The sequence below is a fragment of the Kogia breviceps genome, chromosome 14 (assembly GCF_026419965.1).
Source record: "Kogia breviceps isolate mKogBre1 chromosome 14, mKogBre1 haplotype 1, whole genome shotgun sequence".
In the NCBI taxonomy this organism is placed as follows: domain Eukaryota; kingdom Metazoa; phylum Chordata; class Mammalia; order Artiodactyla; family Physeteridae; genus Kogia; species Kogia breviceps.
Window position 1 is genome coordinate 74554606 of NC_081323.1, and position 69115 is coordinate 74623720.

General features: G+C 48.7%; 4 protein-coding genes across 41 annotated transcripts in view; 1 reads left to right on the forward strand and 3 right to left on the reverse strand.

The window, feature by feature from the left end:
• Positions 1 to 1777: 1777 nt before the first annotated feature.
• On the reverse strand, positions 1778 to 19951 carry SH2B1 (SH2B adaptor protein 1). Of its 16 annotated transcripts, none has more exons than XM_067013371.1 (11): positions 10204 to 10476; positions 10012 to 10096; positions 6836 to 7863; positions 6479 to 6580; positions 6160 to 6251; positions 5872 to 6047; positions 4019 to 4222; positions 3604 to 3815; positions 3300 to 3471; positions 2739 to 2838; positions 1778 to 2563 (listed from the first exon to the last, which is right to left on the reverse strand). In XM_067013371.1, exons 3-11 carry the CDS (start codon positions 7772 to 7774, stop codon positions 2545 to 2547), a joined length of 2016 nt encoding a protein of 671 aa, XP_066869472.1. In that variant the 5' UTR covers positions 7775 to 7863; positions 10012 to 10096; positions 10204 to 10476; the 3' UTR covers positions 1778 to 2544. The 16 variants fall into 16 exon arrangements, with proteins under 16 accessions (XP_066869472.1, XP_066869470.1, XP_058894171.2 ...); XM_067013369.1 differs by having other exon boundaries at positions 3244 to 3471; positions 10204 to 10356; XM_059038188.2 differs by lacking the exons at positions 10012 to 10096; positions 10204 to 10476 and adding an exon at positions 19518 to 19872 and having other exon boundaries at positions 3244 to 3471.
• On the forward strand, positions 19771 to 23401 carry TUFM (Tu translation elongation factor, mitochondrial). Its single transcript, XM_067013373.1, has 10 exons — positions 19771 to 20111; positions 20214 to 20402; positions 20870 to 21036; positions 21254 to 21358; positions 21451 to 21615; positions 21763 to 21895; positions 21979 to 22083; positions 22190 to 22341; positions 22431 to 22550; positions 23031 to 23401. Exons 1-10 carry the CDS (start codon positions 20069 to 20071, stop codon positions 23202 to 23204), a joined length of 1353 nt encoding a protein of 450 aa, XP_066869474.1. The 5' UTR covers positions 19771 to 20068; the 3' UTR covers positions 23205 to 23401.
• A 2097-nt stretch (positions 23402 to 25498) lies between these two features.
• On the reverse strand, positions 25499 to 37398 carry ATXN2L (ataxin 2 like). 23 transcript variants are annotated; one of them, XM_067013811.1, is made up of 24 exons: positions 36578 to 37398; positions 35041 to 35077; positions 34767 to 34823; positions 34604 to 34675; positions 34055 to 34205; positions 33527 to 33651; positions 32582 to 32673; positions 31928 to 32128; positions 31143 to 31318; positions 30865 to 30975; positions 30118 to 30312; positions 29958 to 30029; positions 29642 to 29712; positions 29170 to 29465; positions 29021 to 29090; positions 28488 to 28634; positions 28292 to 28364; positions 28011 to 28198; positions 27534 to 27663; positions 27322 to 27443; positions 26942 to 27154; positions 26565 to 26808; positions 26256 to 26415; positions 25499 to 26144 (listed from the first exon to the last, which is right to left on the reverse strand). In XM_067013811.1, exons 1-23 carry the CDS (start codon positions 36868 to 36870, stop codon positions 26261 to 26263), a joined length of 3291 nt encoding a protein of 1096 aa, XP_066869912.1. In that variant the 5' UTR covers positions 36871 to 37398; the 3' UTR covers positions 25499 to 26144; positions 26256 to 26260. The 23 variants fall into 23 exon arrangements, with proteins under 23 accessions (XP_066869912.1, XP_066869914.1, XP_066869923.1 ...); XM_067013813.1 differs by having other exon boundaries at positions 30118 to 30309; positions 36578 to 37392; XM_067013822.1 differs by having other exon boundaries at positions 26256 to 26292; positions 26619 to 26808; positions 36578 to 37392.
• Positions 37399 to 63466: 26068 nt separating this feature from the next.
• LOC131741348 (eukaryotic translation initiation factor 3 subunit C) overlaps positions 63467 to 69115 on the reverse strand; it is a 21419-nt gene continuing 15770 nt past the window's right edge. Inside the window, exons 16-21 of the mRNA XM_059038183.2 lie at positions 66102 to 66465; positions 64334 to 64493; positions 64177 to 64242; positions 64000 to 64087; positions 63739 to 63901; positions 63467 to 63640 (exon numbers count right to left, since the gene is read on the reverse strand). Coding sequence (XP_058894166.1) covers positions 63558 to 63640; positions 63739 to 63901; positions 64000 to 64087; positions 64177 to 64242; positions 64334 to 64493; positions 66102 to 66465 — 924 coding nt within the window. The 3' untranslated portion in view covers positions 63467 to 63557. The remainder of the gene's footprint in view (positions 63641 to 63738; positions 63902 to 63999; positions 64088 to 64176; positions 64243 to 64333; positions 64494 to 66101; positions 66466 to 69115) is intronic.

The window sequence follows — 69115 nt, forward strand, 5'->3', positions numbered from 1 at the left end:
ATCAGGGAGGCTGGGTGTGAACTGGGATGGAGGCGCGTGCTCTCTTGGAGGCCTCACCTAGGGTCTCCAGGCCCAGAGGTGGAAGGTGTTCATCCCCTGCTGAGCACTGAAGCTGAGAATGGGAAAGGCGTAGTTCTGAAGGACACAGAGACAGAGCCTGCTCAATCCCCCACCAGTTCCGAACTTCAGCTGAACCATCCATAGACAGGCTTAGAGGGAAAGTGTCTTAGGCTCCTCCAGCCAAGGCATGCAAATCTCGGGGGTGCTGCGGGCGGGGGGGGCGGTGAGGAGGCCCTCGTGCCCTTCCCCCGCACATCTTCAGAAGGCAAGTCCCTGAGGGCTGGCAGGATTTAGGGGGAGGGGGGAGCCTCGCAGCACCAGTTGCTGCTAGATTAGGAGAGGATCAGGTCCTGCTTACCCTGGGGCGCCACAGCCTTCACTGGCCATCTCACTTTGAGAACACAGCATCCAGATCCCCAAACCATCCCCCGCCCTTTGCAAGGCCAATCCTATCCCCAGTCTCCTGAGGCCAAGGTTTGGGGTAGCCCCAGCGATTAGACAAAACCAGGAGAGACAGCAGGCTTCCCCCATCTAGCCCCCAGGCTGGGTGGCCTGTGAGCCCAGCTGTCTCCTGTCCGTCTCCCAACAGGACGCAAGGCCCAGAATAGCAAGGTCATAAGCATGGTCATAGGGCCTCCTGGGGGTGGGGGCAGAGGCTGAGGGGCATGGAAGTGTAGACTCCACACTGCCCGGGAAGGAAAGTGAGGCAGAATGGTAAGAGGCAGAGCTGGATGGAGGTGGGGAAGGGAGAGGGCCAACAAAACAGGTGGGATTCTTCAGAACCTGGCCCCTCCTTGTTGGCACCCACGGAGCTGGGAAGCCCAGGGGTGCCCTCGGTTGGAGGAGGGCACAGCCGCAATTCAGTCCAGAGAGGAGAGCCTGGGTTTAATGGGGGCGGGGGGCACAGGGAGGAGGAGATGTTGCAAACTCCAATGCTCACAGGCCTAGCTAGGCACATCATGTGAGTGAGGTGGGCTGGTGGGGATGGAGCAGATGTGGAAGGTGGATTCCACATGAGGCTGGATCTTCTAATTTTCAAGAGAAACCAGTAATCTGAACTTTTATGTGAAATTCCAATGGAAACACTGTCCAGGCCAAGCAAATCATGTCAGCAGCTCCAACCTAGATGAAACTTCCCATTTTACAGATAAGGATATTGAGGCCTGGAGAGGCTACACCTTGCCCAGGCCACACAGCAAATGAGAAGCAAAGGCAGGAGTGGAAGCCAGCACTCTTTATCAACTATCTGGCAGCTTCCCAGCTTGGCTCTGAGAAGGGGGGCAGTCAGCCTGCTCTTGGGTCCCTCTGGCTGCCACATTAAATCTCTCCCAACACAGCCACTGTGCCCCCAGCCCAGCCCCCCTACAATCTCTCTCGGCCTGCCTTCTCCCTAGGGTAGGAAGCCTTAACTGAAGAATTCAGAGCAGGAAGGCTCCTTGGAGGTCATCAATCCTGCCGTTCACTGTCCTGTCCCATTAAGAGAACTTGGCTGGAGACCCCGAGAAGCACCGTTTGGCTCTGCACTTACCGCTCAAGAAACAGGACAGACCCCCAGAGGGGTGATGGGCCGAAAGCACAGGTCTGGAGAGCAAGAGGGACTCAACCTGACCCAGCCCTCCAGTCTCTCAGCTCTGGAGCTCGCAATACTGAGTGGGTTGCCTTCCTGACCCACCTGTCCCAGCCCCCACTGCAAAAACTGGCCACAGCCATCACGATGGAACTGAGATAAACCCTTTTATTTATTTATGCTTCTCCATTTTGTTTAAAACAACAAGAACAACCACCTTAATGTAACTGACAGCCCTTCCCCCTCACCCTTCCTTGGGCTGAGGAGTGGTTAATGGGGAAATGGCCCCCAGGGATGGGGCTGACCGTAAGAGCCCCTTGGGGAGGTAATGGAGCCTGAACCCCCTGCCCAGGGGACGGGGCACCTGTAGTGTATGAACTAGGGAGTTAGCAGGGCTCTTGAACCTTTTTGTACCAACATATATGCCCTTAGCCGTCAAGGGTCAGGAAGCATGTGGGGAGGGGATTCCCACTGCTCCTCTATGTGCCTGCCCAGCCCCAATCTCACGAACTGAGGGCTGGGGAGCAAGAAGAGTGGAGAAAGGGTGGGGTAGGGTATCTCACACGAAGGAGTACTGGTTATTTATGGCTCTGGGATGGCCCCCTTCTTCTCCATCGCCCCCTAGTGGTAACTGCTGGAGCTGCAGCATCAGGGTTACCCCGGGGGCCCCACCAGATCCAGCGCCTCCCTGGGCCTCCGTGCCTGGTGCTATGGCCTCTTCCATTTCAACCACGGGGACCAGCTCAACCACGGGGACCAGCTCTTCCTGGACCCCTCCACTGCCCGCTTTCTCTTTCTCTTGCCTCTCTTTGGCTGCTGCGGCTGTTGCTGCCGCCACTTCTGGCGTCCCCGACGCCTCTTCTGCCCCAGGATGTGGGGGATCTGTCCATGAAGGGGGTTCAGGGGGCTGGGGTGGGTCATGGGAGGTGCTCGGTTCTGGGAATGGTAAGAAGACAGACTGATTGTGGAGGGAGGCAAGCTCTTGTAGCAGCCTCCCCTTCACTCATCCCCCCAGAAGCCATGTGCTATCTCCCCCGTATCCCATCTCCTGAGCAACCCCCATCCATGGAAGATGGATCATGGGCGGCGGTGAGAGGAGGACCACACTTACACACAGTCACTCGCTCCGAAGGGCATGAGGGTGGAGGAGGCATCGGGGTAGCATCGATCTCCCTCGCACACCCCTGCATGGCTCCCGGCCTGCTCCCGGCCTGGGGGGGAGGGGCAACGTGGGGACAGATGGGACGTTGGGGTGGGGAAAAGGGAGAGATCAGACAGGGACATCAGACATCAAGGGAGGAGGGAGGGGAATCAGACCGAGCACCCCCAAGAAGGGCAGGCCCAAGGCAAGGTTGTGATGAAGGGTAAAGACAAGGCCGGGGAGGATGGATCTAGGAGACAGACAAACGATGGAACAGAGGGTCCGATGGAATGGGAATGCGCCAACCCAGCTCTCCACTTCCTCCCGGCTCCAGCACGGAGGCACCTGCCTTCCTACATCCCCGTGTACTCCTTGCCCCAAGAAACCCAGCACACAGGAAACTTCTCTACCCCTCTCTCCCTGACATAGCCTCTCCTCCTCAAGCCCCCCCACCCCGTCTTTCTGGCACACACACCTCCTCACTTCTTGGGTGCACGGGCACCTCCTCCCCTGCAGACCTGCTCTGCTCACCCTGCTGTCGCTGGGAGGACACGACATAGCTGACAAGGACAACGTCACTGGAGCCTCCAGACTCCAGAGGAATGGGGTGCATCCGGAAATGCTCGAGCATATCAAAAATGGACTGGAACCACAGGTGCTGAACCCGGCACTGACCTTCCTCATTCAGCGAGAGACGCAGGTGCTGAGGGCAGGATGAGTGGGGTAAAGCAGGAGCCCGTACCCCGCCAGTCACAGAACCCTTCTCCCCGGATGGCAGCATTCCCCACTCTACCCGCAGGCCCACTGCCTACAGCGGAGCCTTCTCCTCACTCACCTTGGCCTTGCCCTGGAAGTTGAAAGTGAGTACATATTCACCCCGTCTCGTTTCACTCTGACGTACCAGGAAAACGCCATGGGAGCCGGTACCTCCAGCCAGCACTAGCTGGGCAGCCTTGAGTCGAGAGAGCATCCCGTGGAACCAAGGATACCCTGAGAGGGGCTGATCCCCCTCACCTCCCTCTGGCTCTCCCTGGAACAGTAACGACCCTTCAGGAAAGAGAGAGGGAAGGAAACTGAGGTGTCAGGGAAGCCTACCTCAACCTGGGAGATGAAAAGCCTTGCTTTCCCCTCATGTCACTCCCCCTCTGTTCCCCCACCAGCCCCCCAGATCCCTCAGGATCCCAAGACAAGAGTTTCAGGCAGGTGGTCAACCAGGCTTGGAGGCAGACACACACTCACACCTCTGGTACCTGTGGCTGTTTCCGGAGTGTCCAGGGGTGGGTAGGGGGCCGAGAGGGGATGAACTGTCCCTGCTGGGGGTACCTCTTCAATGGGGATACGGGGGGGCAACTCTGGGGGAAGCAGTTCCATTGAGTCAAAATGGGAGGCGGCAATGGAGGCGGAACTGGGGGAGATGGACGCTGAGGGGCGGTCTGAGAGGCCCCCATATGCCCCTGGAAAAATAACAAAGAAGGAGGGCAAAATTAAGAGCTCGAGAAGCTACTCTTTGGGAGGATTGGTCTGCTTGGGCCCACTTCTCCACCAGCCAGGTTACCCTGGGTACACTGGTGGTCAGCTGGCTGAAATGCTGAATCTTTCTTCAGGTACTGAGCCCTGATTGTTTTTATCAATGACTCCTAACTTATGCTTCACGCATTGCTGAAGGACTGAAGTTATTCCAACAGGGTCCTAGAATCCTAATGTGCCTACATCTCTTCTGAATCAACAGTTGAAATTACAGCTATAGTCGCAGAGGTGGGGATGGGGGTGGGTAGAATCCCTCAAATATTTTTACGTTAAAAATGGGTCCTTTTTTTGCCTGCAGGACAAAACCCCCAACTCTGAGAGGCATCAAAGATTCTCCTTCTGTGAATCCCCCCAACCTAACCAACCTGATCTTCAGATTAACTTGTATTCTTGTGTCCTCCGCTTTAACCCAATTATCCCGTCTAATTTGTCCAGCTCTCCGGGCCTCTCCCCGTCTCAGGTCTCTGCTCTCCTAGCTTCTCCAAGCCGCGTTCTTTCTCGCCTCGCCTGTGTAGGATTCCCCGTCTGTCCCACTTCCCATGACTCTCTTCCTCCTCTGAGCTCTCGAGGCTTCCTGCTGGTGCCGCTCAGAGGACACGAAGCACAGGGTCTCCATCTGAGAGTCCTGCTTTTTAGAGGGAGTGATGTCTTGCCAACTCAGCTAGACTGTGAGCCCACAGGGCAGCTCTGAGCTCCTCATCCTGCCCCAGAGCCTAACAGAGGGTCAGGGATGTACTAGGGCGCTCCTGAATGTCTGCTGAGCGGCAGGCATGAGGCTACAGGCATGTCGTACATAATCAGTGCTCAGAGGATGGGAATATGCCGAGTGCAGAGTGCCATGGCTCAGGCAACAAGCTGGCATAGCCGCTGTCTTTGTCAGTGACCCTCAGATGACCTCAGAAATGCCATTTCTCCTCTCTGCTCTTAGCTGCCTGAGAAACGAGGAGATTGGAATGGAAGACCTGTAAGGTCCGTTCTGGCTCTTAAGAGTCTTTAATTCATTTGTTTACTCATTGCATACAGCCCGTGTGCTAGGCACAGTGAAACTGAAGCTCGGAATGGAGGATCAGAAAAAAAGGGTGTAGTGGAGTCTAGAAAGGTGAGCTGGGGCCAGGTAGATACATCTTTGTGTGTTTATGTATGTGGGTAGCATACACGTGTGTTGAAAAGTAGGGAGTCAAAAGAAAATCTAGTACCGTCAACATGTGCACAGAGATGCAGAGTAAGAACAAAACAAAGATATGTACAAAGCGTTCTGGCAGCTCTGGAGAAGAGAGCCATTACCTCCAGCCAGAGTGGTGGCCGGCACAAGGCCTACAGAAAAGGGGACAAGGCGGGCACAGAAGGCTGGAGAGGAGCTGGCCTGGGGCCCGTGTGGGGCTGCTGATGGTGATGGTTCTAAACTGTAAACTGTGGTCAGGCACATTCGGGGACAAAAGTCAGACATTTGGTCGTGACGGCTGAGGAGCAGGCACGGGGTGCACAGCAGAGCCTGGAGAGAGGGCCTGGGCCTGATGGCCAGGGTTCTTGCGTGGCGGGTCCCGAGGTTCACCGCTCTCTAAGGCTCCACCCTTACCCTGCGAAAGGCGGTCGCTGCTCTCGCTGGGCCCCAGCAGCAGCCCCTGGCTGGGCAGACTCTCCGAGTGATTCAGGCAGGGCAGCTCCAGGCTGTCTGTGTTCTCCCTTGTCAGGAATGAGGTCCCAGGGGCCAGGGGGAGGGTCATGGGGCGGGGACTGGTAGCAGGGCAGGGTCTGCAGAGACAGGGAAAATGGTGCTGGGAGGAAAGTCGCCAGGGGAGAGGCAAAAGGCTGCTCACCACCCTCACCCCCTGGTCCCCTCACTGACAGAAGACGGGCTCCTCACCCTGGGCTCAGGCATTCTTGGATGTCAGACACCCAGGCCTTCACGTGTAGAGCATCAGCTGTCTCCAGGATATACTCCGAGGGGCCTTCCACCTATGGGGACAAGAGGAGGCCCGCAGGCCACTTCCAGGTCTCGAGGCCTTAATTCACTCCCAACAGGAACAAGAACATCCTCCCTCTCACCCCTCATCCCAGAAAAGCTGCCGCCCCAGGGACACACAGTCAAGGTACCTGGCATATGTGCCCCTCCTTGCATCAGTATCCCTTACTTCAATGTGCTAAGAGCGCGCCAAGTGGACAGGGGAGCCCAGGGCTCCTACCTTAACCACAAACGTGTTCTCCCGGTCAGGCATCTCCAGGGCTGTGGTTGTCCGCACATCGGTGATCGTAGAGCAGGGAATGCTAAGTCGAGGCCGAGACGCCTAAGTCGGGAGAGAGAACAAGATTCAGATTTTTGGTGTGCAGAGACCAGCCTTCCTTTCCCTCGAGATTCATCTTTCCTTCCACACCCCAAGGGAGTTAGACAAATAACACTACTTTCTCTGTCCTGCCCACGCTAGGAACCCAGTCAGGAGCTAGCTTTCAAAATCCAAGTAAGCAAAGCTAGGTATGTGGGCCACGTCCCCAGTGCTCAATCCCTCGCTCCCAATCACCCACCCTCCTCCTCTGGTCCTCACCTTGGGTGGTACAAAGAACTCCAGACGACTTCCTCCTCCTCCTTCTCCTTCACTTCGAAGCAGCAAGCGACACTTCTGCCACTGAGGTTGCCCTCCTCCCCCTGAGGTAGGCCCCGCTGCCCCTCCTCCCCGGCCCACTCCAGCTGGGTCAGGGGCTGCCTCTTCAGCCCCCATGAAACTCAGCAGCTCTTCCCTCTGCACCACGCCTCCTCCATCCTTCAAGGTCCCCCCTCCCCGACTGAGTCTCAGCCTCTCAAAACGGTGAGTCCATCTGTCCCCAGGGGATGTTCCATCGCTAACCAGTCCCCTACCAATGGTCCCAGCCCCACCAGAGGAGTTGGAATTGCTGTTTCCACCTAACACTGGGGGGCCCGATGAGGTCTCTAGGGGCCCTGCTGGGGAGGGAGGGTCAACAGTCCCCCGCCACTGCAGGATGCCGCGGACTGAACCACGGACCGAGCGACCCACTGAGCGGAGGGAGAAGCGTTTCTTTAGCTTCGGCTTCGAGGAGGTTGTAGAAGAGGAAGAGACTGAGGAAGGGAGGGGGCCGGCCAGGTCCTCAGATGATCGAGAAGGGCCCAGCACAGCCAGGGGCCCGCCCACCCTGCAGCTCTCAAGGGACAGGTCCTGTGGCGGGATCTCCACACCAGGACTCAGAGGAGCCAGGATGGGTGGCGAGAGGGAGCCGGAGGCCCGGGCCACCTCAGCTTCAAAGTGCTGCAGGAAGAGCTCAGCAAAACGGCGGGAGAAGGCAGCCTCGGCCCCAGGCCCTGCGTATTGGGGGTGGGAGGCCAGGTAGAGGCGAAAACGGCGTGCAAAATCCAGGGCAGCCGCCCGGGCGTGGGACTCACAGAACTCCCGCCAGCTCGGGGGAGGGGGTGGGGGCAAGGGGGGAGGGGAGGGCGAGGCCCCATCCTCCGGGGAAGGGGCACCATTCATGATGGCCCCCAGGAGGTGGAGAGGGGGAGCCTGTGGGGAGGGGCAGCAAAGAGGGAAGCGGCCGGAAGACACAGGGTGAGCGGCAGCAGCTGCAGAAGGAAGAGGCACATACATCGAGTCACTGCTGAGGTGGGACCGGGGCCAGAGCCCCACCCCGAGCCAGACTCCCTCCTCTCGTCTAGACTCCTCAAGAGAGCAACGGGGCTGAACACCACGCTGCCACCCTTCCCTTCCCCAGATCCTCGTGCCCCACCACCCCCAGGTCTAGCCTGCACCCACCCTGCCGCCTCCCCAGTCCGCTCTCCCTGGCTTCAGCTCCAGGTGTGGTGGACGGCTGTGCAGCACCTTCCTCTAAAAGGGACTCTTTTCCACGTCACCTCCCTTCTCTAAAACCATCCTTCAGTATTTATTACGTGCCTCCCATGTGCCGTTCTTACCTTTCCCTGCGAGAGGTTTTAACAACCTCTGTAATAGATGAGGAACCCGAAGCTCAGAAAGTTTCAGAACTCCAAGTCTACTGTTTTTCCCACCGCACAGTCCTGACTGCACCAGCGTCAGTCACCGCCCCTCACTGCCCCAGCTCTCAGGGGAGCTGGGCCTGCAGAGCTTAGAGACCCTGCCTCATGCAACCGGAGGTCCATCTCTGAGGAGGGAGGCTGCTCATTAAGGAGGATGGATGGATGACAGATTCAAACAACTGTCTTGAAAGCCGACCCCAGGGCCCAGCACCCAAGCACTGTGTCAAGGAGGCTTCGAATGCCCGGAGCCCACTTCTTTGGTGCCCTTCCAGGCGGGGGCCCAGAGGCAGCAGCACCAGGTGAGGACAGACTGTGGGTTGGGTCCGGGCAAGTCTCTGCTGGCCACAAAGTAAATAAAATATAACAGGGAGCTGGGGCCTTGGATTTTTCACCTCCTTCTCTCACAGGGGAGCGTGCCCTAAAGGCGGGTTAGCCTAATGGTTAAGGCCACAGGTTCTGGAGTTAGGCTTAGGATGAAATTCCATCTCTGCCACCTATTAGCTGTGTGATCGTGAACACATTACATGCCCTCTCCGAGCTTCAGTTTTCATATCTATAAAACAGAGCTAATGATCCCTAACCCCTAAAATTGTTGGGAGAATTAAACAGAACATGTCCCTGCTTGACACAAAGTAAGCACACAATAAATGACTTGCCGTTATTACTATCTTTATGGGTTCCAATTTTCTCAAAGAGAAATCAACGAAAGGAAGAGTCTTCCCAACGTCTTACAACTAGCAAGTGGCAGAGCTGGGCATGGAATTTACAACCCATGGCTCTTCTGTTAGTGTTCCTCCCCCATATTATATTGGAAGATGACTGGCACCAAGAATGGGGTGAAAGCAGTTCAGGCAAATCTCCCCAAACCCCAGACTCCTGCTCAGACCCGCGGTCAGCGCCCCCCCCCCCCCTTTCTCCTTGACCTAGACCCTACACACTCAGATGGTTCCAACCATAGGGACAATTCCAAACCAACGAGAAGACGCCAGGAGATGAAAGAGTCATGGAGCACGGGGGAACCGAGCCAAGAGGTGCCGACACAGCAGAGAGACCAATCTCCAAGCAGAGGCCACCTCAGCTCACACCGGCCGACCCAACCCTCTGCACCACAGGCAGACCCAGCCCCCTTCAGGCCCGCTGACCCTGCGGCTCCTGAGCTGTTGACTCAGTTTCTCTTCTGCCAAGTAAGACTCAGGCACCTTTTCCCAGTGCACCTGCTTCTCGTGTCAGTTCTGATATTTCCCGAAGGGCGGGTGGTGGAGCGTGCAGGCTCCGCTCCTCGCTCGGACCCTCCGGACCCGGTGGTCAACCCACTCCGACCCGACCCTCCTCCCTGGACACCCTCTACTCGCCCATTCCCCGGGGCCACAGCGTCCAGGGAGGCAGCCTGCTCTGCTGCACTCTCTGGGGCCGGGCGCCCCTCCTGCCTCTAGCCCCCCACGCCCGCCCCCACCCAAGGCTCCTCGCAGGCGCCGGGGCCGGGTCGCGGAGAGGGAAGAGGGACTTGAAGAGGGGGGTTCCGGTTCCGGTCCCACCTGCATCTCGGTCCCCGCGGTTAACTCCGGCGGCGGCGGCAGCTCCCGCTCCCTGCCCCACCCCCCACTCCGCGACTAGCTCCCAGCCCGGTACTGCGCAGGCGCCGGGACCCCCTTTTTCCCGTCACCGAAGGAAGTGACCATAGAGAAGAACGAGGAGAAGGAACGGCACGTTCACACTCACTTCCGCCATCCTCCCACTCCGTGCCACCCTTCCAGAGCTGAGAAGGTGGGAGTCTCGGAGGGCTCAGTGACTTCTCCAGTTGCGCCTAAAAGGGACCGCAGAAGCAGCCATAGGAAGGGCTTGGGTCCCACCAGAGTGTCCTCCCAGAGGAAAGTCGGGACAGTAGGGAGCAGTCAACCATAGAGAAGGTACCTTAGGGGAATAGAATCCCGAGGCCCTGATGAAGGCTAGAGGAGCCACCGGTACCGGAAACCAGCGAGTTTAGAAGGCTTTTTGAAGGGCCTGCTGTAGCCTAGAGCGCCCAGCCGGGCTGCAGAGGAGTTCGAGGACACCGCCCCCAAAGAGCTGAGGGAGGGAAGATACGGGTGACCTTGGTGAGGCCCTGCGAGGAGGCGGAGCCTGAACTTACGACCTTGGCTTCTCCGAGGAAAGTACTGGAGGTTCTAGAGGTTCCAGCTCTGAACTGGGAAATAAAGGTTGGGGAGGCAGGAATAATGAGGTCAGTTTGGGGCATGTCTGTGGGACGTCAGGAGGCAGGTGGACATACAGTCTGGAGCTGAGGAGAGACATCAAGGCCAGATATAGTAATTGAGACTCATTAAGGTGTAGTAGAGGGCAGTCGAAATCATCAGCATGATGAGATCCTAATCAGTCAGGTCCCTCATTGACCCAGCTCCAACTGTCCTAAGCAATAAGGGAATCTTTTGGCTCAAGCCATTGAAAAGAATGGATCAAGCCATTGAAAAGAATGGATCAGGCTCCTTCAGGAACAGCTGAATAAAAGGGCCAAAAGATATTGGGAACCTGTGGTTCACCTCTAGGCTGAGCTCTCCCCATGCCTCTTAGTGGCAAAATGGATTTCCGTAGCTCCAAACTTAAGTCCCAGTAGCTTAGCAACTCTCGTAGGAGCATGTCTTTTTTTCTGAGATTTGCAGTAAAATTTCCAGAACTGACTTTAGCTGATTGGCTTGGATCATGTGCTTATCCTGAAACCCAAAGGCCTCGTGACCCACGAGACTGGAGATGGATAAATGCCCTGACTCATACAAGGATATTTGTTCGAGGCTGAGGCTACTGGATGGAGTTGGGAAAAAAATCATTGTGGAAGGGCAAGTTCTGGCCTAACCAGCCTTTGTCCTCATCTCTACCCCCAGTTCTAACCAAATTAATGTCAGCTCCCAGATGGCCTTTGTTAAGGTCTTCATCACCATCTTTGTCAATTCCATCTTCCAGTTCAGAAAAAGATGTCAATGGAAAGGCCTCTAGTTCTGTGATCACCCCCCCACCTCCTCCCCGATACCCTTACATACCCTTTCTCTGTAGTTGGCCCATCCTTGTCCAGGAGAGAGAAAAGGTGAGGAGTACAGAAAGGTAAGGAGCTGGTGACGATGGGTTAGGTTTGGAAAGGTGTCTAAGCTGTCCAATAAAACCTCTGCAATGACTGAAATGTTCTGTATTAGTACTGCCTAGTTTGGTAGGCACTAGCCACATGTAGCTTTTAAGCACTTGAAATGTGGCTAGTGTGACTAAGGAACTGAAGTTTTTTTGTGTGTGTGCCATGCTGCACGGCTTGCAGGATCTTAGCTCCCTGACCAGGGATTGAACCCGGGCTATGGCAGTGAAAGCGTCGAGTCCTAGCCACTGGACTGCCAGGGAATTCCTGGAACCGAAGTTTTCATTTTAATTAATTAAAATAGCTACATGTGCCTAATGACTACTGTATTGGTGTAAGAGGTGCCTGTAGGCAACGAGGTGGAGCTGCCCAGCAGAGATGGATCTACAGCCTCAGCTGCACAAAGTAGTGTGGTCGTGATCAGACATGAGTAGAGGTTAAAGCCATGGACATGAATGAGATCATCCCGGTAATATGTGTAGAGAGAAGAGAGCCTGAAACCTAATTCTGGGGGCAAAGCCACATTTAACAGGCAGGCAAAGAAAGAGAAGTAGAAAGTGCTGAGATGTTGTCTTGGGTAAGCTTTTCCAGAAGCATACTCTGCGATGAGAATTTTTGTGCAAGTGATTTATTTAAAAAGTGCTTCCAGGGCTTCCCTGGTGGCGCAGTGGTTGAGAATCCGCCTGCCGATGCAGGGGACACGGGTTCGTGCCCCGGTCCGGGAAGATCCCACATGCCACGGAGCCTGCGTGTCTGGAGCCTGTGCTCCGCAACGGGAGAGGCCACAACAGTGAGAGGCCCGCGTACCCCCCCCCCCCCCCCACACACACACACAAAGTGCTACCAGGAGAAACTAGTAAAGGAGTGGGAAAACCAAGCAAACGTCTCAGGAAGAGAGTAATTCAGCTTGATTCCTCAAGGGAGCCCTGGATGTAAGTTGTGCCTCAGATTCATCCAGAAACAAGGGAGCTGGGCCTTTCATATACCAACATCCCTCAGCTGTAGACTAGGGCTTCCCCTGGGAGATGTCAATTCTCAGGCACTTCATCAAAGCAAAGACTCCAGTAGCCTGAGGACAGTACTCAAAAAAAAAAAAAAAATCTGGAAGGTCTAATTATCTGGAAGAAAAACCACACACCAAAGACCAGGGGGTGTGGGAATACAGTGTGTGTGTGGGGGGGGAGGAATTGGGCAAACACTTCACACACAAATGATAAAGAGGGATCCATGGTACTGGGCACTGCCATTGTCTCCTATAGAATACACTGACTTAGATTGCTTGGTGACTTTGTTGAGAGTATCTTTAGGGAAGTGAAAAGGAAGCAGAAGCCAATGGTAGTGGACTGAGGAATGAATGGAAGGTGAACAAGTGGGAGGAGGAATGCTGAGAGCTGCGCTACAGTTTGGCCAAAAAGGGAAGGAGAGAGATATGGAGGGCTGCAATTTTAGAGGGTGGAAAGGTTTGCTTGTTTGTTTCAATCCTGAGGGAAACCTGATTATATCTGAAGTCCTAGGGGAAAGGAGCCAGTAGAAAGGATGGTAATTGAAGGAGTGAAGTTTGGGGAAGGTGGGAAGGATGGATCCAGTGCCCAGGTTAAGCCAAGGTATTAATATGAAAGGGAAAACACTTCTTCCTCCTTAGGAACAGGGGATGTAATACTCAGGATGCTTTCAGTTACAAGTAATAGGAACACCCCCCCACCCCGTTTAAGGTAGTTTAAACATGAAAAGAGGGGGAGTTTATTGGTTTACAGAATTTAAAAATCAGAGGTAGAATGATGTCAGGCATGGCTGTGGAGCCACAGGCTCAAACGATGTCCATCTGAACTTGCTGTCTCTTAGCTCTGCTTTCCTCTGGACTGTCTTCCTTCTCAGGCAGGTTTTCCCCTCATAGATAGCAAGATGGCCACCAGAATTCCAAGCTTACATTCTACCAGCTTCATAATCCTAGCAGAAAAAGATCATAGCTTTCCCAGTAATTCCAGCAAGTGCAATAGGGTCGTGTCTCATCAGCTTAGCTTGGGTCACCCAATGCCTATCTATCGTATAATAAAGAATTTGTCTGGTCTTTGGTCCCATGTTCCCGGCATAGAGCTTTTAAAATACTTGGAATTTCCTCAGTGACAGATGTGCCTGTTATTCGTGAGCCCCTTAGGTCACACCCGAGTTTCTGCTGAGAAGCTAATGGCAAGCCCCTACATAGCTTCAGGATGGGGTCACCAGAAACACCAACTTTGTGATTAGAGGGTTGGGATTTTGAGCCGGTTTGACCTCCAGGGAGGGGAGGGGACTTGGAGATTGAGTTCAGTCACATGACAGTGATTTAATCAATCATGCCAAAGTAATGAAACCCCTAATAAAAACTTTGGACACTGAAGCTCAGTGGGGCTTCCTGGTGGGTGAATACACTGATGTGTCGGGGGGTGGGGGTGATGTGCCCCGATTCTATGTCTCTGTGGACCCTCCCGGACCTCTCCCTACGTAGCTCTTCATTCAGCTGTTCCTGACTTGTATCCTTTATTATAAAATGTAATCATAATTATAATCGTAAGTATAGTGCCTTCCTGCATTCTGTGAGTTGTTCTAGTAAATTATCAAACCTGACGGGGGTCATGGGAAACTCCCAGATCTGTAGGCAGTTGACCGGAAGTAGAGATGGCTGGGGGACCCCACTTACAGGTGGCATCTGAAGTGGGTGCGGTCTTGTGAAGGAGTGAGCCCTTAACTTGCGGGGTCTGTGCTAACTCTGGGCAGTCAGTGCCAGAACTGCACTTCAGCAGACCAGTGAGGGTTGAAACAGAACGCTAACACTGAACAGACAGTGGTGACTATGAGGAACAGGTTATGCTGATTGGTAAACACTGGATCGCGGACCCATCACCTGAGGTTGGGATGGGCTCAGCTCCAGTCAAACTCCATGGGCTGCGCATGGCAGAGGGTGGCTCTTCAAAGGAAAACTGGAGTCCCAGACTGAAGGGGAAGTGGTTGCTTGTGGGCTTCTTCTGGAGGTCATCTTGACCCTCCCCCACTCCAAGAGATGGAAATTTCTCTTATTTTGTCCTATTTTCTGGGAAGTCAAACTCAGCCTTGGTGCTTTGACCAGAACGTCCTACCCTCCAAGCAAATCGTGCTTTGCCCAATCAGAACATTTTGACAGCTGAAGAAGTCCACCTTTACTCAGGTTTTGCCTCTGACACTGCACACACCCTTTCCCCCAGTTCTGCCAGTCTTCCTCCCCCTGCTTTCAGGCTTCAAAGTGTAGCCTCCTCTAGGAAGCCATGCATGACTAACACACCTAGGTTGCCGCTCGAGTGCCTTTTACTTGGAGCTTTTGTGTGACATTCACAAAGTGTTTCCAACTGGAATGTCTCCAGTCACATCTGAGTGACCTGAGTGTGGTAAGAGTTCTGTGTTTGCAAGGGCATCCAGGGCCAGTACGGGAGGGCTAGGACTGGATGCGGAGAGGAGACGGGTGCAGTAGTCCAGGAGAGGGCTGATGCTGACCTGGCCAAGGCAGTGCAGTGCGGTTGGTTCCAAGGAGAATGTCCAGAAAGATTTCTGAGGAGACACTGCCAGGGCTGGTGGGGAAGAGTGAAGGATGCCCTTGAGCTTCCAATAAGTCTGTCGAGTGACACCAACAACAAGGCTCTGGGTCCTAGTTCCCAATTTGCCACTAAGTTGTGGGTCACCCCAGAAGCCATTTCAATGACAGAAGACCCCATCTCCTTTCAGAAGTTAGAGCTACCAAAAATCTTAGAGATCATCAGGTTTAACCTCTTCACTCAACCCCATTTTATAGATAATAAAGCAGAAGCCTCAAAAGTTACAGTGACTCACCTTTATTTTTTAAATGAATGTGAATACAAAATTTGCCTTCCATTGAAAACATCGAGAAACTTAAGCCCAACACAATGCTTAACTGAACGCTCAACTGAAAATATTCAACAAATTCTTCCTTCAACAAATACTTCTTCACCTAAGTATTAGGCACTGTTCCTAGAGTGAAAAATAAGTTCTTACTGTCAGGAGCTGGTGAGACAGAAAAAAATAAATAAAAACAAAAAACCAAACCCCCCAAACAAGCGAACTACTGAGATAATTTTGGATATTTCGATGCTATGAAGAAAATCAAAGAGGACCATTGACAAGAGTGTGACAGAAGAGGTGACATCTGAGGTGGAAAGATGAGAAGGAACAAGCTGTGGGGAAATCTCCAGGGAAGAGCATTCCAGGGAGAGGGAAGAACATTTGCAAAGACCCTGAGGTAGAAGCGATGGTGGATGTTGGTGGGACAGAAGGATGGCAGTGTGGCTGGGAGAGAGTGAGAGGAAAACAGTACTGAGATGGGGGTCAAAGAGGTGGGCAGAGGCCAGATCATCTTGTGGGCCACAGGGAGGACTCTGGATTTTTTTTTTTAAATAGTAGGTTTATTGAGATATAATTCACCTGCCATACAGTTCACCCTTTTTAAAGCAGGAGTTTGGATTCTATTCTAAGTGTAATAAGGAGTCATTGAGGGAGGATTCATTTCTGAATCACATTTAAAGACTGATCTGGCTGCTGTGTGGAGGATGGATTTGACAGGTATTGAGAATAAGGACAGAAGCTGGGAAACCCATTGGAGAGGTCATGAGGTGACCTAGGGGAGAGGTGATCCCGGTTTGAACCACAGTATTGACAGTGGAGATAGAAGTGGTCACACTGAGACTTATTTTGGAGAGAGAACAAGTGGGACTGGGTAATGGATAGATGTCAGATGAGGGGAAAGGAGAAAGGTGGTGCCATTTATTCAGATGTGTAGGGAGAGCGTGGGAGAATACAGAGAGTCCGGTTTGGGATATGTTCGGTTCATAGCGTCACACTGGTAGCACCCTTCGGTTTGGAAGGCTCATTAATATAGTTCAAGTGTAAACATGCACAGAGGCCTACTGTGGCCACGCACAGAGTACACGGAGATAAAGGAAGCCCAGTCCTTGCCCTACTCAAGTCACTCAGTCTCAGACAAGTGAAACCAAGAAATACGTCTCAGGGTACCAAGTGCTGTAAGGCAGACTTATCTGTTAGGGTGTATTTGGCTTCAAGTAAGAGACAACTCTGACACAGTCTGGCTTAAACAATAAAGACATTTGTCACCTCACACCATGAGGAGTCCAGACTTCTAAGATCCTCTTCGCTTTGCCCTCTTCTGGATTTTGGCTTCATCATGGACTGGGGGCACAATGGGCACAGTAGTTCCAGGCTTCCCAGGCCTCCCATCCAGACCCAACAACTCCCAGAATCTGAAGGTTGTCCATCTCGTCAGTGTCTCCTTCTTAAAAGTGGGGGATCCTCTCCTAGAAGCCCTCCCCAAGGTAGGTATCCTCTTACCAATCATTAGCCCCAAAGGAATCACACACGTAACCCTAAACAAAACCCCTGGCAAGGAGAATAAGACCAGCAGAAGTGGGCAAGCTCTGTCAGGATTTATCCCTGGAACTGGGGAAAGGGCCACTTGAACAAAATCAGGGCCCTGACTTCAGGAAGATGGAAAAATAGTTGTTAAGCGGGAGCTCAAAGTGTCTGTCATAGAGCAGAATGAACGCACTGCTGGGGAGACCAAGAAGGTCGTTTGATTTCAAGAGCATCTTTTTTAAAGACTTCAAGATTCTGCACAAAAAAACTTCTTTAACTGTAATCACATAAAAGAAATGTTTGCGAGAAAAATCTCTCCTCCTCCAAGCAAATTACAGCCTCCTAAAATCAGAATTGTTTTCCACTTTGTTCCCACTCCCACCTTGTACACTTGCTTTTTTTTTTTTATAATTGCCAAACTTCTTTCATTTAACACTGCTCACAAGCATTTTCACAGGTGGTCGGCTCTTGTCTCTGCAACCCTGAGCCCAACATTTCATCTAGTGGCTGTGCCAAAATGTATGCTACTGTATCCACGTACTGGGCATTTGTATTCATCTGCTCTTTCACTGTGATATTGGTCATAAGCACGGCTGGACATCTGGAGAAATTCCCTGCTATCAGTCTTGTTCTTACAACAAAGTTAGCAAAATACATCCCTCAGCCTCCTCTGATACAAGAACACCGAAATACGATGATCTAAACTTCTCCAATCAGACACATCCATGTGAGCCTTTGAATTTGCCTGGCTTTGAGGGGGGAGAGGAGAGAAGGTCACTTTCTTGATGCAAAAGTGGCTTCAGTGCCACACGCAGTCACTGTTACAGATAAGTCTAAGTCCTGGCATTTAGTGTTTGGTGGCAGCGGCGGTAGCAGCGGTTTTCTTATCAGATCAGTTCTCTGGCTTAGGAGCCATTTCTGCAGCCTGCCCCACAAGTCTATAAGCTGCCTACCGCTTTTTTTTGGTTATTTACTTATTTGTTTATTTGGCTGCATCAGCCCTTAGTTGCAGCATGAGGGATCTTTTGTTGTGGCAAGTGGGCTCTTCATTGCGGCACGCGGGCTTCTTTCTACTTGTGGTGCGTGGGCTCAGTAGTCGTGGCACGCGGGCTTAGCTGCCCTGTAGCATGTGTGATATTAGTTCCTTGACAAGGGATACAACCCGCGTCCCCTGCACTGGAAGGCAGATTCTTAACCACTGGACCACTAGGGAAGTCCCAAGCTGCCTACCACTTTTAAACAAATCCCTCTCTTCTCAAACCAGCCTTTGTAAATTCTGTTATCTGTAAATCAAGACTCCTGACTATTACAGAGGATGCTACACTCAATAGCTCTACAAGAAATTCTCTCCCTTTGGACTCTTTCCCGAGCACTGTGTTTTGCAAATTTCAGTCATTCATGTTCACCTCTCCCCAAATTTGCCATATATTCATACCACCCATTTTATCTACCAAGTATTGTTTTTCAAATTGATTCATTTTTTTCAACTCAATATTTACAATGCCAGTCTTTCTGTCAAACTAATACACATTAAAATAAATATAGCACCACTAAAATAGTAAGCATCAGTTCAAGTACCAACGCCCAAAATCTCACATCCTGGTGGTGGCCAACAGTGTCTTAGGAAATTCCCGGGAGTGACTGAGGTACAGGCTGGGGACAAAGAGAACCCTTTTATACTGTACCAACCCTTCGTAAGTAGAGCTGATGGGTTTGGAGGGCCAGAAGGACAGAAGTCTTAGCAAGTTTCTCATTGTAAAATGACAGTTAAATTATAGTACAGTGCAGCGGCTAAGTGCACACTCTTTTGGAGGTTAGCCGTGTTGGGTTCCTTGATCACCCTATGCTCAGTTTTCTCATTGCTAGAATGAGATAAATAATGGCTCCTATTACAGACGACAACACTGGGAGAATTGAATGTGAACCAATATGAAGCAGTTCCACAACGTCTCATCCATAAAAGTCTCAAATTCTGAGTTTCCCAAACTCCTCTGAGCTTAACAAGGGTGTTTGTGTGTGTTAAAAATAAATATAGTTTCCTTGCCTATGCCCAGGCACTACTGAATCATAACCTCCAAGGGAGGAATAAAGGAATCTATTTGAAACAGACACCGTCAATTGAGTCTTAGGCTCTGATGAGTTTCGGAAACATTAATCAAGGTTAAGCAGCTGCTATTATCATCCCAGGGTGATGAGATGATGGATGTGAAAGTTAAAGGTCATCCTTGCACTCATTCATTCAGTCAACAGACATTTATTGAGTACTCACTGAGTGCCCCGCCCTGTGGCAGGAGCCAGGGACACAGCGGGAACAAGAAAGACTCAGGCTGCCCTTAAAGGCACTAGAAGTTTGTCTCTCACCCAGTCATCTGTAAAATTGGGTGGGTGGAACGACGATCGAGGGAATTACTCTCTGGGCTGCTGAGGGTCCACAAGGGTGGACGGCAAACTTTGTCGCCTCAGGCTGTGAGCCAGGAGCGAGGGTATTTGAGGGTCAAAGACTGTGGGACCTGGAGGCTTCTGGAGCCCTTTTCTGTCTCTTGCCCAGCTCATTTCCTCTCAGAGCCAGACGTCAGCATCTCCCTATGAAGTAGATACTACTATTCCCATTTTACAGATAAGAAAACAAAGGCTCAGCGGAGAGATGGGTCCTACTAGAGCCCCACCCCCGAAAGATTCCCAGGACGGTCTTCCTCAGCCAGGCCGTAGGGCCTGGTCCTACCTCCAGCCGCGACACACGGCCGCCAGATCTGTCGCCAGACCCGCGCAGTGGGTCGCACTCCAGGGGGGTCGGGGCCAGGACGTTCCGGAGTCATCCACGCCGGGACGGCCGCTTCTGCCTCAAGGAAGACGGGACCGTGCCTCCAGACCTGGCCTCGCCCTCCCACTCTAAGTTTCAGCACAGCTCGCCGCCCTGGGAACTACAACGCCCATGAGCCTCCGGGGCGTAGGTGCGCTGTGGGACGCTCCACATCGCCCCCCGGTGCCACCAGAGAAAACTGCGTGGGCCCTGAGCCCGCGAGGCCCGAGGGCGCCTTGGAAACCTTCTCTACCCTCACCCAGCCGAAAACCATCAGCACCTTCCTGGACGTCTTACGTCCCGCGCCCGGAAGTTGACAGGGCCATAGAGATTGGGGGCTAGAAGCTCCCAGACTTGCTCTCTCGGCCCTCACTTCCGCCGGAAGCGACTTCCATCCACAGTTGTCCTTTGCTTACTGCACGCGCCGCTGCCAGTGTTCGGTACACACTAGTCCGGGCACTAGTACGACCACAATGGCGGCCTCCACCTTGCTGCGCGCGACGCCACTCTTCAGCGGTGAGGGGGCGGGGAGGGCGATTGCGGCCCGGGTTCACGTGGGGTCTTCGGGAGCGGCCGGGCTCAGACCCGCGCCCTGACTCCAAGCCTCTGCCCCGGCAGGTCTCGGCCCGACCCCACTGCTGAAGGGTCTTTTGCGGCCGCTGAAGGCCCCGGCATTGCCCCCCTTGTGCCGCGGCCTGGCTGTGGAGGCCAAGAAGATCTATGTGCGCGACAAGCCCCATGTAAACGTGGGTACCATTGGCCATGTAGACCACGGCAAGACCACACTGACCGCGGCCATCACGAAAAGTAAGCAGGGTTGGGGTGGAGGCTTCCGGCAGCGCCCGCTCTGCTGGCGAGACCTGGAGCCAGGGAGGTGGCGCCCGCGGAGAGGCTGCTAGAGGTGTTTAGTGTGACCCCAGGCGCCAGAACTCGGGCGGACTGTAGGTTGCAGGATGCAGGAGACAGATTTCCCGTAGACATGAAGAAGTTTGTGATGCATAAATTGGGGGACCCCGAATGGCCTCCCTCCAGCCCTTGGGAGTGCTTTGTAAGTGTTACCCTAGAGAAGTAACAAGGATGGCTCTTGAGGCCCTATAACCTTTCTTTCTGACCTGAAGTTACCTCTGCTCCAGGAGTTGAAGGAGGGAGTCTCGGAAGCTTGCTTCTCCCAGACTGTCCTTTTTTTTAGGTAGGAGGGACCCAGGGGTGTGGCCTGAGCCCCTCCTCTACCTCTGGAACTTTAGCTGAAATGTGTGTTCCTTGCCTTCCGTTAGTTTTAGCCGAGGGAGGTGGGGCCAAATTTAAGAAATACGAGGAGATTGACAATGCCCCGGAGGAGCGAGCCCGAGGTATCACAATCAATGCCGCCCATGTGGAGTACAGCACCGCTGCGCGCCACTACGCCCACACTGACTGTCCCGGTCATGCAGACTATGTTAAGGTGAGAGCTGCTGGGGACAGGGCCTGGAACTGCCCCCCTCGGGAAGAATGTTAGGCTTGTGGGGAGGAGGTTAAGATACTTGAGATGTATGGTTTTGAGATCATGGATCTGTGGGCCTGGCCAGTCACAGCAGGTGGTAAGGAGGTGGCTGGGGAGCGGAGGAGGTCATTGACCTACACTGAGTGTTTCCTCTCTTCTCCTCTCCTCTCCCTCCCAGAATATGATCACAGGCACAGCCCCCCTCGACGGCTGCATCCTGGTGGTGGCAGCCAACGATGGCCCCATGCCCCAGACCCGAGAACACTTATTACTGGCCAGACAGGTACCCAGAGCCTGGGTACGGGTGGAAGGAGGAAGGGGGGAGCGGCGTTGGGCCACTCAGGACATCATCTCTATGTCTTTCCCCACCTACAGATTGGAGTAGAGCACGTGGTGGTGTATGTGAACAAGGCGGATGCTGTGCAGGACTCTGAGATGGTGGAGCTGGTTGAGCTGGAGATCAGGGAACTGCTCACTGAATTTGGCTACAAAGGGGAGGAGACTCCGATCATCGTTGGCTCTGCCCTCTGTGCCCTTGAGGTGAGGGTGGGGTCGGGCAGGAGCTGCTGCTGGCTGGGGATGGGGCTGGATGGGCATCAGAGCTCTGCTCTGAGTCTGGAGACTGGCTCTTGGCAAGTAAGAGGAGCAGAATGAAAGTTTCAGCGTCCTGTCACCTCCTGCTCATAGCAACGTGACCCTGAGCTAGGCCTGAAGTCTGTGCAGAAGCTGCTGGATGCTGTGGACACTTACATCACAGTGCCCACCCGGGACCTGGAGAAGCCTTTCCTGCTGCCTATAGAGTCAGTGTACTCTATCCCCGGTGAGGACCCTGCTCATTTGCACTCCCTTCCCCTCACAGAAGCTTCACCCGGGGTCCCTGATATCCTGTCCTGTTTCTCCCAGGCCGGGGCACGGTGGTGACAGGCACACTAGAGTGTGGCATTTTGAAGAGGGGAGATGAGTGTGAGTTCCTGGGACACAGCAAGAATATTCGCAGTGTGGTGACAGGTACAGAAGGAAGCCTTGGGACCCAGGGGCTCCAGGATTACGCCTCCCCTCGCAGAGCCCTTGTGCCTTCCCTCTGCCCCACACCCTCCTCCCTCCTCTCTCCCAGGCATCGAGATGTTCCACAAGAGCCTGGAGAGGGCAGAGGCAGGCGACAACCTTGGGGCCCTGGTCCGTGGTTTGAAGCGGGAGGACCTGAGGCGTGGCCTGGTCATGGCCAAGCCAGGTTCCGTCCAGCCCCACCAGAAGGTGGAGGCACAGGTGAGGGCTCCCTGTGATGGTGGGCAGGCACCGTGGAGAGGCTCGGTGCTTCCAGCCATGCCCAGCTCCACCCTCGTTTTCTCTCACAGGTGTACATCCTCAGTAAGGAGGAGGGTGGCCGCCACAAGCCCTTTGTATCCCACTTCATGCCTGTCATGTTCTCCCTGACTTGGGACATGGCCTGTCGGATTGTTCTGCCTCCAGGGAAGGTACGATGTATGTGACAGTGTGGGGGACTTTTCTCTCCTAAAGAGAAGCTGGCTGATGATGCAGGTGGAACTGGTGATGGAAGGGCCTAGATCAGTGGATTTAGGGGGAATGAGTCCTCATCCAGTATTCCTTAGCTTTGGTGGCATTTACCCACAAAGATTTCCCAGAAAAGTTCCTGTGGTTGAGAGTTCCAGTGTATTTTACATAAGGGCTCAGAGAAGGCCTGTAACTAAGAAACTTGTGTAACCCAAAATTCCCTAAACATTTTTTTCTCAAGAAAAATGTTAGAAACATTCATCACCAGTCCTTTCCTGCCTTTGTGTATGCTGTTTGCATGTGCCTAACAGCTGGGATGAAGGTATCCCCAGAAGGAATCATCACTCTGCTTCATTTGCCCATACCTTTAACCTCCTTGGTAGCAAACGTAGGGGATGGAGGCGCCCTGAAGAACATGAGTGGTCCTTGTCTCTGCCCTCCAGGAGCTTGCCATGCCCGGGGAGGACCTGAAGCTCACCCTAATCCTGCGGCAGCCAATGATCTTAGAAAAGGGCCAGCGTTTCACCCTGCGAGATGGCAACCGGACCATCGGCACCGGCCTCGTCACTGACACGCCAGCCATGACCGAGGAGGACAAGAACATCAAGTGGAGCTGAGTCTGGACCTCTGCTGGGGCTCTCTTGTGTTCATGGCTGCCCTGGCCAGTGTTCTCTCTTGCCTCTCCTGCCCCCTTCTCAGGGCAGAGGCTGCAGCCCAGCCGAGTTACAGCTAGACTGACATTTGCCCTGGCCAGAGGGCCACATGGCCGGCCAGGTGAGGTAGGGCAATAAACTGTTTTGTGAATAGAAAGCTAGCTTATGTGCCTTGTGTCCTTTGTACACACTGGAGAGGATGAGGAATATAAAAATGGAGCTGGACACATAGCTTGGGAGGGATCCCTGAGCCATTTGAACTGAGTCCACCTCTCTAGCCTCAAGAGTTCATCTATGGTACAGGGTGGAAAAGCTCCGGTCTTAAAGCTGTCACCACTGCTGTGACAACTTGAGAAAGGCAGAGAAGCTAAATTAGGATTGAAAGCTAGTGAGCTTTGTATGATTGCCTAGCAAAATGCTACATATAATAGGCTATATTTTGGATAGCCTACTGGGAGACACTGGGAAAGTGGTTATAGCTTGGGCCCAGTTCAGGTGCCAAACCCACCTGGTTTCCTCTGAGTAGTTACTAGGCTGTTAATGTCTAGCTACCTTTATTTAAGCTTGATACTGGGAACTGTATCTTACTCTGTATCTTACCCAGCACATAAAATGTACTTGGTAAATACATAATTTGCTTGATGGGTTATCACCACCATATCACTAATTCCAAACAGTAGTGAGAAATTGTAGCATGAAAGTTTCATTTTCAACATTTACTTAGATTTTACATTAATAAGGTCTGTTTATCAAATACACAGGGAGTAAAATACTGAGATTTGGGGGAATTCCCTGGCAGTCCAGTGGTTAGGACTCTGTCCTTTCACTGCCCAGGGCCAGAGTTCAATCCCTGGTCGGGCAAATAAGATCCCACAAGCTGCATGGCATGGCCCAAAAGAAACAAAATATGCTGCGACTTATAAAAACATGAAATTTCCGGTCAGATGCTGACCAACAAAAAGGTAACATTCAGCAGGGACTAATGGGCACCCTCTCAAACTTGGATCCTGACAAATGAGTATATTCAGGACCGACAACCTGTTCACAAGCAGCTCATGGAAGGGAGGGTCTTGGGCCCAACCTGAGCTGTTTTGAGAAACTCAGCCTGATCTGTGATTCCAGAACGAGGCAAACTTGAAAGGACAAAGGAACATCATGAAAAGTACTGTCCAACAGTAAAGCGAGGTTACTTGTTTTACCCTCTTCAGCGTGCAAGGTGAGGCTGGAGGGTTTCACAGGATTCCTGATGGCGGGGGGGTGAGGCCTAGTTCCCTTCCAACTTCAAGACTTCTGCTCTTAGGAATAAATTATCATCAAAAGGGCTAACTCAGGAACGCCTGCAATTACACCTCTCCCAGGACTACAGAAACCTGTCTCCATATGCACTGCAAACACCAGGAGCCCAATTGAAGGCTTTCCTGCTCCTGTTTCTTCCACCATGGATTGCCTCCCAACCCCAAAGGATGGCCCCTAAGACAGCTCCAGTCACTTGGAACCCCAGACCCACCCGGTTTTTAACAGCCAGTTAGCTGCTACAGATAACCCCTTTCTCTACTCACCTCTTTAAACACCTCGCCTGTCTTCCTCAGTGCCATGCCTGCCAAATACCAGGTTTCAGATACACCTGGGAATTCTCCCCTAATATCTAACTTCATTCTTCCTGCCCTGGTCTCAGCCCATTTTCTCTGCCTATAACTGAACACCAGTCCCATCCTCTGTCCTCTAAGGGTGAAATCTTCACTTTTTAGACAAGAAATGAAGGCCAGGTCCTATAGTTAAAGAATTCCAAGCTGTCTCTGAAAAAACCCCCCTCTCTTCTGAAGCCTGTTATTTCTCCATCCCATACTTGCCTCCTCTCTTCCTAATTTAGCTCCTGTTCCCCTCAGCCTGGCTCAGTTCAGCCCTCTCCCCACTTTCACCAGCAGCTTCGTCTTACAGCTCTCACCCACACCCAAGACCTCTCAGCTGTGTACCAGTCAGACCCTTATTTCCAGTGGCCCAGAACACTAATGTACTTTGCAGTGTAAGAGGTAGACATAACTTATGAAGTACTTATATTAGAAATGAAAACCTCAAACCATACCTAGGAGGCCAACTGTGAGGGGGAGAAAACAGCCTCAGAGACTGGGTGACCTGTGTAGCACTTATCAGAGCCAGAAAGTCATCTTTGGGCAGTACTGTTACACTGCCCCACCTTGGAAACCACATAAAACTGAGCTGCGATCTCACTATTCTCCAAAGAGGAAACTATAAGCGGGTTAAGTTAGTTTAAAATTTTATTTTTTTTAATTTTTTTTAAATATTTTTATGTAATAAAAAGTAAAAGTCCTTGTCCAACCATCCTTGTGGGGCATCTGTGTCTCTCACGCAGGTCATTCAAGTTAATGGGGAAGAAAGAACAGGGGGCCCAAGTCTGAGGTTATAAATAATAGAAAATAAAAGATCTTCGTCTCCAGCGGGGAGGATAGATGAGAGGATGGAAGGGCAAGATGGGGTGAGGATGGGCAGGGGCAGAGCAGGAACCCCCCACCCCCGCTGGACCCCGGCCCTGCCCACTTTGAGGCCCTTCCCATTCAAGGTGCTTGGCAGGAGTTCCCCAGCTCCCCCCGCCCCAGGGGGGAAAGGGGGATTGGGGGGCTGGGACTGGTCCGAGCTGCTGGGGGAAGAGACATAGGTCACTCTTCCCTCCATTCATGGAGGTCTCAGGTCGCGGCCAGGACAATCTTCAGTTCCCCGGGGGGTGGAAGGGGAGCTGCTGGGAGGGATGAGATTGAACTGGTTGGAGGGGAAAGAGAAGAGAGCAGGAGCATTAGAACCCAAGCAGCTGTCCCTGCATCCAGTGCCGTCCAGTGCGGGGTGTGGGGCAGTGCTGGTAGGAGCGCCTCCTCAAGGTGTCTCATGGGGCTGTCAGAAGCACAGATCAATCGCCGTTTCCCAGTGAGCAGAGCCCTTCCTCATGTGCCCAGCTCAGCCCCCCACACCCCAGCCTGGCCCTGTCTGCTGCGCTGACCTTACCTCGGCTAAGTCAGGAGACAGTCGGGGTCACTGAGAGCTGGGGAGGCAGTGGGGAGGGGGGCTGCTGGATCACAACTGAGCGAGGACGGAGGGAAGCAAAGGACAGAGCCAGGAGCAAGCCCCTGGCGGCGGCGACTGTGGCTTCTGCCCACCCTACATACTTCACAGACAGGTGCACGTCGGCAGGCGCCCTGTGGGACAGCCCTGCCTCCAAGACCCCTCACTCCCCACCCAGAACCCGTGCATCCTGCCCCACCTGCAGCCCATCAGCTCTTCCATGCCAAATTCCCCCAGCTAACGAGAACTCACGAATCCTGTCATCGGCTCCTCCTGGAAATCCAGGCGCCTGGCCAGGCTGCTCACCTTGGGGGTGTCCGATGTAGGGATAGGGTGAGGGTGTGGAAGCTGAGAGTGCAGGCACCCCACTCTGGGGCACCGCGCCTTGGGGGGGGCCCCCATGGCTCTGGGGTGGGTGCAGCAGCATCACCTGGGGTGGGTGGGGAGCCCCAGGGTGAGGGGGCGGGGCTGCTGTGATTCCAGTTTGGACATGGGCCTGCAGAAAACAAAAAGCAGCTGGGAGCACCTTTCAGACACGGGCTCTGAAAGTCCCAGTGTCAGGAGCCTGAAGTGAAAGGTGCACCGAGGGTTCAGGTCCTCGTGGCAAAGCAGGTCACGTGGGCTCTTACCTGGGTAACATGGGCCATGTTGGTGAAGCCGTGGGGCAGCTGCTGGTGGGCATGGATAGCATACACAGCGGCTGGCTGGGGGAAGCTGCTCTGAGGGGACTGCGCAGAAGGTCCCGGCGGCAGAGAAGGCGGCGTGCCTGTCAGGGCCCCTGGGTGGTACAGGTTCTGCTGTGGCTGTCCACTGCCCAGGTGTGGGGCCTGCCCCGCCTGGTGCTGTAAAGGAGAGGTGGAGGGTGAGTACCACTTCCTCCCCCGGTCCCCCGGCCTACCACTTGCTGACCCCTGGTCCTCCCTCCCCGCTGGGGAATGACCCCTAGCCTATCCCTCTCTTGCAGCCACCCATTCCTGCCCCACCCACTTGGATCCCCCATGGCAGGCACCTGGACGGGACTGGGGGCTGCATGCTGGGACTGCGGCTGGCTCCCAGTAGGCGTGGTGGCCGGCTGCGGCTGGTGGGCATGGAGCTGCGTGGCATGGTGTGGATAGGACTGGTGAACAGTGGCTATAGCAGGAAAGGGGGAGAAAATCAGGGCTGAGCACACTGGAAGGGGCCGAGGAGCACAGCCTGGAGGGGAGACGGTACAGAACTCACCATAAAGGGCTTGAGGGGTGGGCTGCTCTGCAGAAGGGTACTGAGGGGTGGAGGATGACACAATGGCCTGGGGATGGCTCCCCGACGTCAGCATGCGTGGGTTGCTTTGAAGCATGGGGGCAAACACCGGCTGGAGGAGCAAGGAGAGGAGCGGTCGGCACGGCGGAGGGCTTGGGAGGCACAGCCTGCTGCCGAGCACCCTGGGCACAGCGCTGCCCTGGTCTCATCACGACCACCCTGCTGCCCGTTCACAATAACCCTACTAAGTTTCTTTCCTTATAAAGTGTAGCACTACTAAGGCCCAGGGATCCACTGCCTTGCACAGGTCTTACCAGAGCCAGGACTGAAGCCCAAGTGGGACATCACCACCCAGAACTCTGCCTGCCTCCCTCGCCAGCTCCCAGAGTCTGGGAGGTGGAGAAGACGGGCTAAGAAGCAGGGGCTCTATACCCCCCTCTCCTCCCGTGCCTCAGTCACCTGTGAGGGGTAGTGGGCCATGGGCTGCATCATGGCGGGCTGGCCTGGGAACTGCTGTGGATTGTAGGGGATGTAGGAAGAATAAGGTGTGGCAGCCACCAGAGGGGGGCCAGCAGCGGCGGCGGCCTGCATCATCGGAGGGGCTGAGGCTGGCTGGTGTTGGTCCGAGCGCTGGGGGGGCAGGGAGCCTGCCGGTGGGGGGAAGATAGTGCAGAGCTCAAGCTCCATCTGCCAGCAGGCACTAGGCAGTGCCACCGACTGCCCCTCCTGACCCTGCTCACCTTTTGCTCCCCGGTACTTGCCCTGCTGTCCAGGCACTGAGTTGGACACAGGATATGGGTACATCTGAGGTGCCTAGGGACAAGAACACAAGTGAGACTGAACGACTTGCTATAAATGCTCAGAACAGGTGTGACTCGGTCCCTCAGGTAGCCCAGCCAAACCTCTCACCCTGGGCCACCCAGTCTCTTCGCTCACCTGAACAGCTGGTCCCATGTGGATCTGAGGTATGTAGGAAATGTACTGGGGGCTATATAGCCCACTCTGGCCTGCTGTCAGCACCGGGATGGAGGGAGTTGAATGAGTCCGGGGCCCAGGAGAAGTTGGAGTACTGGTGGATTTATTCTGTGAGAGACAAAGGAGGACACGTATAAGATATCTTAATGACTTTCGTTCCACCCCCCCCAATCAACAGCATCCACGGAGTGCTGTGCGCCAAACACATCCTATGCTTTAACTTGGTTAAGCCTCACGTCAAACCCTATGAAATGAGCTTTCTCAAGTTACAGGTGAGGAAACTGAGACAGAGAGGTTAAGTGGCTTGTCTAAGATCACAAAGCTTGCAGGTACAGAGGATCAAGCCCAGTAGGTGGGCCCGTGCTCCTAACTACCAGACTCTGTCACTGCTCGCTGCCTGACAGTCAGGTGCTCCCCCCCTCCAGTGCTCTAACACCCTGCTCCCAAGTCTCCCTCACGGAAACCAAAGCCCACATTCCCCCATCCCATCTCACCACAGACAGCAGGGGCTTAGTGGGATTGAACTCCTTGGCATTAGGGTTCAACGTTGACTTCTTCACTTGTCTATGAGAGAAAAATAAAGTAAATCCTCACGGCTTGCCCCTCATCACCCGATACCCACCCAGCTCCCCACCCCACTCACTCAGCAACAGGGCCCTCGTCCTTGTCATCTCCCTTGATGAGGCCCACTGGGGGGCTACTGGTTTGGCTTGGGCAAGGCGGTGGGGGCTGATCCGGCCCTTCGGTGCCTCCTGCTGGTGGCAGGGGTGGTTTGTCCTCCTTATCCGATATGGATTCTGTCTTGGAGGAAACAGGGGACCCCATGGGCTCTGAAGCCAAAAGACTATCAACCTCCTTCTCCTTCCCTTTGGCCTCCTCCTTTAGGATCCGGGGAGGAAAAGGATCCAGGCTGGTCTCAGGGGAGCTACTGGGCTGAAGCTGGAAGGAGAGAAACACATACACAACATACAGAGTACTGTCCAGTCCAGACCCCAAGCCCACCTTCCTTCCCTCATCTTTGCTTGCTCTCACCTCTCGGTGCCACCCAGTGTCTATTCCATAAACTGCCTTCATCTCCATCCTAACATCCTAGCTCATTCCCACACTTTTCTCACCTTAAACTGGGCCCCAAATTTTCTCAGTTCTTCCAGTTGAAAGCGTTTCTGCTCGTTCTGAAGGCCAGGGACTATGAGAAATACCAAAAAAGGAAAAAATAGACATTTCTTTTCTCGAAGGTGGCTACACAGCATCCCAAAGGATAAAGAAACCACAGAAAAATAGAAGAGCTCTTTAGAACCCTTTAAGTTAGGATCAAAGGGCTGATACACATTGTCTTTTTCTGAATTCCAACAACCTTCCTAACTGAAAGGCTGTCCTAATCCAAGGGGTATAGACTCTGGCAGGAAAAAAAAAAAAAAAAAAAATCCTCACCTTTCCCTGCTATCCGGGACAGCTCCTGGGACTCCAGCGTTCTCCCAGGTTCCTTGGCTGGGAGTTCTTTTACTGAACAAGAAAGGAGAGATGCATGAAGGCCCTTCTGTCCAGAACCACACTTCCCACTGTCCACGGCCCTCAAGCAGGTGGCTCTTACCATCTGTGGGTGCCAGTGAGATCTTTGGAGAAGCTGGGGAAATGGAGCCTACTCCAGGATCCCCAACTGATGATGTCACGGGGATGGAAGCTGAAGAGGTCGGTACTGCTGAGCCGATGGGAGGCTCAGGACAGGAAGCTGAGATTGGGGCAGGGGCAGCTGACTTGGGAGAGCGTGGGGGGTACATCCGGCCTACTGGAAAAAGGGAGAGCGACGTGATAGTCACTGCTGGTCAATGAGCAGTGGGTACTGGGGACTCACCAGAAACACCAAGAAAAGTTTATCCACAAGGTCACAAACCTAAATACTTAGAATGGCAAGGCAGGTAAGGTAAGCAGGTAAAATGGCTTCATGGGTACCATGAAAGACTGGAACGGTGAAAGGGACAGGCATGACTCAGTTCTAGCCAACCAGAGCTATGCAGCAAGACAGGTTCAGTGTTGGCAGAACTTTCTGTATTTAAAAAGAAGTCAGAAATTCTCTACGTTTTCTCCTGTCTTAAAATGCTGGCAACTAATTTAAACAAAAGACATCTGCCGGCCAGACACAACCCATGGATTGCCACGCTGGGATTTCTGCACGAGGGAAACTGAAAAATTATTTCCTAAAAAGCATAAATCCAAGCCTCCAAAACACCTCTGATCATATCTTGAAACTGTCTCCCATCCCAGCATTCTAACTGACACATTTACATCCCCCTTCACAAACTTCTATCCATTTCTTCATGTAACACCACTGGAATCTTACCTGCAGGAGGAGGTGGAACAGAAGCTTCTCCAGAAGGCCTGCTGCTGGGGGAAGACAGAGTCTTGGCACCTCTCAGAGGCCGCTGTGCCTTAGGGGACATGCGGGAAGGGCCTAATTTTTTTTTTTTTTTTTAAAGATGGGAAAAAAGAGGCAGAGTTCCTGCTATTACATTACCATCAACACACCTTCCTTCTAACCCATCTAAATCCTTTAAATTGTCTTCCCCACCTCCTTACCTTCCTGTTCCCTGCCCCCAACAAGTCGGCTTCATAACTCACCTCCATTGATACCGCGTGTCTCAGAACCTGGGCCAGGGCTGCTATTGTCAAGATGGTGAGGGCCACGAGGTGGCAAAGAGCTAAGGCCAGGCCGGCCACCCCGAGAACTACTGCATCGAACTCCTCCCCGGGGACCTTCCCGAACTCGTTGGGGTAGAGGGATATACTTTCCCTCCCTGGGGAGAGAGTTCAAATAACATTAAGTAGCCACAAAACACATTTTACAAAGACGAAGCCCTCTTCCTAAAGTCCACCTCCTGCCTCAACACACACACACAACTATGCCTGGCTTCGGCTGTCTGCACTCTTTCACTTGATGAACTGTCCTGGTTATGTGTTCTGTGGCTCCAGGATTATGCCCTTATGTTGCATCAACCCCTGACCAGAAAAAGCAGCCAGTACTCCACAATCCGAACCCTCCTGACCTACAAGAAAGGTACTATCACACTGTGGTTTAAGGTGCAGCTTTTATACAGCACTATGCACTTTGGTTTCATTTTCATAAAGGGAAGAATAGAAAAACATATGAATGAATATGCAGAGGAAAAAAGAACATGTATCAAAAAGCTGAAAAAAACCTGTCCTTAATCCATAAGCTTTAGCCTTGTTACCTTGGGCAAATTACCTAATGATTCTAGACTTCAGTCTCCTAAACCTAAGAACTGGAAATAACTATGTATTAACCTATACGGCTGTAAGGCTTCAACAAGAGTATACCGAGCTCTTGGACCAAATCCTGGCCCAAACGGTGCGCCCCACATGGACCAGCCATCCATAGCAATCACCTAGATGCCAAGCTGGGGCTCTCTCGCCCTGAACCCTGTCGCTGAACTGCACTGTGCTTCTCCTCCTCGGTGCGCCCGTCATCGTTCTCCATGGCGATCCGCAGGCGGTACTGGGGGCTCGATTCAATCTCTCGAGCCAACTGGGCTGCACGCAGCTCCCGCTGACGAAATTCTTCTGAGTTGTCCTTCTCTAACGGCACCCTGAGAGGACCACGACCATCCCAGTGCCACGGGACAAGAGGGGAAAAAGGGAAGACACTTCTATCAGTCCTATCACCAGCTCAGATATGTAGGTGTTTAAACCCTTCAACAACTCAGCATGTATTGAACTGGCATCTAGGAGGGTCCCAGGCAGAGCAGCAAGGCCCACCTCTGAATCTGAAGGACACTTAGACACATATACAAATCTGTTAAGGTTTTAGAGGAAAGTATGGACATGAAAGCAGTTAATTCTACTCATGGAATCAAGGTTAAGAGAAAAGAGAAAACCTTTGCGGGAGCAGTTCACAAGGCAGATCAGGAGTGGGGAGAGGGCAACCCAGCACCCAGAAAAGCATGTACAAAAGCTATGTTCCACCTAGAGACCCATCCGCCTTCTGTTGATGACCCCACACCTCAAGCTGTACCACATGAGAAGTACCAAAAGACACTCACGTGTAAGAAGAGAGACTGCTGTCATAGGTGGTCTTTACGCCGTAGTTCTCCTCATTGAACTTGAACATTTCATTGGGGTCCCATCCATTGGACTAAAGGAAAAGGGAGAATGTTTTAAAACCCAGGAAGGAAAGTAACAATAACCTATCCTTGTCCTCCATCAGGTTGAAAGATTAAAAATCTGACCAAATCAAGAGTGAAAAAAGGAACACAGCTGGTGGGAATGTCAACTAGTACTAAGGACTGTAGTACAAACCGGCAATATCTAGCAAAAGAGAAGTCTTTAAGACCTAAAATCCATTTCCAGGTTTATAAACCAGGGAAATTCTGGCATATGTACATGAGGATACATGTTCTAAAAATTCACTAAGGCGCTATTTTTAATACCGAAATAATGGCCAAAGAAACACCAACCAGTAAGGAAAAGGATAAATACAATTTGTTGTGTATACATACATGTACATGTATATAAATAGGACAATACACAACAGTTAAAGAGCAATGACTAGATCCACAGACCAACATGAAAAATTCAAAATCTATAAGCAAGAAAAGTAAATTTTAGACAAATTAATGCAGTGAAATGACAATGCACTCACTAATGAGCAACTTTAAATGGTCACGGTAGTTGTTTTGAGAAAGGAAAATAGGCCTAAACAGTACTCAATCTCATCTTTTTTTTTTTTTTTTCCCAGGCTGGAAAGAAACTGACTTGAAGCAAAGGTTAACAGCTGTCAATCACAGATGATGGAAGAACAGGTATTTTTGTTTTGTTATTTTCTGTACTTTTCCATTGGAATCTAACTGCCATCAACAAGCAATAGTAAAAGAGATCCCCCCGCCCACCCCAGTAACTCTTGGTTCCAAGAATTATGTCGTGCCAACAACCCACATTCTGGCAGCAGAGCTGCCCAGCTCTTAGGTTCTCGGGGAAGGAGACTGTACCATGTCAGACTCCAGGTCGTAGTCATCGCTGTTGCTGTCGCCCCCCTCCCAGCGCTGAAGCACCTTCTCTTTGTGCTCCCCATTCACCTTCGAGTTCATGGCAATGGCTGAATCAGTGAACTTGTCTGTGAGGGCAGATTGAAGACCAGGAGTCAGGTGATATTTCACAGCCTTCTTCCCAACACCCCTCCCACCACGGGAGTAAAGAAAAGTTTCTGTGTGTCAGAGTTTGGGGGGTAGGGGCAAGGGGTGGGGTGCAGCATAAAAAGCCTCATTCTAAGAGTTCAAAAGGAGCAAGGAGTCGTAAACAAAGCAAGGAAAGTATGAAGAACCACAACACAGGCTGGAATTTATTCCACTGTACCTTAGACATTAAGACATATTCTCAAGAAGAAAAATCTAGTCATCCTCCTCAGAGATAAAGGAAGATGGTAAAGAGGAGGAGGGAGGAGGAGAAACAAGTCATCACATTCTCTGCTCTCTACTCAAGAAGTGAGTCTGACATAACACCCTGGCCCCAAAAAATACCTTTAGTAGCATAATTGAAGTCAACATTTCGGAAGTGGACAAGCATGACATCACTTGGCTTAAACACCATGGTGTCCACAATGTCTTCCCGACGAGGGCCACCTGCTGGCTCCAATGCTTTCCGGTGCACAGCGTCTACTGCCAGTTCAAACTACAAAAGTCCCATTTCCCAACACCCAAGGGTCAGTATCAAGAAATGTGAAGACAAAAATATGACTACTTTTGTTTTACCCTTTCTAAACTTTCCCCAACACCACATTCTCACATACACTGTCTTCTCAACACCAGCCACAGGACTTAGCCAAAGTCCCAAACTTAAAAATTCACATCTTTAAAATTGAGCATTTTAACATCAAAGTACCGAGCCCTCAAATCTTAAACCCATATCTTTTAAGTGAATGCAGCACTATTCCGGCACAGGCCTGCAAAAATGAGTACAGCCACAATGTTGACCAACACCACTCAATTTATATCTGCAATGAGCCTATTTCATTCTCCCCCTCTTCCTCCCATTTAACTCCAAAGCTAAGCTAATTTGAATACACTGACCTTTGAGCTCAGTGTCTTGAAGATACCTTCATAGGTGGTACCATTCTTTACCTTTACATCACAAGTGGAGCCCTGAAAGAGTGGGGGGGTGGGAGGGAAGAAGAGTGCCTCTAGCAAACTGATGCATTACATTCCTCAACCTAGGGGTTAGGTACCCACTTACCACAACAGCTGTAAGGAAATGCAGCATTCTGGAATTGTTGTAGACACCCTCAAACACCTGTCAGTAACACAGGAGAAGGACAAATAAAGGAACAGCCAGTCACCATCTCACCTTCTTTCAAAATGTCCACATTCCACTCACATCCACCTTGTATGTGCTGGGTCCCTTGAGCTTCTGAAGCCATCTAACTATTTCTGCACCTAATCTGCCCTATATCCCCACATATACATCTTTTAGGTCTCTGTACCTTAGGCAGAGGGGAAAAGGCACTCACCGGTGACTGTGGGGGTCCCTTTCCTGTGCTTTGTCCCCTGTAAGAGAAAGAAATGAGAAACTAGTTATTTAAATATGTTCAATTCCTCTTATACAACTGATTTCAAAAAACTTGGTATGCTAAAGCCAGATATCATGTGAAGATGATCATTTAGGGTACAAACCAATTAACCAACAAGATTTTCAAATTCTCACTTTATAGAGGAAGAAACACAGGCATTAAAAGCCATTTTCTCCAAATGCCAGTCAATCATCAACGGCTGTCAATTGCTTTAAGAGCCAATTCAACGTAACCGTTTCACTTTCTGCAAGAGGGCCAGGGCTGCATGCTTTCCAAAAGACAAATGCTGCAATATTCGACAACAAATAACCCACCCCCGATGTAAAGGTGGAAACTCAGAGAGTGCAGATTTGGAACTACCTAGCTCAGGCATATCACCTCCTAAACAGAAAACACCATCATTTTTACGTCCTAAACCCTGGAGGATTGGGGGTACTCCCTCTACAATCCACCCTTCTCGACTTCTTTACTCAGTCAGCCTGCTACCCACTCTGGGAGGGGTCACCTATCGCCCGGTAACCCTGCTCCTCGCTGGGTGATGTAACCAGCGGTTGAAGAGGGCGATCAGGGGGGCCGTTGGCGGGGCTGGGGGACAGCGCAGCCGCAAAACCTATCCACCGGGAAGCCTCGCCCGGTCTGCGCCTGCGCACTAAAGCCCACGGGCCTCTTCTAACCTCCCCCCTCCCGCGATCAGAACCCACTGCGCCTGCGTGTACCTCCACTCTCAATTCCATACACCCACACACAGAAGAAACACCGAGTGGGGTGTCCACCACTCATCCAAGAACACCAGGCGAACCCGTCCACGCACACTCCCAGCAGCTGCCCTATATGTTACCCGGGGCTGCAGAATGGCCGGGTCATAAGACAGAGCATCCGCGCACACGTAAGGGAAGAGCGCGCGCGCGCTGGAGGTTCCCGACCCGCAGTCCTCCCAGCTTCGTCCCTCCTTCCGCCCCCCCCGCCCACCCTGCTCCCCTCCTACTGGCCAGACTGGGAAGGGGGAGGTAGCAACTCGCTCCCAAGTCCCTCCCTCCCCATTGGCCAAACTGTGGGCCGCGCGCCCCCCTCCATTGGCTACGGCCAGGGACCCCTTCCCGCAGCTGACTCCCCATTGGCTGAAGCCGGGGACCGCCAGACCCTTCGTGGTAATGGAGCCGGGGACCCCGATCACCTCTTCACCCCCCCCCAAACTCCTCGTTCCGACGCCGCTGGCGGGATGCGCCCTGCCTGCCCTTAAAGCCCAGGTCCCGAGCCCTGACTAGGCTCGCAGAGCTGAACACGGCCCCTAAATGCCCCGGTGGCCATCCGAGGACCCTTTTCCTCCGACCTGTTTGGACCTGAGGGGCCCAACCCCAGCTTCACGGGGTTTCCCCACTCCCCCTGGCGCCCCTCAAAAGTGGCCAGGCTGTTAGTCCGCCTCGCGCGGTGTCTCAGCCACCTCAGCTCCAGCGCCCGTAAACCCACCCATCCTCACCTGGCGCTGCCGATGGCCGCTGCCCCTGGCCTCTCCTGATGTTGCTGCTGCGGCGGCGGCGCCAAGATGCCCTCAGCTCCCCGGCGGAGCCCGCTCCCGGCAGCGGCTGCAGGCCCCAAGCAGGGGGAAGCAGCGGCGGGAGGCCCTGGGGGAGCCGAGGTGGAGGCCAGGGGCCCCGGGAGGCCGCCGTTGGGAGGGCTGGTGCCCCCGGGAGGCCGGCGGGCCACGGCCTGTTGCGTGGGGGGCGGCTGCTGGGGCTGGGAGGTCTGTTGTGGCGGCTGAGGCTTCAACATGATGGCAGCGTCCGGAAGGGGAATTAGGGGGAAGGGAGGGAGAGAGGAAGCCGGGGCTGGGCCCCCGCCGGAGAGCGCGGGAAACGACGGGGACTGGGAAGCTGGGGACCCGCCGTTGGCGGGCGGGGGCGAGCCCCGCGGTGTCGGGGGTGGAGAGAGAAGACCGCGGTGCGAGGAAGCGCCGCGAGGCGGAAGGGGAGGGGGTCTCGCGGGCCGGAGGAAAGCGAGAGGGCGCGAGCCGGCTTGGCGCGCGTGCGCGTCGCCGGGGAAAGGGGAGGGGGAAGAGCGCCCGGGCGGGAGCTCCCGAAGGGAGGGGGGAGGAGGGAGCGGCGGCGCGAGCCGTCCGCGCACACCGGGGTGTTTAACTCCGGGCGGGAGAGGCGAGAATAAAAAAAGGTGAATCTCGCGCCCCTCGCCTTTGGAGTTGGGAAAGAGCAGCGGGGGCGCTCACGCGCGCCAAGGACTTATGGTCTCTAGGTCTCAAGCAGCCCGGAAGGCTGCCGACCGCTGTCGCTTCACAATGAGCGTGTGAAGCGCTGGGGGTGGAGCCGAAGAAGCAGAGAGGAAGGAAGAGCCGGCCGCCCCGCCTAGGCCGCCGGCGTAGCGTCGGGATACCTCCGCAGTCGTGTGAGAAGTCACGACGAAGGGTGCAGTTCTTCCGCCATTTGGGGGCCCATGGGCGGAGTCTTGAGTACAAAAAGGAATCCCGCGACTAGACCAGGGACTTATCCTAGGCTTGTGGTAGGTTGCATGGGGACCTTATCTGCTTTACATAAAAGACTGATAGGCATTAAAGTTATTAGTTTGAGCATGCTGATCTTTGGGGATAAATCTATGCCTAATTCTAAATTATTTTAATGACTTTCAACCTAATGGTTTCTCCATGCCCTAGGATGAACCCTTAAACTGTAGTAACAAAGAGACTGAAGGCCATAGTTCCTAGGGTCTAGTTCAAAATCCTCCACCCAACTCCGCGATGAAGGCAGGCTTCATTCATTCAAATTAGTTGGGCATTAGGACATTAGGCTAGGTGCTTTGGATGTAACTAATTAAACCACTTCTTGCTCTCAAGGAGTTCAAACTAATGGTGGATTCAGATAATTAGATGAGATCTATTAGGTGAAGCACAGGGCACTATGATAGTACAGCTAATTCAGCTTTGGGTGATGGATTTCTAGGCAGGGGAAATAGGATACGACAAGGTAAGAAAACTTCATTATGTCGAGTATAAAATAAGAGGGAGGAGTTAAAAAACAAAAACAAAAACTGGAAAGGTAAGTAACCTGGGACCAGAGTTTAAAAGAGATGTGGCGGGACTTCCCTGGTGGTCTAGTGGCTTAAGACTCCACGCTCCCAATGCAAGGGGCCTGGGTTTGAGCCCTGGTCAGGGAACTAGATCCTGCATGCCACAACTGAAGAGCCTGCATGCCACAACTGAAGATCCTGCATGCCACAACGAAGATCCTGCACGTGGTGACGAAGATCCGTGGTCCACAACAAATACCTGCTGCAGCCAAATAAATAAATATTTAAAAAAATAAATAAAAGGCACTTCCCTGGTGGCACAGTGGTTAAGAATCTGCCTGCCAATGCAGGGGACACGGGTTTGAGCCCTGGTCTGGGAAGATCCCACATGCCACAACTACTGAAGCCCACGTGCCTAGAGCCCGAGCTCCACAACAAGAGAAGCCACCACAATGAGAAGACCGTGCACCGCAACGAAGAGTAGGCCCTGCTCACCGCAACTAGAGCAACTAGAGAAAGCCCCCGCACAGCAACGAAGACCCAACACAGCCCCCCAAATTAATTAATTAATTTTAAAAAAGAGACGTGGACATCATCCTCAAAGCAGTGGGGAGCCTTTTACAGAAAATGAAGAGAACAGATTTGCATTTTTAAAGGATTACTCTTTCTTTGCAAAGTGGAGAGTGGAGTGATGGGTCTGTGGTCTTAATCCTGGCGAAACTTTCAACATCTCATTCTCTCTTCACTCAGGCATTAGCACTGGAACTCCTCCAGCTCCCAACTCTCCCCTGAACATGCACACACTTAGCTAAAAGTCTACCTTACTCTTTGGGAACTACTCCTTCGCCCCACCTCACTCCTAGCTCTTTAGAGTGTTAGGTTCCCTCCCTCTGTTTGGCCAGCAATTTTCTCCCCTGAATTCTGTGAGCTCCCTTTCATTCTGTTTTCCTGCTGGTATCAGCTCCCTAACGGCTGGGATCTTATTCTTGCTGCTCCTTCTGTGACACCTGGCACAATGCAGGCAGTCAATTAAATACCTATGAAGTGGATGGATCCAAGAGGTATTTTGAGGACCATGTCTCCTGGTTGTCTGAATAACTGTCTAGCTCTTTCCTGGCATTATGCCACCTCCCCAGCCTCGTTATGGGCACTCCTGTCTCCCCACCCACATTCTGCTCCCACACTCTGTTATGTCTCAGCCTGTTAAACTCCCATTTCTGCAACATGCCTTGCCCTTATTCAACTCTGCCTTTACATGTGCTGTTTCTCCACCTACTTCTCATTCTTCAAGCTCAGGTGTCAGTCCTTTCGAACATCTTGTTATTGACTCCCTCCTCCAGGCTCCCAGAACACTGTGATTTTCTTTCTTTTTTTTTTTGGCTCCCTTTTCCATTGCAGCCTAAGGTCATTAAGGTCAGGGACTGTATTTTACTCATTTCTCTATCCTTCCTGTGTAGCTCAGTGGCTGGCACACCGTCATTCAATAAATTGATAAATGAATGAAATGTCTTATTACCTGCAATTTAGAGATTATATCACTGTGATTTGCTCTGGAGTGATCTCCAGGGTATACTGTTAAGTGAAGAAAGCAAAGAGTTTAAACTATGCTTCCTGTGTGAAAGGAAGAAGGGGAAATAAGAAAACAAATATATCTGCAAATTCTTCCAAAGAAAAACACAAGAAGGGTAAACCAAAAACTAATAAAATTGGGCACCCATGAGGGGTGGGAGAAGATGAGGGTTCCCTGGTTGTTGGGTTACATCCCTCTTGTTGAGGGAAACAACAGTGCCCTGAATGGGGAAAGGGAGACACTTCTTTGAGCCTTTTCATGTAGTTTTGACTTTTCAAATAATGGTCAATATGTTTTAAAAATTAAATCAATAGATACAAAGGACCTAAAATCTGAATACAGACATAAATAAATGAACCCAGCACTATTTTAGATAAGTAAAAATAACACCCTTGGGCTTCCCTGGTGGCACAGTGGTTAAGAATCCGCCTGCCAATGCAGGGGACATGGGTTCACGCCCTGGTCCAGGAAGATCCCACATGCCGCGGAGCACCTCAACCCGTGCTCCACAACTACTGAGCCTGCACTATAGAGCCCGTGAGCCACAACTACTGAAGCCTGCATGCCACAACTACTGAAGCCCACGCGCCTAGAGCCTGTACTCCACAAGTGAAGCCACGACAATGTGAAGCCTGCGCACTGCCAACGAAGAGTAGCCCCAGCTCACCGCAACTTGAGAAAGCCCACCTGCAGCAACGAAGAGACAACGCAGCCAAAAATAAAAAACAAATAAATAAATTTATTTTAAAAAATGCCCTGGAGGCTTCCCTGGTGGCGCAGTGGTTGGGAGTCCGCCTGCCGATGCAGAGGATACGGGTTCTTGCCCCGGTCCGGGAGGATCCCACATGCTGCAGAGCGGCTGGGCCCGTGAGCCACGGCCGCTGAGCCTGCGCGTCCGGAGCCTGTGCTCCGCAGCGGGAGAGGCCACAACAGTGAGAGGCCCACGTATCGCGCAAAAAAAAAAAAAAACCCTGAAGGGCAAAAAAATAGAACTAATTCAAGTAACTTTTAAGCACCTCCTGCTAAAGAAAAAATATCTGCAAACCTTGAATTCTTAAGTCAGTTTGCTCTTAGTGGTAAGGGCATGGCAATTCGGAAATTATTTGGGGTTTATGGTAGGATTGAGCACATGAGTAAATATGCAGACTGGTTGGGAGCGTTCTCACTGAGGAAGTAGGGAGAAGCAAACGTGGAGTGAGAGAAGTGAACAAAAACTGTGGGGATTGGAATGGGAAGCATCAGTATAAAATTTATGGGAAAAAATTAGATGGATAGACAGACTGATATTTACACAAGTTCCTAGATCTTGTTTACTAAATATTCCACCGAAAGAAACCAGGGCTCCTTGAAGAAGTGGCTGACTCCAGCCTGGACAGGCACAAGGAAGGTGCCAGATGAGCTTGGAACATTTTGTTGTGCCAGAAAATAAGTACTAAAAACATTTATAAGCGCATCAAAGAGCCACAGGAGGCATCTTGAGAAGGCCAAATCTGGCACAATTTGAGCATCGAAACAAATAAGGATAGTGAGTGATTATAGCTCATTGAATAAAAGAATCCATGCATCCATACTGTTAACAGAAATAAACACACACGCAGAACTTCCCTGGTGGCACAGTGGTTAAGAATCCGCCTGCCATTGCAGGGGACACGGGTTCGATCCGTGGTCTGGGAAGAGCCCAGATGCCATGGACCAACTAAGCCCGTGCAACACAATTAATAATCCTGCGCTCTAGAGCCCGCTAGCCACAACTACTGAGCCCGCGTGCCCTAGAGCCCACACTCTGCAACAAAGAGTAGCCCCCACTTGCTGCAGCTAGAGAAAGCCCGCTTGCAGCAATGAAGATCCAATGCAGCCAAAAGTAAAATTTAAAAAATAAATAATGCATACACTGCTAAAAAGAAGAAACGTTGAAATGACTGTATTTTTCAAAAATGTCCATGGCGTGAAAGGCAAAGAAAGGTTGAGGAACTGTTCCAGATTAAAGGAGACCAAAGCGACTAACAACTAGATGAAATACTTGGTCCTGGCCTAAATCCAGAACAAAATTGCTATAAAAGACATTGTGGGGAAAATTGATGAATTTGGAATATCGACTATGAAGTATTACATCCATGATAAATTTCTTCAATGTGCTAACTCTGTAGATGTGTAGGAGTATATTCTTAGTAATTATACACCAAAGTATTCTGGGGCAAAGGAACATGATATACGCAACCTACTATTAAATAGTTCAAGTTATATATATTCTTTATACACCCACAGAGAAAATGATGAAGCAAACTGGCAAAATATTAGTTGTTTGTGAATCTTGGTAAATGTTAAACTATAGTTCTACGTAGTAGCCTTTCAACTTACCTGTAAATTTGAAATTAAAAAAAAAAATTTTTTTTTTTTGACACTCAGTTTGTGGGATCCTAGTTCCCCAGCCAGGGACTGAACCCTGGCCCTCGGCAGTGAGAGCACCGAGTCCTAACCACTGGACCAGCTGGGAATTCCCTGAAATTATTTTTAAAATAAGGAATTTACATGTAATTAAATAAGTAAAAATTATTTGATAGCCCTAAAGTTAGGGAAAAGAGGGAGAGTAAACCACCTAATTATATTTACTAAACACCCATAAACTCGTTGATAAATTAGGTGAGGAGTTTTTAGCTCTTTAGAGTACCCTTAGGCAGTAACCCAGTGTTCACTGCAAAGTAATCCCACTTTGAGTTTCAGGTGTTACCAGACTCCATTGATACAAAGAGGCCACATTCCTCACTTAAGACATGTTAAGAGAGAGTGGCTGGAACAGCAAGAGACATTCGTTAAGATGAAGCCCAGCTCAACGACATGTCCCCGACAGATATCCCACAGGGGCAGTTTTCCTTCACAAAGGCCTGCACGGTAGCAGAAAGAATAGAGAGTCTGTCCCGGGAGACAAGAACTCTAGCTCTTGCCTTTGTCTCTTATTAGCTCTACCGACGAGGGCAAGTGATTGGACTTCTGGGGCCCCAGTCTGAATCTGTAAAAGGAGGGGCTGGATTAGAGGAAGGATCCCATACTCAAATTCCTGCATGAGACGGGTAATAAAATAGGGTGAAACAAAGAGGCACCGTGAAACTGGAGAGCATGTGCCCTATCTAAAAGGGGTGCCTGCTTCTCAGCTCCAACCAACTAACGCCAGGCAGGGATGTGTCCCAGGGTTGCCAGAGATCTTGATTTAAAAAAAAAAAAAAAAGAAGAAGCAGCCAGAAGTTTGGGTTTTTAAAAATTGAAATCTCCCAATTTTTCTTTTCTTTTTCGGGGAGAAATATTTTGTATGCCAAACAATGTATGTGTGCAAGCCACAGTATGCAGCCATCAGGTTGGATGAACCCCAGTGTCTGCTGTCCTCCTTCAACAAGGTCTTTTCCAATGCTGCTCATGCTATCCAAATATGGTCTGAAGACCTGCTTCAGCCTTCATCAGAAGAAGATAGGCACACCTTAGCCATGCCTTTGCAATCAGTTTGGAGAATAAGCTACCTTTCTGAGCATATCTTGCACTTCCTTTCCAAAAGAAGACTCTGGATTTCTCACTTCCCTCCCAATGGACCACTAGGCACAAATCTCCATGACTGCATCCTTCAGGAGGAAAGTAAAGGCAAGAGCAGATGACACATTAACAGATGCTCTACCCACATTTTCCCACTTGATTCACTGGGTTTCTCTATCTTCTTTAGGTCTCTCAGAAGTTCCATCACCTTCTGTTGGCACCTGCTCATCAAACATTTCTTCACTTTCTGCTTCTAGGACTTGGCTCTCTCTCATATGTCTCCCCTGACCAGTCTCTCATGTGTATCTCTGTCCTCCTAAAGATTGAGCTCATTTTCTCCCACACATTCAAGCTTACTCCTTCCATCTCCTTCCAGGAACCTCTCCATTCTTCAAAAACCATCTTTCTCTCTTGCTAGTGTCTGGCCCCCAATCCCTTTGCACTTGCCTGGGCTTTGCATTTCAGTATTTACATATCATGCTTTCATCTCTCCCCCACCTTCCAGTAATCCAGAGAACAGTGGGGTCTAGCACTCCTGCCTCCTGGGAGCTCCAGCCCACGTGATCATAGGGACTATGCTTCCAAGTCTACCTCAAGGACAGGAACCCAGTTCTCTGTGGCACCTCTTCCCTGTCCCCTCCATCTGCTGCTTTTCAGATCTTGAAGACTGGGAATACATAAGGATGCTAGAGTAGTTTCTCCTTCCAAAGAATCAATTGTCTAATATTCTCCTCTCCCTGTCCAGAATCCCAGGATTTCCACAAGAAAGGCAGCAAAGTTCCTGCCCTTCTCAAGCTGCCCTGCCCCTCCTAGTCCATGACACCAGGTCCCCAACTTTTTTTTTTTTTTTTTTTTTTTTTGTGGTACGCGGGCCTCTCACTGTTGTGGCCTCTCCCGTTGCGGAGCACAGGCTCCGGAAGCGCAGGCTCAGCGGCCATGGCTCACGGGCCCAGCCGCTCCACGGCATGTGGGATCTTCCCGGACCAGGGCACGAACCCGCGTCCCCTGCATCAGCAAGCAGACTCTCAACCACTGCGCCACCGGGGAAGCCCCAGGTCCCCAACTTTTGTTTCTTGTCTCACTCTAGGGTCTTCACCTTGTTCCTTCTCTACCCCCAGATACTTCTGTGCTTCTTTAGATGTAGAAAATCACAGAGCCAGGGCAGTGATGCTCGTCAAAACAGTCAGGATGATATTCCTATGGCTCATCATCACCCTGGAAACCCTGTTGCCCCTGCCAGTCTCCTGACCATGGAGGAAGGAAAAAAGTAGAGTCAGTTTCCTGAGACTTCTGGAGCAGGCTCTTCTCCCCGGAAACTTTCTCACTTGTTCCAAGGAGAAAGACCTTCCCAAAGCTCAGTGTTCAAATCCTTTAGAAATGATCCCTCTCCTGAGTATCCTCCGAATCTCTGACCAAGTAGCCTCTTCGTGATGTTGGATGGATGAGTCCACATTCAAGAACTTTCCTTGTCCAACCCCAGACCAAGCCTGAACCAAGCCCAGACTTTGCTCCATGAACACCCTCTTCTGCCTCTCAGACCTATATTCATTTCCCCAGTGCCCCCCTGTCTCTCATGCCTAAAATGCCACACAGTGACTTCAGAGTTTTCATTCACTTCCCCAGGTGCCCTTTGTTCTCTTTCCTTTGGTTCCTCTTTCTGGTTCTCTGGCAAGTTCTACCTTCTCTCCTCCTTCAACCTTTCCAATTCTTTTAGTTGGACTCATTTCATACCCATGTCCCTTTCTCCTGACTTCTGCTTTCCAAAACGATTTCTTATTTCTAGAAGTGACCTTCTAATCCATCCCGTTCTCTCACTCATTCATTCACTTATGCATCAGCATTCATGGAGTGTCTATTATGTGCCCAGCACAGCCCTAGCAATGAAGGGTGGATTTGAAGCTGAGAGGCAACAAATTGATAACTGTCATCGTAGCCATCTCTTTGGCTATTCAGCTTTTGCATGCACCCCCTTTTTTTTTTTTACACATTAGAACATCCATGCCACTATGTTTCCACCTTATAAGATACAGCTACCCTTCATACAAGTGAAGTTCTTTCCTGTTCCCTAAAATGAGGGAACCATCATTGTATAAACTGCTGGTTATATGAATTACTCCTCAAATTCAGTCACAGTCCTACAGAATACTCTACTACCTAAGCACTAATTGTAAAGTTAACCCCCAACAACTTGTATAAAAATAAAAATGAGAGAGAAAAAGAAATTGGTTAGCATATACAAATAAACACGTGAATATATTAAGGGAAGAGAAAATATGCCCAGCTTCTACAGTCGCCATTTCTGTAAGTGGTCATGAGGCTGTAATGAATAACTATAGTTCCTTCTTCAAGTATCCAAGCCATCTTTCCTTGGCACTCAGCCAGAATCTCAGATAGTTGGGATTTTTACCTGGTGGAGTGGCGCAAAGCTTCATTCCTTAAGGGTCCTCAACTGTCCTGCCTTCTTTTAGTTGTGGTAGCTCTCCATTAACCTTCGTAACTGGGCATGGAAGTAGTGCCCAGAGGCACCTCAGAGAACCCCTGGGTTTCAGACACACCATTCACACCCACACTGTGTAGCAGCAACCCAGTCTCCCCTGGTCATAAGTATCAATTACTCCAGCCAGTAGAGTAACCCCCATTTTTTGCTGATTGGTTCAGTGGCATGAAAGTCCAAACTAGCCCAGCGGAAGTCTCATCTTCCAATTCAATGGAATCATCCTTGTGTGCCCTAGTGGAAGAATTCCTCCCTTGAGGACTAAGTCCTCCAAATCAGCAAAGCTCAAAGTTGCAAGTTGAGAAGCAAAAATTCTACAAGTGGGTTATTAAGTATAATAATGAGAAGAGCAAGATTCATTTCCACCCATTGATTCCCAGACCCATGTGTTCTGGCTTTAGGGGAAACAGCATCATATAACGGTCTCTGATTAAAGTATACACTCCATGCTGTAAAAGAGAGCCCCATCCTTTCAGGGTGTGGTCTCCCAAGTGATGCCATAATTAGCCCTTAGCCCTTATAGTTAGCCCTTCTTGCCATAATATTCTCACTCCATGGACTGGGGAGCCATTGTGGGGAATCCTTCAATTTGCTATCAAGGTCTATTCTAGTTATACTCTCAGGAACTTAGAAATAACCACAGGGTGCGACTGTGGATCAGCTGAGCCCTCTGTGAGTTGGGCTAAGACTCCATCTATTACCTGACCACCTTAAGCCCCCACTTTGATTGGTGAGCCACAGAAGCATTTGGATCCCCAGGAGTTATCAACAATACATAGCCAGTAGCTAGTAATCCTCAAAAGGTCTGGGTATTTCTTTCTCCCTAATGTACAGTCACTCTAGTAAATGGGCCACAGTTCCTTTCTTGAGGACACCCAACCTCCCCTTCAATCAAAGGATTCTGGATCTATGCTGACTTAGGTCTGGAAACTGGGAGAGAAACCAGGGCTCTCCACTGTGGTGACTCAAGTTAGGTTTTTGGCTACCAGAGCAGGATTTTTTCCCCCTGTTATATAGACCAAGCAAATTTTTAGTAGGCTTCTCATCTATCTGTTCTTAGGAACATCGTAACCAATTAGCCACTGCCAAAGATTGCTGTGGGCCAAGGCATTCCAATTAATGGTATATCCTGCTGCCCTTTACAGCAGATGCATCTATCCTGTCTTTGGTGGTAATATACTGTCATTTGGCCTCTGCTACTTCAGGTTCCCATTATCCCTATTAAAATCAGAGAGCCCATCTCAATGGTGGCATCCTCCATGGTAGTACCTGGCTTACACAAACACACAGCAAATCGGAGCTTTCAATAATGAGGTGTTGGGGCTTCCCTGGCGGTTCAGTGGTTAAGACTCCGTACTTCCACGGAAGGGGGCGCGGGTTCAATCCTTGGTTGGGGAACTAAGATCCCACATGCCACTCGGCCTGGCCAAAAAAAAAAAAAAAAAATGCAGGTGTTTTCCTCACTAATGTATTACTCAATGCCTTTGTGAAGGAAATATCTTCTAGGCCTTCTCATGAAATGTAATTAGGTGAATATTTTAATTACACGTGATAAATCTACTCCCAAATTCCCCTCTATTCCCTGCTCTGCATCATGGCAGGAAAGTTCTGGCATCTCAACTTCACTGAAGGTAGGCCACTGTTAAGTTCACATTGCAGTCAACTTACTATGTAAACTGTTAAAGAGCCACCTGCAGCTATATGAGCCAACACATTAAATCCAGAGTCTCTAGCAAGTGCACTCATGTCAATGAATTCAACCCAAACGAGGGCTGTACTTTGCTCTACTTGGTCTAACACTCTTAGGAACCCCTTCTGCACAAATTCCCCAGGTTTCTGCTGATATATATTAGCAAAGTCTTGCAGTTCTTTTGCTGTATAAATTATTTCCTCCTGGGTTATAGTGTGCACCTATATCCTCTGGAGCCCACCGAGATTTGACCCTTGTTATGGATCTAATGGCAACAGGAATAGTTGTGGTTTTAAGGAGGAGGAATATCCCCTTCCAAGGGAGCTGTCCCAGGTGAGGTTACCACAGAGTTTTCAAGCACGGAACACTAGTGTCCTTAGACGTCAGAAGGCAAGATAGTTCTACTGGCAAGGGAGGCCCAGAAAATTTGTGTATTTGAGATTATCAGTTTCATCATGGTTCAATATAAGACATCCCTATTCCAAGTTTCAGGATCCCAATCTTTCCCAATCAGTGTCCAGAATTACATGTAAGAAACTTGTGAGACTGTGAATGTAACTATCATTGTAATTCATCAACTCATAGAATTCATTTTTAAACCAGCTTAAATTGAGGTATAATTAAAATACAATAAATTGTACAAATTTAAAGTGCAAAATTTGGTATGTTTTGACATATATATACAACCATGAAACCATCACCACAGTCACAGTAGTAAACATATCCATCACCTCAAAAGTTTCTTTGTGACCCTTTGTAATGTGTCCCACCTGACCCTCTCCAAGCCCCCCATCCCCAAGCAACCATTGATCTGCTTTATGTAACTACAGATTGCCTGCGTTTTCTAGAACAGGAGTTGGCAAACATTTTTTGTAAAGGACCAAATAGTAAATATTTTAGGTGTTGTGGGACAAGAGGCAAAAATGAGGATACTATAGGTACTTGCATAATGAGAGAGAAAACAATTTTTTATTTGTCAGATTAAAAATATTATATTTTTAATCTGACAAATTTTCTCTCATTAATGAATACAATTTTTGTAATATAAGTCTACTAATGAAAATAATGGAATTCTTTTGTATAACATTTTGCTTAATTGGGGTTCAAAGTGAGTGTTCCCTATCATCAAAATCTATCACAAATGTTTATATGTTAATTCAGATTTGTAATGATATTTTTAATCTGTGTCTTTCACACAGACAGGTACTGCAAAATACAGATATCAATCCACAAGCATTAGATTTTTTTAATAGGATGCTTATTTTTTAAAATTTTTATTTATTTATTTTGGGCTGCGCTGGGTCTTCATTGCTGCATGCAGGCTTTCTCTAGTTGTGGCGAGTGGGGGCTATTCTTCGTTGTGCACGGGCTCCTCATTGTGGTGGCTTCTTTTGTTGCAGAGCACGGGCTCTAGGTGCAGGGGCTTCAGTAGTTGCAGCACAGGGGCTCAGTAGTTGCAGTGCGTGGGCTCTAGGGCACGTGGGCTCCAGTAGTTGTGGCGCATGGGCTTAGCTGCTCTGCAGCATGTGGGATCTTCCACACCAGGGATTGAACCTGTGTCCCCTGCATTGGCAGGAGGATTCTTTTTTTTTTTTTTTTTTTGCGGTACGCGGGCCTCTCACTGCTGTGGCCTCTCCCGTTGCGGAGCACAGGCTCCGGACACACAGGCTCAGTGGCCGTGGCTCACAGGCCCACCCGCTCCGCAGCACGTGGGATCTTCCCGGACCAGGGCACGAACCCGTGTCCTCTGCATTGGCAGGCAGTCTCTCAACCACTGCACCACCAGGGAAGCCCTGACAGGAGGATTCTTAACCACTGGACCACCAGGGAAGTCCCAAGCATTTGATTTTACTTGAGCATATTCATCATTTGGAAGGCACTTAAAGAATTCTATTAGATTTTTTTTCTTGATATTTGCTTTTTAGCATGTCACCACATTGCAGATTGATCACTTCCAGTTGAAGGTTATGTGGAATAGCCTCAATCACACAGTTAAATGGATTTTGAAGTATGGAAATTTCCTTTGTACTGCTTGTATTAAAATCCTAAAAAATGCTGCTGGAACTGTAGTAGTTTGAGCTTGGAAAATAATAGCTACTACAAATTTGTGGACGAATGGAGATCTTGCTTCTTGTTTTAACTTTTGACATCATGTGTATAATGCAGCTTGTCATTACTTGTGATTCAGACAATGTTGTCATTGAAATTACGCCATCATAATTTATGTATATAAATGCTATTTTGCCTTGTAATTTTAGGTTTAATTCATTAATAAACATTGTCAAGTATGCAACAAAAGCTAGTTACCAAAGCCATTCAGTGTTGGATAGTAGTGGTTGAGTTTGATTCTTTTCATTCAGAAAAAATTTTAATCTAAGTTGTGAGTTCAAAAAACCACAATAAAGCTTTAGCACTGCTAAGACATCAAACTGCTATGGGGTAGGGTAAGACAGAATATTCAGCTTCCATTTCTAACAAAAATTTATAATGGTTAAGTCCACAAGAGCAAATGAAGTTCACAATTGACAGTACTAGTTCCATATTGTATAATAGATTCAAATAATTTCTGCAAAGTACCTACTGATGAATAATACAATTAATAATTATACGCTTTAAATACCTCACATTTTCACAAGCTTTGTAAATTTGTCCAACTAAGGCTTTTTCTACTCCACATATATTTTTACCAACATCAGTTATAACATATCTTAGCAGATTCCACTTCAGTTTGTACTGAATTAGTGTTATCTCAATTTCTTTAAAAATATTTTTACCTGTACTTATTTCACATAGACTATTTATAGAGGCTAATTCTTGAGTTACTTCAAACATTGATTCCTCAAATAAACACACTAACTAAACAGTATTGGTAACATCTGTTAAATCATCAAGAGCCAAGAAAAACCACTTGAAAGCATTCCCTTGTTTTGTTTTGTCCATGCAACTTGTGGGATCTTAGTTCCCCAACCAGGGATTGAACCCAGGCCCTCGGCAGTAAGAGAATGGAATTCTAACCACTGGACCACAAGGGAATTCCCATTCACCTTGTTTTTTAATCCTCATTCAGGTTGCTCCCAATTTCTTCATTTCTTTTGAGCAACTGTTCTCACCTACTGACTAATAGTCTAAATAAGTTTATTTTCTCTGAACACATTTCTTTGGTTACTGCAATCAACTATTATCACTATCTCCAGAACTCCTTTCATCCTGAAAAACTGAAACTCTGTACCCATTAAAAAATAAGTCCCCATTTTCTTCTCCCTCCAGCCCCTGGCAACCATCATTCTATTTGTTTTTTATTAATTTGACTACCCTAGGTATAACTGAAATCATACAGTATTTATCTTTTTATGATTGGCTTATTTCACTTAGCATAATGTTCTCAAGGTTCATCCATATTGCAGCTTCTATGAGAATTCTATTCATTTTTCTGGCTGAATAATATTCCATTGTATGTATATAACACATTTGCTTATCCATTCATCCATCTGTGGGCACGCAACTGTTTATAATATTCCCTTATAATACTTTTATTCCTGAGTGTTGGTAGTGATGTCTCTTCTTTCGTTCTTGTTTTATAATTTAAGTCTTCTTTTTTTCCCCCCTTGGTTAATCCATCTAAAGATTTGTCAATTTTGTGGATTTTTCAAAGAATCAAATTTCAGTTCCACTGATTTTCTCTAGTGTTCCTCTATTTTGTTTCATTTATTTCTTTTCTTTATCGTTTTCTTCCTCTGCTTGCCTTGGGTCTAGGTTGCTCTTCTTTTTCTAGGTTTTTGGGTTTTTAGCTTTTTTTTGGGTTTTTTTTGGCAGTGCTATGGCTTGTGGGATCTTAGTTCTCCGACCAGTGACTGAACCTATGCCCTTGGCAGTGAAAGTGTAGTCCTAATTGATTTAAGATCTTTCTTCTTCTTCTTTTTTTTTTGGTCATACGTGGGCCTCTCACTGTTGTGGCCTCTCCCATTGCGAAGCACAGGCTCCGGACGTGCAGGCCCAGAGGCCGTGGCTCACGGGCCCAGCTGCTCCACAGCATGTGGGACCCTCCCGGACCGGGGCACGAACCCATGTCCCCTCCATCAGCAGGCGGACTCTCAACCACTGTGCCACCAGGGAAGCCCTCTTCTTTTTTTAATATAGATATTTACAGCTATAAATTTCCCTCTAAGTACTGACTTAGATGATTTCCCTAAGTTTTGGTATGTTGTATTATTGCTTTCATTCATCTCAAAGTACTTTTTATTTTTAAAACTATTTATTTGGTTGCACAGGGTCTTAGTGGCGGCACGTGGGCTGCTTAGCTGTGGCATGCATGTGGGATCTAGTTCCCTGACCAGGGATTGAACCCTGGCCCCCTGCATTGGGAGCACGGAGTCTTATCCACTATGCCACCAGGGAAGTCCCTCAAAGTACTTTTAAATTTCCTTTGTAATTTCTTCTTCATCAATCTTTTTAGAAGTGTGGTCTTTAATTTCCATATATTTGTGAATTTCCCAAATTTCCTTCTGTTCTTGATCTCTAATTTAATCCCTTTATGCATGGAGAACACACTTTGTGTGATTTCAGTCTTTTAAAATGTACTGAAGTTTGTTTCATGGCCTAATATATGTTCTATCAAGAAGAATATTCCAAGTATACTTGAAAAGAATGTTATTCTGCTATTGTTGGGTACAGTGTTCTATAGATGCCGGTAAGGTCTAGTTGGTTATGCATCGTTCGAGTCTTCTGTTAATCTTCTGCCTACTTATTGTATACATTACTGAAAGTGAGGTATTGAAGTCGTCAACTATTATTGTTGAACTGTAATCTCTCTTCAATTCTGTCAGTTTTTGCTTCATGGGGCTCTAATATTAGGTGCTTATATATTTATAATTATTATATCTTCACAATGGTATGCTTTTATCATTATAAAATGTCCTTCTCTGTCTCTAAAAACATTTTTTTCTTGAAGTTTATTTTGCCTGATATTAGTATAAACACTTCAGCTTTCTTTTGCATTGTATCTTCTATGATATACAGAGCAGGCCTTGGGCTGTGTTTTGTGAGGGAATAGCGCCCCCTGGGGAAATAAAGGTAGTGCGGAGGGTGAAGACAGACACCAGGTCAAGGATGTCAGAGGACTGAAAGGCAGCAAAATACTAGACCCTTCTACACTCAAACCTGAGGAATCTGGGGCCTGGTGGTTCGATCTGAGGGCATCCTGGGTCCTGAAGAGGGGACCAAAGGCTTGCTTTGTGACAACTGTCTGGACTGTCCTGACAATCCCTTTCTCATCTCTTCTGACTGCAGATCTGTTCTCCAGAGCACAGGGGTGGCACTTCCTTCCCCTCTTTCTCTTGAGAGTGAGACCTTGTTCATATGTATCCATGGGGCCCAGATCAGGGGCTAGCACAGAAAAGGTGAACCAAAATGACTGTTTAAATGAATGACATTCACTGAATCTCACCCCAGTGCCTTCCTCAAAGCCCTGCATGAAAGCCTCAATAAATTTTGGTCGAATGATTAATTAATTCTTACTAACAGCATGATGAGAGCCGAATTCAACAAACTGAGAGCCCTGGGGCTGAACCTAGCCAGCAAATATTATGTTTGTCCTACAAAGTACTGATCAGTAAAGTGTTTTTAAAAACCCAACATACCGGGCTTCCCTGGGGACACAGTGGCTAAGAATCCGCCTGCCAATGCTGGGGACACGGGTTCGAGCCCTGGTCCGGGAAGATCCCACATGCTGCGGAGCAACAAAGCCCATGTGCCACAGCTGCTGAGCCTGCGAGCCACAACTACTGAGCCCACGTGCCACAACTACTGAAGCCCGTGAGCCTAGAGCCCGTGCTCCACAACAAGGGAAGCCACTGCAATGAGAAGCCCACGCACCGCAACGAAGAGTAGCCCCTGCTCACCACAACTAGAGAAAGCCCGCGCACATTAACCAAGACCCAACGCAGCCAAAAATAAATAAATAAAATAAATAAAATTTTTTAAAAATCCAAAATACCAAGATCAGAAGATTTCACAATAAAATCCAAATTTCTGCTTCTCTTGAAAAATCAGCTCTGGCAACACTGGGCCCGTATTCTGAGGGGCTGCCTCCTGAGACAGGGCAAAGCTCTCCAGTTTGTCACATTTCCACCATCCCCTATTGCCTTTCTCATTTATTTTGCTTCACTGCATTATTTACTTATGACTGCCTTCTGTAGGCATTGTCTTGTGATCCCTAGACTAGAACAAAGGGGTATCTCTCTCCTGACCCCCAATAAGACACTGGGAAGTGAAACATTATTCCCCAAAGTGGTTACTCAGGTCAAAAGGAAACAAGTTTTCCTGTTAAAAAGAATGTGACTCAGAGCAGAAATCCCAGTAGCCAGGTCAGAAATTCCCCTGGAAAGATCCAGTGGCTGCTCCCCAGAGGCCAAGAAAACACACCCATCATGTATGTACCAAGCCCCTCCTGCTGGTTCACCCCACCCGCTGGAGAGTTATATAGGATGATCCCAATTGGTAGTAAACTAATATACACATGCCAGAAAAAATTAAAAAGGCACCAAAATGTTGTGTTTATTCTTAAAATACAGGTGATTTCAATGGTTTTACACTTTCTAGTATTTTCCAAGTGTTCTACAATAAGCAAGAGTGACTTAATAGTCAGAAAAAAAAATTTTTTTCTTTGAAATATCACTCAGGTTGCATGTATGAGTTATTGGTGGGTCTGCCACACCTCTCGACTACATGTCCCTTCCTACCACATTACATACCTTCCATAGCCCCAGGGCCTGGACTGAACCCAAGTGGGGGCTTGACATCTGTTAGCAATGCCCTTAGCTTTTCATTGGCCATAGCCTCTCTCTCTGCCTTAGACACACCATGTGGTCTTTAGAGTAAAGGTTTGGGCCGTGTAGCCACTTCCTACCCCAAAGAAGGCTGCCGCTTGTTTTCAGACTCCAGAATTTGTTACTTAAACTGAGATGTGCCAAGACAAGGGCTAGGAAATCTTGTCCTGTTTTCTCGGGGAGGCCAGCCCAGGAATTGTGGCAGAGATTCCAGGAGAGGCATCCATAACTTGTAGCAGGAAGATAACAACTTGGGGCCTGAGTTTCTTTCCTACACTAAAGGGGGAGAGAGTCATGGACTGAGAATTCGTGACAGTCACAAGGGATGCAAACGACCTCGGGAGAATAATTTTCCTTGTATCTTAATTTCCTCATCTGGCAAATGTTGACTACAACACCTGAAAGTCCTTTCAAGTACTAGCATTATACATTTCTTTTCTATTTAAAAGCTGTATGACCTCAAGCAAGTAACTAAAACTCCCTGTTTAGGACAACATAGCACATTGCATGCTTAAACAGCTTTTCACAATTATATTATCACAGATCTTGTTAAATCTTAGTGCACCAGTGATGTAGCCATGGAGAAATTGAAGCTCAGAGAGGGTGAGAGAAATCTGCCCCAGATCACACCTACACAGAAGTGGTGGTAGAGGAACCCAAACCAGGTTCTGGCCCTGCATCTCCCACTTCACTGTCCTTCCTATCCACAAGGTTGTCACCAGCCCAGGAAAGACAAGCAAGCCATGGAGAGCATTACATACGGGTGTCCTCAATGCTCTAAACCTCTTGAGACCTCTGTCCATATGGTAGCTGTATAACTCTTGAAGAAAATGCCAGGGCTTCCCTGGTGGTGCAGTGGTTGAGAGTCGCCCCGGTCTGGGAAGATCCCACATGCCGCCGAGCGGCTGGGCCCGTGAGCCATGGCCGCTGAGCTTGCGCGTCCGGAGCCTGTGCTACATTCCCACCGTGTATGAGTTCCAGTTCCTCTACATCCCGCCCCCAACACTTAGTACTGTCAGTCTGCTTAACTTTAGACATTCTCATAGGTATATAGTGGTATCTCATGGCTTTAATTTTTATTTCCCTAATAACCAATGATGTTAAGCCTCCTTCTAATGTGCTTACTGGCCATCGATATATCTGGTAAAGTGTCTGTTCAAATCTTTTACCCATTTTTAAATTGGGTTGTCTTACTTTCTTACTGAGTTTCGAGAGTTCCTTATACATTCTAGATACAAGTCGTTTGTCAGATACATGATCTGCAAATTTCTCCCAGTCCTAGCTTGTCTTTTCATTCTCTTATCAGTGACTTTTTTTTTTTTTTTTTTTTTTTTTTTGCGGTAGACGGGCTTCTCACTGTTGTGGACTCTCCCGTTGCAGAGCACAGGCTCTGGACGCGCAGGCCCAGAGGCTGTGGCTCACGGGCCCAGCCGCTCCGCGGCATGTGGGATCTTCCTGGACCGGGGAACGAACCTGTGTCCCCTGCATCGGCAGGCGGACTCTCAACCACTACACCACCAGGGAAGCCCTATCAGTGACTTTTGAAGAACAGAAGTTCTCGATTTTGATGGTCCAATTTATCTTTTTTTTTTTCTTCTTTGAAGCATGCTTTTGGTATTACATCTAATACGTCTTTGCTTAACTCATGGTAACAAAGATTTCTGACCAATGTTTTCTTCTAACAATTTTATAGTTTTAAGTTTTACATTTAGACCTTTGATCCATTTTTGTTTTATTGTGGTAAAATATACATAAGATGAAGTTTATCATAAAAAAAAAGACACTACTTTTTAAAGTTTGGTTTTTTTTTTTTCCTGGCTGCACCCTGCAGCTTCTGGGATCTTAGGTTCCTCGATGAGGGATTGAACCTGGGTCCTCAGCAGTGAGAGAGCAGAGTCCTAACCACTGGACTGCCAGGGAATTCCCATTAAGAGCAATTTTAGGTTCACAGCAAAATCGTGCAGAAGGTACAGAAATTTCCTATATACCCCCTGCTCCCACACATGTACAGCGTCCCCTATTATCAATGTCCCCCCACCCCCTGTACATTTGTTACAATCAAGAAACCTACATTGACACATCATCACCCAAGGTACATAATTTACGTTAGGGTTCACTCTTGGTGTTATACATTCTATGGGTCTGGAGGAATGTTTAAGGACATGTATCCATCATCACAGTATCACACCCAGTAGTTTCACTGCCCTAAAAATCCTTTGTGCCCCACCTATTCTTCCCTCCCTCTCCCCCAATCCCTGGCAACCACTGATCTTTTCAGTCTCCATAGTTGTGCCTTTTACAGAATGTCACATAGTTGGAATCATACAATATGTAAACTTTTCTTCTTCGGAATGCATTTTAAGTGTCTTCCACGTCTTTTCATGGCTTGATAGTTCACTTTTTTTTTTGGTTGCGTTGGGTCTTCATTGCTGTGCGCAGGCTTTCTCTAGTTGTGGTGCGTGGGCTTTTCATTGCAGTGGCTTCTCTTGTGGAGCACAGGCTCTAGGCACACGGGATTTAGTAGCTGCAGCACTCCGGCTCAGTAGTTGTGGCTCACGGGCTTAGTTGCTCCATGGCATGTAGGATCTTCCCAGACCAGAGATCGAACCTGTCCCCCCTGCATTGGCTGGCAGATTCTTAACCACTGCGCCACCAGGGAAGTCCCAGTTCATTTCTTTTTAGTGCTGAAAAATACTCCATCATCTGGATGTACCACAGTTTACTTATCCATTCACTTACTGAAGGACATCTTGGTTGTTTCCAGGTTTTGGCAATTGTAAGTAAAGTTGCTATAAGTACTCATGTGCAGGTTTTTGTGTGGACATTAAGTTTTCAACTCCTCTGGTAAATACCAAGGAGCATGACTGGTGGATGGTATGGTAAGAACATATTTTGTTTTGTAGATAATTGCCAAAATTGTCTTCCAAAGTGGCTGTACCATTCATTTTGCTTTCCCACCAGCAAAGAATAAAATTTCCTGTTGCTCCACAACCTTGCCAGCATTTGGTGTTGTCAGTGTTCTGGAATTTGGTCATTTTAATAGGTAACAGTAATCACTACAATCTATTTCCAAATCTTGTTCATCACCCAAAATAGAAACTCTTTAGCTATTAGCAGTAATTCCCCATTTCCCCCACCCCAGCCCCTGAAAACCTCTATTCTACTTTCTGCTTCTATGAAGTTGCCCATTCTAGATTCCTCATATAAATGGACCATGAGAATATTTGTCCTTTGCGTCTGGCTTATTTCACTTAGCATAAGTTTTTCAAGGTTGTAGCATGTATCAGAACTTTATTCCTCTTTAAGGCTAACAATTATTCACTTCATGTATATACCACATTTTGTTTATCCATTTCTCTGTGGGTGGATATTTGGGTTGATTCCATCTTTTAGCTACTGTGAGTAATGCTGCAATGAACACTGCTGTACAGGCATCACTTTTGAGTTCCTATTTCTAATTCTTCTAGGTATATACATAGGAATGGAACTGCTTGGTCATACAGTAATTCTGTTTAGCTTTTGGAGGAACCACCAAACTGTCTTCTGTAGTAGCCTCACTATTTTACATTCCTACTAGCAACATATGAGAGTTCCAATTTCTCCACATCCTCACGAACACTCTTCTATGTGAAAGCCATCCTAATGGGTGTGAAAGGGTATCTCGTGGTTTTGATTTGCATTTCCCTAAAAATTAGTAATGTTGGACATCTTTTCATGTGCTTATTGGCCATTTGTTTATCTTTTTTGGAGAAATATCTTCAAGTCCTTTGCTCATTTAAACATCTTATTGTTGTTTTTAAGAGTTCTTTGTATATTCTGAATAACAACTCATCAGATGTATGCTTTGCAAATTTCTCCCATTCTGTGGGTTGCCTTTTCACTGTCAGTAGTGTCCTTTGATGCAACTGATTTTTGTGTTGTGTACCCTGTAATTCTGCTGAATTCGTTTGATCAAGTAGCTTTCTTAAGGATTCTTTGGAATTTTCTCTATATAGGATCACCTCATCTGTGACTATTTTACTTTTTCCTTTCCAATTTGGATGCCTTTTCTTTTTCCTGTCTAATTGGTTTGGCTCAAACTTCTAGTACTATGTTGAACAGCAATGGTGATAACAGGTGTCCTTGTTTTGTTCCTGATCTTGGGGGAAAAGCTTTCAGTCTTTCACCAGAGAATGTTGGCTATCAGTTTTTCATAAATACCCTTTATCATGTAACGCAGGGGTCCCCAACCTTTTTGGAACCAGGGACTGGTTTCACGGAAGACAATTTTTCCACTGGTTTGGGGGGGAATGGTTCAGGTGGTAACATGAGCAATGGGGAGAGACAGATGATGCTTCACTCTCTCACCCGCCTGCCGTTCACCTGCTGTGCAGCCTGATTCCTAACAGGCCGCGGACTGGGCCCTGGGAGTTGGGGACCCCTGATGTAAACAACATTCATTCCCTTCTATTCCTAGTTTTCTATTGTTTTATCATGGAAGGGCATTGTGTTTTGTCACGTGCGTTTTCTGCATCAACTGAGATGCTCATATGGGTTCTTCTTTGTCCTATTAATGTGGTGTATTACACTGATTTTCTTACATTGAACCACCCTTGCATTTCTGCAATAAACCCTTTTGGTCATGGCATATAATCCTTCTAATATGCTGTTGAATTTAGTTTGCTTGTATTTTGTTGAGAATCTAAGAACTTCTATCTTTCCATCCACTTAAACTGTGTCTATATTCATTTCATGCAGTAGATGTAATAGCTGCTTTATAGGTTTTGATATGAGCTGGCATCTGTCAATGGACTTTTCCCTTGAGAATTGGTCACATGGTAATTCTGGACGATATCTTGGACATTTTGAATATTATGTTGTGAGACTCTAGATTCTGTCTAAATCCCCTTAAGAATATTTTTGTTTCAGCAGGCAATTTAACATGTCAGAAAGATAGGGTTCCTTAGACGTTTTAGCTGCCTGTGCCCCCACTACAGCTCTAGCTCTATGACGGGGCCAAACTTGGGCCAAAATAGGAAGAGAAACAGAATGGTGATTCCCCTTCTTTAGATAAGTGTCCCCTTTTCCTGGTTCCTTTGCCCAGACAATAATAGTTTTAGCTGCCAGAGCTAAAGTGCTGCAGCCTTGCAACTTTTGCCTGCTCTTGGGGGCCAGCAGATGAAAAAAAGAAATGGATTTCCTATTATGTTCTCCAGCTCACAGGGTCCCTTTTCCCGGTCCTCTGGCCAAAGCTAAGCTGGGTTCTTTTGGGGGTTTTGCAGCCTGACCTCAGAGGTGAAAGCCATAAAGAAGGAAAAACACCAGGAAACTCAGCCCTGTAGGGATTTTATAAGTTTTGACTCCCCCTCCCTAATCTTATTTTTCAGAATCCTCAGGTAACTTTTTGTATTTTTTCTAATTTTTGGTTATAATCAGTTGGAGATAGGCTGTAGTGGGCTTAAATCTTGATCAGCACCAGAAGTTGGGAAGCAACTTCTGAGAACTCATGATCTGTGCTTTCACACAATTTCACAAAAGCCAATACTGTTGCTTTCCATGTACACTTGCATAAACTGATGCTAGGAAGTTGCATCTGAGAACTGTGAATTTGAGCTTGCTTTCACAAAAATGGCTGTCTTAGCTACATTTGCTCAAATTCATAACAGGAAAATTTATGAATCTAAGCTTAGCTTTCACAAAAACTGTTTCATTCTTATTTCATCCAAATTTGCTTGAACATACTTTTGAGACATTTTGATTGGAGTTTCTTTTAACAAAAAGTGTTTATCTTCTAGGTTTGCTCAAACTCCTGCTGGAGTCTTGAAAACTTTTGAATCTGACCTTATTTTCATAAAAGACTATTGTTTTAGCTAGATTTGTACAACTGAGAAATTCTGTGAACTCTTGAAAATTCTGAGAAAAACTCTGAAGTTGAGCTTTTCACCAAAACTGAAGGGCAGGGGACTTCTCTGGTGGTCCAGTGGTAAAGAATCTGCCTTCCAATGCAGGGGACGGGAGTTCGAACCCTGGTCAGGGAACTAAGATCCCACATGCCGTGGGGCAACTAAGTCCACGCGCCACAACTACTGAGCTCACGTGCCTCAGCTAGAGCACCTGCATGCCGCAAACTACAGAGCCCACATGCTCTGGAGCCTGCATGCCACAACTAGAGAAGAGAAAACCCACACGCCACAACTAGAGAAGAGAAAACCCACACACCACAACTGGAGAGAAGCCAGCAAGCCACAACAAAGAGCCCATGTGCTGCAACTAAAACCTAACACAATCAAAAATAAATAAATAAATAACCTTTAAAACAAAATAAAACAAAAGAAAAAAAAACGTGAAGGGCCTGCACTGGCAGAGGTCATATTTTGCCTCCCTCCATAAGGCCAGGCTGAGGCAAAATCATGTTGAACGTATTCTAGGCCTCTGTCAATAATGCCATGTGGTACAATTCCAGGTGGTACCAATCACTCTGTTATCTAGGGCAGGGATCGGGGCGATCTGGTCCGTGGATTGTTTCTGTACAATCAGTTAGCCAAGACTGGATTTTACATGTTTCAAGAGTTGTTCAAAAGAAAAAAGGTATATGTGACAGATCACATGTGGCCTACAAAGCTTAAAATATTTAATATCTAGCCCCAGACAGAAAAAGCTTTGACAACACTGTTCAGTGGTTACCAGCTCTAGACTGGAAAATGGAAAGGGACTTCTTGAAACCGGGCAACACAATGACTCAACCTTCTGCCAAAGGATGCTAAACTGGCCAAATTTAGTACGGGGAAGCCTAGTCTAGAGATGCATACTCTTCAGCCTTTCCATCACCTTTCCTCCCTGGTTCTACTGCCTCTGTGGCCACTCCTTTCTTTGGCTTCCCTTTCACCTACCACTCACATGTTGAGAGTTCAGTCATTAGTTGTCTCCTCCTCTATGCCGACCATTCCTGAACTATAATTATCACTAAGTACAACGGTTAAGAGCTATAGGATCATAGAGTCAGGCTGCCTTATTGTGCATCTATCTACCGCACTTCCTAGTTATGTGATCTCAGGCAAATCACTTAATGTCAATTTTCTCAACTACAAAATGGAAATAGGGTTATTCTAGAAGGATTAAATGAAGTAAGGCATGTAAAGCACCCACCATGTAAGCAGTCAATAATGCTGGCTCTGATAAATGTTACCCACTACTGTACTTTTGACAACCATTTATAAGCCACTCAATCCAAAATCTTTTGTTCTTTTCCTTCTGTGACAGACTAATAATTGTGCCCCCATGGTCCACATTCCTCTTCTTTTAATACTATAACCCCCAAGTTTAAATGAACACACAACCATCCAGAAAGAGGCATTTTGGCCTTCTCCACAGGATGTTAAGAATTTGAGACTAGGTTCTAGCCCATGGGATCAGGGTAATTTCCAGGCCCTCTATATTCTCTTCCCTTTCCTATGGGCCTGAACAAAGATGTGGGGCTGGTGCACTAGCTTCAACCATACAGATGAGAACCACCACCTAGGGGATGGTGAAGCATTATGACAGTAGGACCCTGAGTCCCCAGATGATCCTGTAATATAGTTGCTTAACTCCAAGCCAGGGCCACTCACCTACCTCTGGACTGTCACATGAGAACTAAACTATTTTGTGTGAATCATTGCTTTCGAGTCCATTTGTTAGAGCAGCTTAATAGTCTAATTAACATGCAACCCAAACCTTAACCTCCAACTGCCTTGCTTATGTCCCAGAGGAACCTCAAACTCAACATTCGTAAAACCAACCTCATTATCAAGCCCACTCTGCACCCCTGCTCTTCTTGTATTTCTGAACACAAAGACTAGCCCAACAATTTCTTGATAACATCCCTACTGTCAATTTATCCCCAGACATGAGAATCTGTCGCTCTTACTACTCTCAGATTCAACCTGTCACAGAACCCTACAGCTTGACATATCCCTCTTCTATCACTCTCTCACCTCTGATCCCAATCCAATCCTGGCTTTATTTATTTATTTTAAAAATTTATTTATTTATTTATTTAGACTGTGTTGGGTTTCACTGCCTCGCATGGGCTTTCTCTAGTTGCAGTGCATGGCCTTCTCACTGCGGTGGCTTCTCTTGTTGCAGAGCACGGGCTCTAGAGCGTAGGCTCAGTAGTTGTGGCGCACGGGCCGAGCTGTTCCGCTGCACATGGGATCCTCCTGGACCAGGGCTCGAACCCGTGTCCCCTGCATTGGCAGGTGGATTCCCAACCACTGTGCCACCAGGGAAGCCCCACCCTGGCTTTAGATGCTTTTTACTCTGGTAGGCTCTCTGCCTCCAATGTTATACTCCACAGTACTGCTCCATTACCCTTCTTAAAAATGGATCCATTCGGGCTTCCCTGGTGGCGCAGTGGTTGAGAGTCCACCTGCCGATGCAGGGGACGTGGGTTCGTGCCCCGGTCTGGGAAGATCCCACATAGCGCGGAGCGGCTGGGCCCGTGAGCCATGGCCGCTGAGCCTGCGCGTCCGGCGCCTGTGCTCAAAAAAAAACGGATCCATTCTATTTGGTTTCCACAAGTCCAAAGCATTTAGCCTTCATGAGATGGCCCCCGGATTAAGCCCCTAGTTGATCTTCTGCACATACTCCACAAACACTTTATACCAACCACACTATTCTTTTCCTCCTCTCATCCTGTTTAACTGCTTTTTTTCCTTTGTTTACATCAATGCTTTTCAAATGCGGTGAAGGGCCATTAAAAAATTTTCCAGCCTATTGTGGGTAAATACGTTAGAAAATACTATACACACAAATTAGAAAATCCATCACATGCTTAGATATCACAGCATTGGCAAAGTTTCTCAGTGCTTACTCTTAATTATGGTGCCTGTTTCGTCATGGACAGGCTAACTGTGCATCCACACTGGTCTGAGGACTACACTTCACACGGGTCTAGACTAACTCTCCCTTTTCCCTGCCTGGTGAACCACCACCCATCCACTTGCAACATCCATCACCACTGCCTCCATTATGCTTTCCCTGACATTTATGCCCCATAATCACATCCTATTCAATATAGCCACCACCTTTTAAAAAAGTACCCATTATAACTTATCACACGTTATTACAATTTTCCGGTCAAATGTCAAAGAGCAGCAAGCTCTCTGAAGTCAGGGATATGTGCAAGTCATCCCTGCATCCTGAGCCTTGTGCCTGTCATGGGATAGAAGCTTAGAAATATAATTAGCAAATAAATGTGTCCAACACACCTCTGGCGACACACAGACAGGCAGAACTGCAGCAACTCTAAATAGACCTTTAATGACTGGGGTGTGGCGGGACCTAAACGTTGAATGGTTCAGGGTACTGAGGACTGAAGTCAAGCGATCAGTAGGCCGTCTGAGACTGCTGCTGGCGGTAGCCACCCCGGCGCATGTAGCCCTCATTTTTGCGGTAGCCATCCTTCTGGTCTGCAGGAGAGAGATGGGGAGGGGAGGGGGTGAATGCCAACGGAAAAGCAGTAAGGGGGCCAGGACCGTGGGAGCGCAGAGGGGGTGGAAGCACTCACCTCGGAAGTAGCCACCATAGGTACCCTGCTTGTGGTCAAACACCCGCTCGTTGTTTTCCACCAGGCTGCCCAGTTTCTCAGCCAATTGCAGTGCCAGGTTCTGCTGGGCAGTGGGCTCAGTGCGGTGCATCACCACTGTCTGTGTCGGCTGGTCCAGGGAGGCCTGACAGAAGTGAGGCGGAGGAAGGGACAGATCAGTCTCCTGCACTCCAATCTCTCCGTGACTCCACCTGCCCATGGGCCCATGTTGATGGCCCTTACCATCAACTCCTCGTTAATGATCATCTTGCTGATGATGGAGTGCACAGTGGGCAGGTCCAGTTCAAACATGTCAGACAGTGTCTCCATGCTGGAGAGAAAGAAGGCCAAGAGCAGGGAGAAATTAGGACCCTTGACCACAAAGCTGGGGCTCCTATGCCTCCTCAGGGCCCATCCTACCTGATGGAGTCATAGACACTGCTGTAGGTGAAGAGGTAGGTCCGCAGTGACTCTTCCTGGATCTTCCTGTGGGGAGAAGGGAGAAAAGGGGGAGATCTTCAGTGAAGGAGACCAAGTCTTTTCTTCCCCACCCACTAGGGTCTTGTTCTCTGCTCACCTAACCAGCATGGTTCGGACTTTGTCTGCCTCTGGAAAAAGGTCCCACACTTTGCCATTCATCTTCTCGTTGATGATAAAACTGTGGCAGGTCTTCCAGTCACCCATCTTCATGGCCTTGGAGGCAGCGACCACGTGTTCCCTCATTGACTCAGGGGGACCTGAAAGGTTGGGAATGAGGGAGGGCCTAGGGAAACTTGGGATGAGGGCTCCTTCCCCCACAAGCACTATTTAAGGAGGAACCCAGGCTAGGAGAGCAAACAACTGGACTGAGACTCTAACAGCTCTCCATTAAGTAGCCATGTGACTGTGTAAGTCACTTAATATCAGAATAACTGTATTTACATTTAGACTTAGTTTATGATGTGCCTCAGGGGATTGGTGAGTTCCTTGAAAATGTTGACAAATTGCTGTGTGTACCCTTATGCACATTTTCCTAGGAAAGGGTCCACAGCTTTTATCAGATTCTTACAAGGTTCACTGACCTAAAAAAAAATGTCTAACATCCACTGCAGGCAGTAGTAGAGAGGCGGGGAATGTGAACCAAGAAGCCCTAAGAGATGCTGGACATACAGATTTTCACTGGCAATTTTCCAATTAAAACAAAACAAAGTAAAGCATCACTACATAACCCAAACAAAATTTGCCTAAAGTGTGCCTGCACTTAATATTACCATACACACAACCAGGAGAGGACAAATCTGTAGAGCGATGTGGCTGTGGACAGTCAGCCTGACTCAGTTGCCAAGTCCTTCCATGCACCAGCCTTACAGGAAGGGCGCAATTCAAATTCCTTTCCCAGTGAAATCACAACTCACTCAACCTCTGGATTGAATGATCCGATCTCTAAAAGTGCTCAAAGAAGTCAACGTTAGATTCTTGAATGCCAAGGGTCTAGTTAGTTAGCTAAAAAATAATACGGATGTAAGGGAAAAAGAGGAAAAGGTCAGAGAGACACATACCAGCTGTGTTAACTCTGGGTAAAGTCACTTAACTTTTGTGCCTCAGTTTCTTAATCAGGAAAAAGGGGGCTTCATGATAGTATCTTCATAGGGTCATGACTAATTAAGAATAAATTAATTATTATTATTTATAAAACAGTTAGTGCCAGGCAGAAAAAAGTACTACATAAGTTCACACTAAATTAAAAATATTGTTGGAATCAGGTCATGGAGACTTTAACTTAGTGACTAAGGAGGCTGGACTTTATTCTACAGGCAATGAAGAACTTCTGAAGGTGCTGGGGATGTATAACATCATACACTTGGTAGAAAGATAGTACTGACAAATACAGACTGAAGGGGAGAATGACAGGAAGCAGGGAGCTTAACTTGTAAGCTAAGACAACGTGTCCTATGGTAAGAGACCACGGAGACTACTTAGTAAAAATGATGCTTTTAGGCCATACATGGAGATGCCATTAAATCGAATGGAATCATCTTGTGGGAAAGTTCATTCCCTTTATCTTCTCTTTTTTTTTTTTTTTTTTTTGGCGGTATGCGGGCCTCTCACTGTTGTGGCCTCTCCCGTTGCGGAGCACAGGCTCCGGACGCACAGGCTCAGCGGCCATGGCTCACGGGCTTAGTTGCTCCGCGGCATGTGGGATCTTCCCGGACCAGGGCACGAACCCGTGTCTCCTGCATCGGCAGGCGGATTCTCAACCACTGCGCCACCAGGGAAGCCCCCTTTATCTTCTCTTAATCCTTTGATTACACGTAATCAAGGAACAAACGAGCAAAGTCTGACGCACTACAGAGCCCCACACTCACCCAGCAAGGGCTGTCGCTCGCCCACCCGCAGCTGGTGATGGAACTGCTTGCTGATCATGCGTCGGCGGGCGTCACTCTCATGGGCGGCCATGTAGGGGATCTCCAGGAGCATGGCCGACACAAGGTAAACACACTCCAGCAGCTCCAGATTTATGTGCAGGTGGAAGGGCACCTGCCGGCGCCGCTCCACCTTCTCCTGCTCCTGGTTGCGCTCTTGCAGGCTGCGCAGCAGCAGACCCTGGCCCAGAAGCTCCTTGGCCCGGCCGCTTGACTGGATGTCCAGCAGGGCATTGTGAGCATCCTTGGTCAGGCCTTGGCGGAAGGCACAGATGCCCAGCTGCACCATGGTGCGGTTGTACAGGATCTAAGAGTGAAGGGCAATGCGCTCAGAGGTGATGGCCACAAGGCAAGTCTTTCACAGGGTTAGCACAGAGAACAAATAGACCAGTCCCTCCCCTTCCATGGAGCTTACACTCTAGGGACAGAGGTGTGGAGGACAAAATAAGCATACTATGCAGGTGGTGACTCAAGCTAAGGAGAAAAATAAAGCAGACGAGGGAGTTAAGAAGGGAGTCTGAGTGGTGGCAGTAGTGGTGGGAACTCGCAATTTCATGTAGGATAACTAGGGAAGGCCTCATTTTGAAGGGGATGTTTAAAAATAAAGACCTAACAGAAAAAGAAAGAGCAAGTCATGCAGATTTCTGGAGGAAAAAGAATATTCTAGGAAAAATGAAAAGTAAGTGCAAAGGCCCTATGCCAGACGTATTCAAGGACAAGGAATGCGATATGGCTAGAGCTGGTAAGAGATGTGATCAGAAACTGGAGGCTGGGCAAGCACAGGGCGTTGTAAGCCATGTTAAAGATTTTAAGATGGGAACCACAGGAAGCTTTTGAGCAAATAAGTGACATAATTTGACTTTATTAACAGGGTTACTCTGGCTGCTGCATTAAGAACAGCCTGAAGGGGCTTCCTTGGTGGCACAGTGGTTAAGAATCCACCTGCCAATGCAGAGGACATGGGTTCGATCCCTGGTCCGGGAAGATCCCACATGCTGTGGAGCAACTAAGCTTGTGTGCCACAACTACGGAGCCCACATGCCACAGCTACTGAAGCCCGCGTGCCTAGAGCCAAGTTGTTAAGGCGTCAGTTCTCCCCAAATTAATTTACAAAAAAAAAAAACTGATTTACAGATTCAATATAATCCCAGCAGACATTTTTGCAAATTGACAAGCTGATTTTGAAATTTATGTGGAAATGCAAGTGTCACAGAACATTCCAACTATTCTTAAAAAACAACAAAGTTGGAGGAGTCATACTACCAGACTTCAAGACTTACTCTAGGGACTTCCCTTGTGGCACAGTGGTTAAGAATCCACCTGTCAATGCAGGAGACACGGGTTCGAGCCCTGGTCCGGGAAGATCCCACATGCCATGGAGCAACTAAGCCCGTGAGCTACAACTACTGAGCCTGCGCTCTAGCGCCCGCGCACCACAACTACTGAAGCCTGCACGCCTAGTGCCCATGCTCCTCAACAAGAGAAGCCACTGCAATTAGAAGCCCGCGCACCACAATGAAGAGCAGCCCCTGCTCGCTGCAACTAGAGAAAGCCTGGGCAAAGCAACGAAGACCCAACGCAGCCATAAACTAATTAATTAATTAATTTTTTAAAAAGACTTAACTCTAAAGGCACAGCCATCGAGACCGTGTGGAACTGGCATAAGGAAGGACAAAAAGATGAATGAATGGAATAGAATAGAGAGCCCAGAAATACATTTATAGGGTCATGTGGTTGGTTTTTCATGTGGTTTTCCACAAAGGCACCAAAGCAATATAATGGGGAAAGAACATCTCTGACCCTGACTTCACACCATATGCAGAAAACATAGACCTAAATGTGAAAGCTAAAACCACAAGAACTTCCAAAAAATAAAAATAAAAAAGAATATCTTTATGAATTTCAAGTAGGAAAAAGTTTATTCAGATAGGACCCAGAAAATAACCAAAAGAAATAAAACCGATATATTAGAATATACATCAAAACACATGGTTAAGAAAATGAATAGGCAAACCACAGACTGGAAAAAAATATTTGGAAAACATTTATCGGACAAAGGACTGGTATCCAGGATATATGAAGATTTCCTACAACTCAATAATAAAAAGATGAATAATCCAATCTTTAAAAAAAAGGGGGGGCAAAAGTTGACCAGACATCTCACAAAAGAAGATATATAAAGGGCCAATAAACATTTTAAAAGTAGTCAATTTCAATAGTTATCAGTGAAAGACAAACTAACACCACATTGAGATACCGTAAGACAACAACCATGATGGCCAAAATTAAGAAGACCAACAACACTAAATATTGACAAGGTAGAAGTGAAAAATGATACAACCATTTCTGAGTTTCTTTTCTTTTCTTTTTTTTAAAAAATAAATTTATTTATTTATTTACTTTTGGCTGCCTTGGGTCTTCACTGATGTGCGCGAGCTTTCTCTAGTTGCAACGAGCAGGGGCTACTTTTCATTGAGCAGAGTACTCAGTACTGAGCAGGGGCTCAGTAGCTGTGGCTTGCAGGCTCTAGAGCGCAGGCTCAGTAGTTGTGGGCTTAGTTGCTCCACGGCATGTGGGATCTTCCCGGACCAGGGCTCAAACCCGTGTCCCCTGCATTGGCAGGCAGATTCTTAACCACCGCACCACCAGGGAAGTCCCATTTTTGAGCTTCTTATAAAACTGGACATACACCTACACTATGATGCAGCAATTCCACTCTTAAGTATTTACCCAAGAGAAACCATACATCCACACAAACTTACACATAAATCACAAGAGCTTCATTTATAATACCCCAAACTGGTTGATCAGGTATCTATCAAAAGGAAAGTCAAGAACCTGTGATAAATTCATACAATGGAATAAAAAATAGGTGTGCTATTCAAAAAGCACCACCAGACTGGCTCACCAAATGTTTTACACATAAATACCTCACAATTGTTCTAAACACACATTTA

Coding starts and splice junctions, on each gene's coding strand:
- ATXN2L (XM_067013811.1), bottom strand. CDS start 36,870: ATGTTGAAGCCTCAGCCGCCACAACAGACCTCCCAGCCCCAGCAGCCG. Junction 31,319..31,927: donor AGCCCCAGCTTGGCATCTAG/GTGATTGCTATG, acceptor CTCTCTCCCCAG/GGAGGGAAAGTATATCCCTC. Junction 30,030..30,117: donor CTCACTGGCACCCACAGATG/GTAAGAGCCACC, acceptor TTTCTTGTTCAG/TAAAAGAACTCCCAGCCAAG.
- SH2B1 (XM_059038195.2), bottom strand. CDS start 19,611: ATGACTCCGGAACGTCCTGGCCCCGACCCCCCTGGAGTGCGACCCACT. Junction 6,581..6,835: donor AGTTCTTTGTACCACCCAAG/GTGAGGACCAGA, acceptor CTCCCGACTTAG/GCGTCTCGGCCTCGACTTAG. Junction 6,252..6,478: donor AGAACACGTTTGTGGTTAAG/GTAGGAGCCCTG, acceptor TTGTCCCCATAG/GTGGAAGGCCCCTCGGAGTA.
- TUFM (XM_067013373.1), top strand. CDS start 20,069: ATGGCGGCCTCCACCTTGCTGCGCGCGACGCCACTCTTCAGCG. Junction 21,616..21,762: donor CTGCCCTCTGTGCCCTTGAG/GTGAGGGTGGGG, acceptor TCCTGCTCATAG/CAACGTGACCCTGAGCTAGG. Junction 22,551..23,030: donor TTGTTCTGCCTCCAGGGAAG/GTACGATGTATG, acceptor TCTGCCCTCCAG/GAGCTTGCCATGCCCGGGGA.